At 35.3% G+C, this 65,168-nt stretch overlaps 3 protein-coding genes and 1 long non-coding RNA gene across 4 annotated transcripts; 2 read left to right on the forward strand and 2 right to left on the reverse strand.

Moving 5' to 3' along the window:
* The first annotated feature begins 3,400 nt into the window (after nt 1–3,400).
* On the forward strand, nt 3,401–22,185 carry LOC141909881 (zinc finger protein 385B-like). Its single transcript, XM_074800555.1, has 7 exons — nt 3,401–3,420; nt 6,017–6,115; nt 6,741–7,226; nt 7,973–8,281; nt 10,348–10,602; nt 17,715–17,866; nt 18,894–22,185. Exons 2-7 carry the CDS (start codon nt 6,067–6,069, stop codon nt 18,954–18,956), a joined length of 1,314 nt encoding a protein of 437 aa, XP_074656656.1. The 5' UTR covers nt 3,401–3,420; nt 6,017–6,066; the 3' UTR covers nt 18,957–22,185.
* A 17,904-nt stretch (nt 22,186–40,089) lies between these two features.
* Nucleotides 40,090–42,064, reverse strand: LOC141910316 (uncharacterized). The gene is made up of 5 exons (XM_074801051.1): nt 42,047–42,064; nt 41,315–41,982; nt 40,741–40,923; nt 40,491–40,668; nt 40,090–40,253 (listed from the first exon to the last, which is right to left on the reverse strand). Exons 1-4 carry the CDS (start codon nt 42,062–42,064, stop codon nt 40,620–40,622), a joined length of 918 nt encoding a protein of 305 aa, XP_074657152.1. The 3' UTR covers nt 40,090–40,253; nt 40,491–40,619.
* LOC141910177 (uncharacterized) lies at nt 42,065–49,490 on the reverse strand. Its single transcript, XR_012619849.1, has 3 exons — nt 49,430–49,490; nt 48,464–48,515; nt 42,065–42,212 (listed from the first exon to the last, which is right to left on the reverse strand). It is a non-coding gene; the product is annotated as an uncharacterized LOC141910177 (long non-coding RNA).
* Nucleotides 44,461–45,556, forward strand: LOC141909911 (uncharacterized). Its single transcript, XM_074800595.1, has one exon. The coding sequence runs from the start codon at nt 44,468–44,470 to the stop codon at nt 45,554–45,556; it is 1,089 nt and encodes a 362-aa protein (XP_074656696.1). The 5' UTR covers nt 44,461–44,467.
* Nucleotides 49,491–65,168: the final 15,678 nt, after the last annotated feature.

The raw sequence follows: 65,168 nt of genomic DNA on the forward strand, positions 1-65,168 counted from the left end.
TGAGCTGAAATCATCTTTTTTTAATTTCGCAACTGACTTTTTGAATAAATTCCGAGTTACTGTGAGCTGAAATCATTGCCCTTTTAATTTTAATTAAGTGATTTTGTTAGGTACATTCTGAGTTTCTGAGTTAATCATCGCCCTTTTTTCACGAGTGTTTGTGTAAATTTAGAGTCTCTGAGCTGGACATCACTAGTTTAATTTCACATTAAGGGATTATTGGTAACTTTCGACTCGAGATCTAGAATCATTATAGTTAGTGAGTTCGAGGTTTATACCGTTTGTGAGCTAGGAATGATTACATTTTAACAAAAGGGAGTCGCTTGACGAAACTAAGACTAGGAATCAACTATCTTAGATTTCAAAAGTTATCTTGATCGCCATCGTACGCCAAAATCTTTCCTCGTTTTATTCCGAGTGAAATAGGAATAAATTCCGCTATTGCTATTTTCGGTATGATTCCAAGTCTGTGAGCTATTCAACTTAGGGAAAGTTGGACTTAAATGCCAATTCTAGGAAATTATCTGACCGCTGATTATTGTCCCCGAAATGTTTGTATGATCGTCGAATTTATTCATCACATCGGCATACCAAGGACTGCAGTTGTCACCTTGTTGTGTTTTAATATGCAGTTGAGGTTCGGTCCATATTTACCGTCTGGATTATTTAGAAGAACGGTTTTATGATAAGCCAATAAGGAACTTCATGGTACAGGCTTACTAACGAGGATATCATCCACCCTCTAAGCAGTCTTTACTACGTGATACTAAACTATAAATACGTACTACTAATACCGGTACCATTCTATTCTCAGAAGATTGATTTTTCAAAATCCCAATCACATCATAACTGGGAGATATAAATTGCATTAATTCCAACGAACGAATTGGCGGTTGCGGGGCCACCCAGCGTAGCAAAAATTCAAAAAACAATCGGATCCACCATCTCGTAATGAATGATTTGGCTTCCGTTTATATAATTTCTTAAGCTTCTACTTCATATGAATTATTTTTCTTCTTTTCCTGGAGAGAACGATGATTTGTTTGCGGGCCGCCGTAGGCGGCCCGCAAACAAATCATCGTGCCACCTTTGAAATCTTCAATTTATAATAGTTTGAATACGGGGTGATTGCCACTTGGGTTTTGACATCTCTGCGCCACCTGCATTCGCAGTCAGAATAGGACAGGTTTAACCCGTCCGCCATCTTCCGCGGAATATACGGATCCAATCAAATTTCAGTATTTCATCACGTCAACAATGTAACATGGCCGCCTCCAGAGTGTCTCAATTTACGTTCCATGGACCGCTTTAAAGCCGATTTTTACACCAATGAAGAAAGAAACTCGACCAAAACTATCAGGTAACGCTTCTCCGGGCACCTGTACTGCGTGTGGCTTTGAAAATATCGATATACAATTCAAGATGTCTCCGTTACAGCACCGTCAAAATCTACCCTGCTCGAAGAAACGGTTGTTAATCGACAACAACAACAACGAACTTGAGATGGATAAACCAATCTCTACTGACTGACGTACTGAACTGAACCAGCTATGCAGCAGAGGCCACGACACCGGCAATTTGTCTGTTCACTTAAGATGATTGATTGATTATTCTGAATGTGACACTGGACATTAGCAGTCAATTTCAGTGTGGTGATAATAACGACAGGTTTCTACTTCACTTCAATGACAATGTCTTTTAAAACTTGTGAACAGTAAATGAATACTTATTTTGTTCATTGTCTATTTGTAGGTCATTGTGTGTGTTCTGATGTTGATTTACTGAGATACAACTCAGAATTTCTTAAGAATTTAGAAGTTATACGTATTAAATTGAATGAGCTCAACATGCACAGAATGAATTGTTGTTGATGGTCAGTTTGAAAAACGGATGAAACATGAATTGAAAAGTCAATCCAGGTTTAATTGTTGGTGATATGTATTAATTTCAGAAAGTAACGTCAATCACGAATCAAAGAGATTAACGAATCCAGCACTAATCGTCATGAAATTAGATTCCAAATAACGATGAAACTCCTTGATTCTGAAACAGTGATGAGGTTTAAAGAGCTGGAATCTATGAATAACTACACGAGCAAGCATGGATTTAGGCCTACTGTCTTGGTCAAGACTTGGTCTTTGAGATTCGAGTTAAGTTAGAGATATCAGTGTCATTCTGTTGTCACACAATTTGCAATGTCACAAAATACGTATCGTCTTGTCAGGCTGTCTCTATATTGAATAAGATTTTGTACTAGAAAGTGGACAATGAATATAGAATGGGAGTAAAAAGAGTTTTTCTTGATGGATTTTATACTTAATTTCTAGCAAAAATCATGTTGGTCCATGAGGAGAGGAAAATATTGCGAATATCCAGATGATCTGAATTATTGGTCTTACCCAACTCACTGTCTGTATCGAGAATATAAGTGGAGATGCTGCGGTGGAATCAAATATCTGATCTCACAAAACACCGACAAGGAGTTCAACTATTTCCAAACTTTATTCACACTTTTGTGATTTCCACATCATCATAAACACAACAATTCACTGAATATATTTCACATACGGTTGAAAAAGAAAGCATGTCCCCTTCGGCCAAGTTCCCTCAGAATGTCTATCACAGCTGATCCCTTGTTCTTACCTACAAAATGAATAAGTATCAATTCAGTTGTCTGTTTGAATTCCTAGTAAATATCAGCGGATTATTTCGATACTTACAGCAATTAATGCCTTTTCTTCGGTCTTAAATTTCCTTTTGTTTGCTCTTTACATTTATGATTCATAGATAATCAGCTGATTTACTGTAATCAATCATTCTAGTGCGATTTTGATATTACTCCTAGTTTCGCTTATTCGATGAGACGCCATTTTAACCTGGAAGTAACTCGATACTGACATGTTTGACATGCATCGAAAATGTAAAATGGAGGATGGGATCAACCGGTCTCTAACTGATGGTAGAGACCGGCAACCAGTCTACAGTGAGCGGCAATCTAACACTGGCAAGCGAGGATGCGCCCATACATGTACACAGACAGCTTGCGTAGTTTGAGTATTTCTTTAAAAACATTCTTGGGTCTTGTTTCTAGTTGTTATAAGTGAAGCCGGCCCGAAACTCGATTAGGAACATTTTAAAAAGCGAGGCAGAAGGCCTAATTTTCTTGGCAGGGTTATGAACAAGTCGTCAAATCAATCCTTTCCATAATCTTATTTGATTATAGATTTAACGTGACGTGCAAATTATGATTAGGAAAATCAAATCTGATTTGACAAGATAAATTCGTTTTAAAATTCAAGCGCACAGCTGCTCGCTACGGAGTGAGAGTCTTATAGTGATCTACAGTGCTGCACAGGGTTTTTATATATAGTCCTGACCTGACGAGGACGGCGCGGAATACTCGACGCGCGTCTGGAATTGGTAGGACTGGCGGCGCTGCTTCTGCACTGTCAAAAACGGCCTTCAAAACAAAACAACGGCTCCATAAGAACCCTGACTGAATAAAAACCCTGAATTGATTTTCGTGGCCACTTTTAGAGCGATGTACGATTAGGAAGACGACAGTAGACCTTTGAACTTTGAACTTTACTTCATTCCTATTGCTCCGAATACTTAACTTACCCGGTACTTACGTTTTACGGTTTAAAAAGGCCAACAAACATTATAAATCTTAAATCTTATTCTTAGAAAGTAGGCCTATGAAATACATACAATGAAAATGAAGTAGACCGTTATTTTTTATCCGGTTACGCTCTTATAAAAGATATTTTGCTGGATCCATAGGCCCTATTTATTATATAGCCTAATAATGACAATGTCAATAAAATCATTTTATTAGGTTTAGTGTTAGGGTTTCGATGATAGGGTTAGTGTCAAGAGGTTGAGAAGAGGGTCCAGAGGGTGGGTTCCGTTTCACAACTAGGGATAGGGTTAGGGTAAGGTGAGGCTAGCCTATATGTAGTTAAAACATTCGGGTGTTGTTTTCAGTGAGCTCGGTGGTCTGGTGGGATGATGCTGCGCTAGTAATTTACTGGAGCGGGTTCGAGTCTCGCTCTATACGCTCTATTTTCTCAAACTCTGTTCTCCACATTTCCTTTGAATTTTCTAAGTCGCACACCTCTTAGCGCACGCGCGGAGTAAATCAGCCAATTAGAGACGATATCCGGCAAAACATCCTTCAGAAGTCGGTGACCGGACCCGGCTAAATAACCACAGCCTAAAATATAAACATCAATACAGGACGGTAGGCTACATGAAATATAAACTTTGCCCATTCCCCCCACAGCTGGGACTTGAACCCGATGGCACCGCACGACTGCACATTAAAGCAGTATGCCACGCCACAGGTACTTGAATATGGGCTTTGATAATGGATAAATATTTGATAATTTACCAGCGATACGTTAATCCTACTTTAATAGATCCGCCATGTTTTATAATAAATTTACCCATGATGCAATGCGCGCCGGTCGTTTAGCTATACTATACAGAAAGGCTGGAAACGATCCTATCTCCGTAATGCTTAAATCTACCCGCAGTTATCGGGACAGCCGAACACTGCCGATGATTGCCGAAGTACGTCCTTAGTGTCAATTTTAATCCTGAAATATAGGAGCGCCCATAATTTCAATTGTAGATGATTTTTTGGATGGAAACATTGACACTGTTTTAGCTCCATTAAAGATTTTAAATGGCAACAAAATTGATTTTTGAAAATTCGCGATGCCTCTTCGGGATTGCTGTGACGTCATCTGTCCCGATAACTGCGGGTAGATTTAAGCATTACGGAGATAGGATCGTTTCCAGCCTTTCTGTATAGTATAGCTAAACGACCGGCGCGCGTTGCATCATGGGTAAATTTATTATAAAACATGGCGGATCTATTAAAGTAGGATTAACGTATCGCTGGTAAATTATCAAATATTTATCCATTATCAAAGCCCATATTCAAGTGCCTGTGGCCACGCACGGTGCCAATGGATCTGCCGAGACCCTGATCTAGACACGCGTGGGTCAGATCAGTTTTTATCCTCCCCCCCCAAAAAAAGTTTTCGGAAAGTAGAGTTACGGAATGCCTCGGTGTTGCCGTTGGTGGCATTTTTGCGGCACGTTTGCCATATTTTATACTAACTGGCTCCTTACAGGGTAATCTGCACTGTATCTACGTACGGGCATGCGTGAAAGAATGGGGTTAGGGTAAGGTGAGGCTATATAGTAGGAGGCCTAGTGTGCTGTGGCTCAGTGGGTAAACCACTCTACTATTTTTACGTTTGGTTTTGAATCCCAATATTGCAATTCAGAATTCTACTGTATTGCGCATGTGCTAACTGTAGGCCTACTCCATAACCGAAGCTATCGCACTCCATTCACAGACTAAGTAACCTAGATTGCCCAATAAAAGAGGACAGAAATGTCAATGAATCATTGGATTGCCCGCATCCTCGTTTTAAAGGGTTTGATTGCCTCCTACTGATGCTCTGAAGCTCATGCCAATGCAAACCCTGTTCGCAGAACTTTCATCAGTCTATTGACACTGCCCAAGATTTCTTGTCAGGCAGACAGGTATATATATCCTATCTACTAGCCTAATGGGTAAAAAGTGCCGAGCCGCACCTCTCGCAAATTATGTCTATTTTTGTTTGACATCTCCATACATGGTGTCATACATTGCGAGTTAGAGAGAAGACCAGGTTTGCAAGATGAGAGAGAAGAGAGAACACGATGGGTTATTTATAGGACTACAATACTGCTTTATTTCGGTCACACACAGGCTAATCACCTGTACCAGGACTGCACATGTGCATGCTCATATATGATTATTTGAAACCGAGACTAGGGGGAGTAAAGATCTAGGCTATTGGGTAATTGACATCAACTAAACATAAACATTCTGCTCCCAACAGGATTTAGGAAAACTGGACCATCGTTATTGCCATTGGACCATTTTTCCATAGCCAGGCCTGCGTATTTGAGTGATTCTTTTCCAAATTTCTAAACTGTTGAATATATTTCATAGTTTGCCGCACCATCAGTACCAGCCACAGCAGCAGCAGATTAGTGTACAGTATGACTGACTGGTATGATTACTCGAACTCAAGTTCAGCATATTTTGTTGGTATGTCTTCTTACTGGATCCAGTTCCACAGTTATGGGTTAGAGTTGACAATAACCTGAGATGGAATTGAGTTCATTCTCAATGAGTTAACTGTTGAGTCAAATCTTAACTCACAACTGAGGAACTGCATTCAGTTCCAATTGTTAGTTAGAGTTATAAGTTAACTTTCGAGTCTTATAATTACTCATGTGTGTACTGTTCCACAGTTGTGAAATAGATTTAATTCTAAATTCAGGATCAAGTTTTACAGTTGTGAGTAAGAGTTAGAATTTGATCATTTTCAAGCTTTGAGACAAATCTTAACTCACAGCTGTAGAACTGGATCCTGAGGTAACTCATTGATAATGAACTGATGTATACTGTAGTTCTACGACGAAATTGATTCAGAGGTTAAGATTCGGATCTTAAATGTGGAACTAGATCCTACTGTCTGTCACACATGCTCTCCGTGTGATGTTTTTGTTAATAATCAGATGATGTACCTTAAGCCCATTAGGCCTACATGGACCGAGAAAAAATGCCAATCGTCTCACAAACGTTTTTCTATTTTCTGGCTGCGAAAAATAGGCCTAAATCATTCATTTGAGAAATGAATCATTTGTATTTTTATCTCTTCCGTTTGTAGATTACCATCACAACGCCGACGAGTCAGGGGCCGATTACGGTCGGGTTACGGAGTACTCATATGGGCCGTATGGGCAGAGGCGTAATCCGGGCGGAGCCGCGGCTGCTGGTGGAGGAGCAGGAGGCCGAGGGTACAGTCCAGACAATGCAGGAGGCTACGACGAATTCGGATGGAAGATAAACTCTGGTACGAGTTCGTCATCGAACGCGACTGGCAGTGGAGGTAAACGCGGGGCGGGCAGGTCATCTCGCGGTGGGGCCGGACAGAAACGAGTTTTCGGCACCGCGACGCCTGGCTTCACGAACTATCCGCAGCCGCCGGTGGCAAAAAAAAAGAAAATCATTACGAAACCGTCGAACTGTTCGATGTGCGATGTGATTCTCAATTCGCCGCAGCAAGCCGAACAGCATTACAACGGAAAAAATCACCTGAAAGCTCTGCGTAAACGAGGATTACCGATTACGCCTGAAAATACTCCCGGATTTAGTGAGTATTCAGCCGTTGATGCGTTCAATGATTGCATCTACACCACAGTGCAGTGTAGAAATCAGTGATTGACTTTGTAAGAACACTGCACCATGGTGTATTGATGTTATTAGTAGGCCTAATTAGTCTTTATCTCTAAGGAAAGAGGGCAGCGCCTGTCACACCACTTACTAACGATATGCTGCAGTATAGATGCACTAAAGCAATATATAGGCCTAACACTGGGATTTTTTTTCAATTTTCGAATTATCTCCAGCATCTTTGGGTATTAATAAGTCAACACTGAAAGGGTTAACTATGTTGCGGCCAATTCTCTGCTTCCCTTGAAGGTATCGATTGTTTCTGGTTTCCATTTTCCCAGCTTTCAATTAATCGGACAAAATTCATGTTTTTCACTTGTAAAATTCCGTCTTACCTGGAGCTGCTGCCATGGTTGTTTTGAATGAGGAGGTCAAGCAAACGAAATAATGAGGATGTATGCATACGTTTCGAAACTCCGAATGAAGTTGAAATTTTATAATTGTTCTTGAAATCTAGACTGCGCAACGCAGATTTGTGATATTGTTTTTCATTTTAAGTAGATGATACCCTAAAATTGTAGTTTTTTTGCCCTTAAATTTTGCGTGAAGAGTTTCTACGGTATTCACCAACTCACCCTGAAAACTTGGTGCAGTGTTACTGCAGACAGACATTTGATTTGGGATGGCCTCACAGTCCATAGTTGGTTTTAACTTTTCCATTTGCAGCCGGTACGATCGAATTCGTACCTCCGAAAATCGAAGACCTACCACCGGCAATTGAAACAGCGCCCCCTGGTGGTGGCGGTGGTGGTGATCAGCAGACGCGCGGAGCCAGCAGCACGGACCCGGTGACACAGGCAGTCATCAATAACGCGCTCGGTAAACTGCCGACGAAAAAGAAGAAGGAAGTACGCTGCGACGTGTGCCACATTACGCTCACATCGCAGGTACATGCCGACTCGCACTTCAGTGGTGTGAAACATGCGAAGAAAGTCGTCGCGCTACGGAAACTCGAGGAACTCGGGGAGAACAACGGTAAACTTCTATTGACTAGCTGAATACCCGTCCAATGAATGGCTTTCTCATTGTGGGCATGGGTGCATTTTTCCCCTCCTCCCCTCTGCATAATCCCGAGTTCTGCTATATTTGTATACGAAATACATTCACTGTAATTGGCCGGGAAGTGAATGCTTCAAATGTTCAGAATTCTTGGACCAACCGACCCCCTCAGTTACCTGTCTGTGATCTAATTTCCCAATCCGATATCATTCTCAAAGCTTATGTAATTGAACGATTAGGTCACTAAACTATGCATCAGCCCCTAGTGCCATTCTGAGAGGCTGCGTAAAGGCCTCCCCCCAAGAGTCATTCTGAGAAGATGTGTATGTGAAAACACCTGCAATTCACAACTGAAGTACAAATCAGCGCGAGGGAACTGTGTCGTGTACTGTTTTGTTGTGTATCCAAAGTTGGTTAGTAAAATACTTTATAGTATGGTACTTTACTGTTAGATGGCAAACACATCTTTTTTGCCCACTTGAGACTTTAGTCCCAGCGGGCTATTGCGTTCACTTTTCGTCCGTCATACGTCCGGACGTCCGTCCGTCCGTCCGTAGACAGAATCCAGTTATTTTGGGTAGTTTTGAAGACGCTTCAATGTAATGTCTTGATATTTGGGTTACTCGTGTATCTACCCTAGACACATCTTCAGCCCAAAAACTGGCTCTGTCAGAATCAAGATGGCCGACTGGCAGCCATTGTTGTTCACCAAAATCAGCACTTTTTGAACTTTTTGAGGGAAATTTTGAAGGCGCTTAAGTCAATTACCTTGATCTTTTGTATATTTTTTAATCTTCCAAGGGCCCATCAGCTTAAGAAAAATTGGGTTGATCGGATGCAAGATGGCCGTCCTACGACCTTTTGAGTGCCCAAAAATGTCAATTATGGCCCAAATACTGAGTCCTGTAGCTTCCTACTGGTTCGCCATTTCTCATTGCAATTTGTGATGGGTATTCTTTGGAAAATGATGTTCTATACCTGGGACAGGTATTTTTCGATCAGCCATTTATGAAGCAATTGGCGGCCATCTTGGTGTCATCAGTACTCATTCGTAGGTGGGAAAAAGTTTTTCCACATTATATTGATACCTATGCATATTTTGTTACCACAATCAATGGCAAAGTTGTAGCTTATGACATGGTCTATGATTGTGGTGAGTTTTTAGGACATATGTTATTGTATATGGTCACCAGGGGGCGTTGAATAGTAGAATAACTTAGTATTTCCTTATAAGATTGCTACCTAGGCATATTTTGTTACTATGATCAATTGCAAAGTTGTAGTTCATGACATGTTCTATGATTGTGGTGAGTTTCAAGGTCAGGTCATTGGGTTTTGCATACGGTCACCAGGGGGCGTTGAATAGTAGAATTACTTAGTATTTCCATATTAAATTTGTAAGGAGGCATGTTTTTTTATCACAATCAATTACAAAATCGTAGCTGCTGACATGTTCTATGATTTTGTATATGGTCACCAGGGGGTGTTGAATATTGAAATTGTTAGATTGTTGACCATTGGAAACCACTTCCCAAGTGGGCATGGTGTCCCTGGACCCCTAGTTTTTTAAAAATATAACCACCAGGGGGTGTTCAAAAGCCAAATGACTTGCCATTTTCATATTGTATTGGTACCTATAGACATTTTCTAACCACAACCAATTGCAAAATTGTAGCGTGTGACTTATTCTATGATTGTGGTTACTTTCAAAGTCATTGGTTTCTTAAGATGTTCACCAGGGGCATTGAGTATTGAAACTTCCTGATTGCTTAACAGTTCAAACCACTTCCCAAGGGGCGTGTTGACCCCGCCCACTAGTTCCCTACTTATCTAACTAAATTTGTGACATGAACTGTAAAGAGAGGTATATTTTTTGGTCTTATTTGACTACGAAATAGTTCTTTGAAAAACCTAGAATACAATGAAAATAGAACTTTATTGAACTCTAAAATTGAAAAAAGATTTCTCACAGGCAATGCCTTTGGCAAGCAAGCTCCTGTTTTCAAGGTAAACCACTTTGCCCCATGGGTAATTTATTTCAGATGGTAGCGTTGTCATGGGCAGTAAGACGTTCATTCGCGGCGGAATTATAAATCAAATGACGCAGGATTCCGACGCGGCCCCGACCACTGTGTCGAAGAAACAACCCATAACCCAACAAAATACAAACATTGCAACAACAGCGAAACTGACGTCGAATAATTTACCAGACGGGCAGTCGACAGCCAGCATGCATTACTGTTCCTTCTGTAACCTGTATCTGAATTCAGCACAGCAGTTAGAAGCTCATGACGCGGGTAAGATTTCATCTTGTTAGCCCACACGCCTCCAACTTTTCGCTCATTACCTCCGGAAGTAGTGCGTTCACTTTTCATCTGTCCATTTGTAGACAAAATCTAGTTTCTAGCCCACATGGGACTAAACGTCCAAGTAGGCTGTTGTGTTCAATTTTTGTCGGTCCGTAGATAGGAAGTTTTGATGACGTTTCAATGGGTTGTTTGTCTTTATGTTCATGCATGTATCTACCCTAGAAATTTCTGAAAACTGGCCCAGTCAGATTCAAGATGGCTGATTGGTGGCCATTGTTCACCAAAATCAGCTTTTTACTCATTTTTTGCTACCACATTTCTTGCTTAACTGCTTGTTAACATGATTACGGTAGTTTTAGTCTTGTGATTAAGTTTAACAACTTAAATGCAGTTAGGCCTACAAAATCATGGTTTCTTTCAATTCTGGTTATGATATAAGGCTTAGAGATGTATTTCGGGCACCAAATATTAGACCGGCACTCATTCAGCCAGTGTCTTTCAGTTCTCGCATGGGTTCATCGTACGCGACTGATATTTTTCCCCACTTATGAATTAAGCCTAGACGTATCGGCCCCACTCCGCGCGGTTGCGCCACCGCGCGGGATTTACGCGAAGCAGCAGAACACAAACACGGCCACTCTCTCAATTTTCAATGATAGAAATCGTGTGTGCATTTCAATTATTTCGGCTGTTAGGGTTTTAAGGCACAATATAAGTTGATGATGTGATATGGCGATGTTAATTAATGATAATTCCGCAGTGAAGCTAGTCACGAACGGTGCCGATTGAGTGTACAGCTGCCAAAAACACTGAAATGTGCGTAGTTGCGTAACTATTTGCAGTGAATTGCAGACGAAACATGAAGCCTTAACGGCCGTTTAAAAAAAAATTATACCAATCGCAATTGTAAAATAAAAATGAGATAGAACCTAAGTTAAAATTCTGGCCATTTCTAAAATGTTATTAATTATAATTACTAATTTTTAGTCAGTGCGGAACGTTTACTTTTCCAACAATAATGAGGGGTGGTAGGTAGTCATGCAATTCAAGTCATCATTTATTACACGTTACTTCCGTGTTGTTGAAAATCTCGCGAGTCCTGGACCAAACCCCGATGAACAATGTGATCTGTGTGCTGGCCACAAATGCACACAGATCACACTACACTACCCATTACACACTCCAGTACCCACAGCTTTCATATATCCATCCAAATATTTAGTGGCTTTCTTACTGGGTAAGATTAGTAATTGTCATCTGATTTACTTCAACTAAACTTTTAAAGAAAAATGATAAGGATCTTGCCATGTTGACGTGCGGTGTAGTTTGTGAGTTACAAGCAGTTGGAATAACAGCCAACTTGAAGATCGTAGTCTGAGTAAGGCTGACATTTTTCTAATGATTCTTAATTCAATAACATTTATCATCATTAGTTGAATTCTTTTTTATGGATTTTTGCATTAGCGATCCTTTTTGAAGCCTGATTTTCTATATTTTTTGTTAACTGCGGCACAGGGATGAGATAAGTGTGCATCGATTACAGTGACTACGTTTGCAATATGGCTAATATTGGCTAACATGCCGCGTTCACTGCGTAAGTTAGGCGGTTATAGGTAAAAATCCCCACTTGGTGATTTTTCAAGAACATTTCAAAGCAAAATGTTTTACCAATTTTATTCGTTTGCAATGAGACTGAAATATGTTTGAACTGCGCAATGAAATCTTTCGTTTGGATAAATTCTTAAGTAAACTCTTATAATGAAATAAATGGTTAGAGTTAATAAAAATAATGAATTTTTATTTGTGAAATCTTAAAATTTGAACTGGGATATTTTTGAACTGTGAACTCAACGTTGTGGTGTATTTGTCTGAGCTGTGTGATGCCATGAATTATAAGCAATAATGAACTTTTAATTTGAAATATTTTAGATTCAAGCTAGTGTATTGAAACGTACGATGAACCCTTTCATTAACTTTGATTACTTTAAGTACAGTACTAATTTTGTAATAATGAACTGTTAATGTGTAGAATGTTTTAATTCAAATAGTGTATACTATAGTTTGTATGCTCATGATATCCTAATGGTGTTCCATAGAAAAATATGAATAAAATGGATATATGTATCAATAATATGAATAAATGAATCCATGTAATAATGCCAGAGGTAAAAATGCCATAGGCCTAGGTGATTATGCCAGAAGTAAATATGACAAAGCTAAAAATGCCAGAGGAAAAATCACACCATAGGTAAAAATGTCAGTGGTAAAAATGCCAGAAGGAAATATGAGGAAAATTAAGTGAAGCATTTATTAAGATTTGACCTGATATTCTTATTTACACTAGATTTTACGTAATGAAGGCACAGTTTAGATATACATAACATATTCCTATGATAATAAAGATTAAAAAATGAATGATAGATTTATAAAATAAAGAGAATCACAAATTTATAAAATATTTCTAGATCATTGGAAATTAAAAAATTAATGCACATATTCTCATAATTGAAATCAGAACATAGTCATGATATATGACACATTTCTAAATTAATGAATTTTAACAAATGAATGCACAGAGTTTACATAATGAATGCACAGTTCAGATCAAGCATATTTCTAGGTATAATAATAGGTATGATAGTTAAAATCAAAAAGTTTGCGACAAGTTAGTTTGCTGTAATTCATGACATCAAAGCCAAAATTCGATGAATAGTGTTTCAGTTTTGATACACTTGTTTCTTAATATCATTGAATCAATTTAACCTTCTGGCATAATTTGCTCTGGCATTTTTACCTCTGGCATTTTTACACCCCTGGCACTTTTACCTCTGGCATTTTTACTTCTGGCATTATTACCTATGGCATTTTTACCTCTGGCATTATTACCGCGTACCTAATTAATTGACCTTATGATTGTATCTACTTACACTACATTCAGAAGGAGGGGGATTTTTACCTACTTTGAAGAATCAGGGATTTTTACTGAGGGGATTTTTACCAACGGGGATTTTTACCGCTAACCAAGTTAGGCCTATAGAAAACGTGAGACACAGCACTGGAAGCACGCTTGTCATCATACCATCCGGGTGCACTTGATTTGTCTAAAGGTCAGGTGAGGACGTAGTCAGTAACCTGTCTGTGCTTTAATTTATGATTCATTGGATATTTTCACAAACCACACGTGTTGGAAGACCTAAAAGTTTTTCCGATTATGAAAACTTACCACCAATGATTAGGTAACTGACTAGTGAGGATGTAGGTTTAAATCACTTATAGCTTAGGCCTAAATGGCTTTTAATCCTTCGTATCGTGAAACTACTAAAACTGGAGTCAGTCGATAAACACAATTTTGTCAGTAACCAGTCTGATTTAATTTCTGCTGCCCTGGAATTTGAAGAGGAGTCTAAAATTCCCATCATCAAATTTTTGAATTTTTACCTACATTCCGTTCAAGAACATCGTTCTAATAAGAGCCTGTTGCATTGAAAGTTGACACTGACTAAAATCGAGTCCATTTTAAAAAATTCTTTTCTTGTTGAAGTTTTCTGTGGAAATGTTGAAAAAGTTATGTATATGCAATCCCTCGCCCATCAGCGTCAGAAAAATTGTGTAGATGAGACTCACGATGTCGGTCATCTTTCTGTCATATTCCGAAAAACTTACTTCAGGATAACCGATAATGGTAAGAGGTTATCTAACGCATCTAGCTTTTTCAACTTCTGCCATATCACCAGTAATGTACCTATGTGAAAGCTTGCATTCTTTACGCAACACTTGTTCGTGTTTCAAAATCAGCTTCTGAGCCTTCTTATGATTCTTCATAAGTTTCGACAATACGCCGATTCGTCGGTGGAAAAGGGTTATCACATTAGCTTGACCAACCAACACCATTGACTGTTCAATGTGAGAGGACAGCTCATTCATGTCTAAATGTAACGCACTTGCCGGAATGTTATTGGCCAACATGCGCCGTGGGGACAAAAGAATCCTCGTTAACTACATCAAACCAACTAAATCACAATCAAACAATGAAATGAAATATGATTTATTCATGCATTAATAATAAAAAGAAATTCTCGTATAACTATAAGAATCTAGGCCTTATAGCAGATATTCTTCAACTTTTGATTAAGACTAGCAAACCAAAATTCAAGAAAATACTACCCAACCATAACCTAACCAAGATTCAATGAAACAAATATGATAACGATACTTATCCATTCTGGGTATCTTCTTTGTGTATCAATTGTTCATTACAAATAATCACTAATTATTTTCAGTCCCGTAGTCGAAACTGCGTAGAAATAGGCCTATAGGAATGTAGTCTCGTAGAATGTTGTCACGTAGAAATTACCAACGTCTCGCGCAAAACTAGAAAAAGTTCCCGCGGAACAGAGCAAGACAATATTAGAAACGTCCAGTTCCAATATTACTATCGAACACACGCAAGTATCGCCGCGATTTCTGTTGTTGGTTCCAGGAGTGGCGAAAAAATATAAATCACTAAAATTCTCTGTGTCTGACAGCACTAATTTAGTTCATTCCTCGAATTAGGCATAAATCCATGCCGGATAAATACTTAATACTGGGTTAGAATTGCTAATAAGTCCTATTATTCCAATACGAGTAAAATCCCACAATAAAATAATTAGATGATAAAATGTTTATTAAAACATATAAGAAATATTTCGGGTGGTTACTACCACCCTTCTTCAGTCTAAAATGACATTTTAGACTGAAGAAGGGTGGTAGTAACCACCCGAAATATTTCTTATATGTTTTAATAAACATTTTATCATCTAATTATTTTATTGTGGGATTTTACTCGTATCGTTTTATCACGGATATTGTGATCTACCATTGATTCACCTATTATTCCAAGTCAGAAAATAGTGTTAATAGGAATTAACCTTGTTGGCTTCCTTCTCTTCTAAAACCCAGCTCAGATCTCCCCCGAAAACAACATCACCTGACTCCAGATTCATGATGCAAAAATACTTCCAAGGAAAAATAGTCCCATTGGAAGTATAAAATAACATATCAAATTTAGCAAATATTGCCCAAAAATCACTATATTAATCCACTAAATCAACTTCCACCAGTCGATTATATGTATATTCATATTCCAAAACAACTCTGTCCTCACTGACCTACTTGAGTACTAGTCTACCTCGATGAAATATATACCACAAAGACCAGGGTCACATAAATGTCCTTCAGGTTTTCCCCTGACATCATTCACGACCTTCAAAGCCGACAAATGCGGTCCAGTAATGTTCAAAATCTGTTTTTGCACTCTCTTAAGAGCCGAATTGTTCGACTTAACAGATTTGGCATCCGAGTCCAGAATATCGAACATTTCGTCGTCAAGCGACGGAACTGCCAACATCTTGTGTTTGGGCACAGGGTTACGATTAAGGACACTTTCCTTAATCACAGAGTCTTTCTTGAACTTAGAAAAATACTCCTTAACAAAGCCCCCCAGCTTCGACGGAACTTTGCGATCCCTGTCTTGATCCATGAGAGAAAATGGAGTATAGCTTGATGACTGCAATTCAGCTGAGTCGGGTCTGTTATTATTCGGATCACAATAATCTGAGCCTTCCTCCGGCGAGCTTAAGACTTCATCGCCAGACGATGGCGAACTGTCATCGTCCTCCGAAAAATCAGAGTCCAAAGAATGGATATTGATTACTTTTAGTGTGTTGAATTGACTGCGGGTGGCAGCAGGAGCTGGATAATACATCATTATACCTATGGAGTGAATGAAATAAAACTAAAAAGTTTAGAATTAATTCCATTGATTTTAGGACTGAGAAGGTTGTTCAGAAGGTTCTTCAAAGCTATAACGTTCACTGATCATCCGTCTGTTGGTTCGTACATCCGTCCGTCCGTCTGTCCTTCCCTCTATAGATGGAATCCAGTTATTTTGGAAAGTTTTGAAGATGCTTCAATGATTTGTCTTGATATTGGGTTAATACATCTACCCCAGACAGATCTTCAGCCCAAAAACTGACCTGATCGGAATCAAGATGGCCAACTGGTGGCGATTGTTGTGCACCAAAATCAGCCATTTCACCCATTAGCACTCGGGAATTGCAGTATGCAAAATGTAGTGTCAATTACTCCTCAGAAAATTCAAGGTGAAATCCAAGTTCATCACGATACCGAATAGCTCATTTGCTGTTTATTTCCATGCATTACAAGTTAGTGTAATTTTGTAGTAAATAGTCGTGGCTTTTATATGATATAAGATTTGATTAGGTGGGCCACCAAAATCATGTCCTTTTGGCCCCCCGAAATTCATCCAAACTTACTTGGATTTGAAGTGAGCCCTCAGATGTATCATGTTCAAACTCGAAATACTCGAGAAATTGAAATAGGAGGATGTTGATTTCTGTTTGGTATTTCGAGGACATAGGTGTGTAGTTTATCATAAGCTATTGGGTTCGAATGCCACTATAACCGTTTTCGTGCAGCATACGAAATAAGTCCCGGGGCGGATTCGGGCAGCTTGAGGACTTATAGGCACAGCGGATACGGGCGACTTGAGTGCTAATGGGTTAACACATTTGTTTGATGAATTTTCATTTATGTATCCTCGCCGAGCCCATCATCATTTGGAGTAAGAATCCTATGGCCTTTTTACTTTGAATTTAGTTCAATTTAATGAATTACTGAAGTGGTATCTTTATGACCTCCTTATTTGTATTTTTAATTCTCAAAAATAACTTAGCAACTATCTAAACAAGTAATTCAATTTAATAAGTGTAAGTCGTCAAGTTTGAGTCCCAATTTGTTCTTGCAATTCAATTTGCTAATTGTTAGTTGTCACATAACAGAAGTAATCTATATTTTTATGACTTCCTCAGTTGTATTTTCATCTCTTTGAAGATGACTTAATAACTAACTAAACAATTCATTCACTTTGATAAGTGTAAGTCGTCAATATAATCAATTATCATGGTCCCTACTTAAACAAACTTTAGCTGGTTTGTCCTGTTACTTCCAAGAAATGTGGATGTAGAGAACTCGTACATAAACGTCTTGAATTCTATCAAAATGTTTGTTGCAAAGTTTCGGCTTAATCTGAATTTCAGGTCAAAAACATCGGAACCAGGTGAAGAAAGCAGAATTAGCTCAATTGCAGGCGAGTAACCCGGTCAGTGTAAAACCAGTGAGAAATATCAAGCGTGAATTTGTGTGCGACGACTGCAACTTCGAGTTCAAAACAGATGAATTATTACAACAGGTAAAATTACTGGTACAGTGAAATTCCCTTTAACATGGGTGGATCTAAGAAAATGGAAAGTTTTGGGCCAGAAGAAAAGAAAAGGCATTTCTCGCATTAAGCAGCCAAGTCAAAGGCCACTTTTGGGGTTCCACATGGTTCCATCCTCTGTTTTAGATATTTTTAGGCCAGCCGTAGACTGAGCCTATTACTATACAAATGGAGCGAATTTAAATGACATGGTTTCCAGAGCAAAAACCCTTTGACTGTGCAACTGAGCATATATTCATACAAATCATTCATTAACTCATTTAGGACCTCATCAGTTGGACACATCTGTCGTTTCTAGGGGCCACCACTTTAAAATATACAAGAAGAGATGCAGTTTGGGTCTACGGCAGAACTTCTTCACTTGTAGATTGGTGGAACGCCCTGCCGTCATCAGTCGTAGATTCTCCATCGCTGCAGAACTTCTAAAACTTCTAAAACAGACTTGTTGCGCATATGGTAGAATAAAAATAGGTTACACGACTGGCATAGCAAATTTGACCATGCCACCTCGCACCACCTACCCGCAAATTTTTGCGAAGTGTTACATAACGAAGAAATTTGCAAATCTGATAGAAGTAATTCGATCGGGAGAATGGCCTGTGGCCTAACAGTTCCTGAATCTGATATGATGATATGATATGATTAAAGCATTATCCATTCTCCAAATCCTATAGCTGAATTTTGAAAAAGGAACTCGTTAAAATTTACATGAGCTTTTTCGCAAAAATCTGAACACAAAAATCAGTTTTATAGAGGCAATTAGAAAGCAAAGACTCCTCTATGATTGGCTTAGCCATAATAGCAGTATTGTCTACCGATTTAAAATTGTTAGATTTAAAATTGTATTTCAAGATCGATTTCTGAGAAATCTTTAGTTGATTTGGTTTTTAGGCGGAATATTTTCTTTTGTACTATATAACCATGATATTTCATATATCCCTTTATCAGAGATTGATTTTAGACCCTTAGTTCTGAATTCATAAAACTTTTTTTTCAGCATTTCATGAGCCAACTGCATCAGAAGAAAATACATGAAAATTCAGCTGCAATACAGACCTGAATTCTCTACATGAACAGGCATATGTGATCTACTTCTGTTATGGACATGCACAGTGATCTCCTTTTAAAGACAGGCACACGCAGCCTACATGTTTCAGGACGGGCACATGTGATCTACTTCTTTTACAGTAATGTAAATGCGACCTAATTGTTTTATGTGATTTACATGTTTTACAAACAGGCTCATGTGATTCGGCAGTTCTACCGACAGGTGCAGGAGATGTATATGAACATTGATGTTGACTTGTAGAAAAATCAGTCGTGCATTTTAAAAAAAAGGTTTTAAGTATAAGTGTTCAAAATGTTGCGGTGATTCAAAGCTGCTCTAGGATTGAGTCCTTGAAATACGTTCCAGTCAAATATAAAACTGAAGGGATACATTAGATGGAGATGGATGTTGTATTTTTTAAAAATAACATATATATATGAGTAGATTGTATACTGTCGATAGTATCCCCTAGCTTTTCAGGGGTTCTACTGAAATGCTGAAAATTCAAAAAAGTCGAAAATTGTGGATGTAATTGTCAACCAGGGCTCAGTTTTGCAGTTGTGAGTTAGACTTTACTAGTCAAAATTAGTTCATTTTCAATGAGTTATAACCCTTTCGCTGCATATGCATTTGCGCTGCCTCACCCTACTACATTTTCCAAAATAGCAGAATTTTCAATTTCATTTCATACAAAAATTTTCTCACTATAGGTGCATGACGTTTTGAAAACTTTATACGCACAGCTGCAGGTGTCACTCATATGATATTTCAAAAATGTCTTGCACAGCAAAATGGTTAACTGTTGAGTCAAATCTCAACTGAGAAATTGTAGAACTGGGTCATTTCACATTTAGGTCTTGCGAATATACGGCAAGGTCATTGGAAGTTTTTACAAATAGTTTCGGGCTCAAAGCTATGAATAGTTTATGTTTTTAGCAATGACCCTTCCTAGTATTTGGCTGAACGCCGATTTAATTTGATTGTTAAGTCAAACGCTCACGATGTGCATAGAAATGGCATGTTTATCTTGTAAACATTGTTTTCCGAAACCAATTTTTTTGTTTCTTCTAAACTGTTTCAGGGAATCTCAGGGAAACATTCAGAAACATGTTTCTGTCTCATGTTCCCATGTGTTGTGAGCTTTTGCCTTTACCCATTAGCACTCAAAGCACCTGTGTCCGTCCTGCCTATTACTCTCTAAACCCAAATCCACCCTAACACTTTTGGTGGCCCACCTCATCAAATCTTATATTGTATGAAAGCCTTGACTGTTTGCTACAAATAACAAGAACTTGTAATGCATTGAAATTAACGGCAAATGAGCTTTTCGGTATCGTGATAAACTTAGATTTTCCCTTAAATTCTCTGAGGAGTAATTCACACTGCATAGTGAAATTCCTGAGTGCTAATAGGTTTAGATTGATTACGGGATGAAAAAATGAAAATGAGCTTAGGCCAGTCTTATCTGGGTACCTGTCTTAATCTGCTGTGATCAATCACAGGATTAAGCTAAGCTCAGCCCAATCTTACTTTCAAGTTTCAACTGTGTGGAACTGGGGACAGTTGTAGATTTCTCCATATAGATTTGGCATACCAATGAATCAAAGCAAATTTAACATCCATGTATATCCATGTATTGTTTGAGAAAAAAAATTCATATAGTAAACCATGCCCAAATGGGAAAACCAAAATGAATTGATTCTCTGACTTCCTTGATGATTTGTGCATAGATTATTGAGATCAGTAAATTGTATAGTTGTATAGATAGACGAGTGTATATGTATGTACTTCCCGTGATGAAAATAACCACAAAAAATAAAAGTTCAAGTCTTTTAGTCAGCACTGACTTATGAAAATCTGTTTTGCTCTGCTCTTGGTTTCATTAGTTGAAAAATATTGTACAGTTCCAATTCAATTCACAGGGCGTAAGTCATCATTTGGAAATTACTGGTGTCATCTCCATTTTTGGAACTTTTTCATATCTGTTTCCTATTCTTGGATGACGACTAAATAACTAAATAAACAAATAATGACTACATGTATTACTTAATTGAAGAAGTCCTACAATTCGAATTTTATATGAAATAATTTATTAGAACGAAACCACAACATTTCGGCTGTTGACTAACAGCCATCATCAGGTGGAATGACCAAAAAACAGAAGTAATGTGAGTAATTGGAAAAGTGGGTTTTCACATCAGAGGGCGAGATAGTCAGTAACCTGTCTGTGGTTTAGTTTCACGATCGGATATTTTCACAAACCAGTCAGGAATAGGAAGGTCATTTTTCAATGAAATTTTCGTGAGTCAATTTGACTCACGAGTAATTTGCCTGCCATTTCATTGTCTCTTAAGATATCCGTCTAATTTTTGTTGTAATCAACGCACAACAGATTCGTAGTTTGTTTGATACCTATATCACCTGACGATCTTAATCCATGTGCAAATCGGCAGTAAAGTGAGAGTAAATTTCCGTCGATTCAACGGCGGCCATTTTGAAAATTACTGGAGGGTGCTGGCCCCTGTGGACTGAGGCCAGGACAACAGCACAAACTAACGAAGCGAAATGACGAAATTGAAACATTAAGAAATCAACACTGATTAACATTTTTCTTCATCCAAAATTTATTATTTCATTATTTATCATGGAAGCACGAAGATTTGAAATACATGTTGGAAAACCATCAAAAATAAAAATTGTCGTTTCGTCTTGGAAGTTTTATATAAATCCTTGTAGGTCACATTGTCTATCGTGCCTCATGTATGCAATACAGAGAAATGGCGGCCAATGGCGGAATTTGTAGAGAAATTAATTAATTACTCAAAAATGATGTTGGTTAATAACTCGAAACATACATAAAATTGGATTATTTCGAAAGGTACCTGTGTTAGTTCGTGAATTAAGCCATTAATTGTGGACTGAAGTGAATAGAAAGTATATATTTGAAGTGTTACTTTTTTCAACCGTGTTTCGGCCCTTGTCATCCCCAACGTTGGTATAAGCCCATCCGATTATAAAAAGCTTACCATCAACGATTAGGTAACTAACTAAGGGCGAGAGGGCCTCAAATCACCACTAGTAATTTTTTTTCCTAATAAATGGGAGACAGTGAGTTCCTAACAGAAAAAAGTGATGTTAATGAAAATCAATATTATTGTCCATATTGTAAAAAAATACATTGATAAATCACATAACTCTCGACATAAAAAAACTGCAAATCATAAAAAAAATGTTATAGATTTTGAAACTCCAGAAAATTCTAATGAAAGAAAAGAACGTTTAAATGATATGTAGAAAGATGAAATTAAATGTGAAGTTTGTAATGAATTTGTAAAAAAACTAAATCTATTTCAAATAAACCTTTTATGGAAAATGTTAGAAATTATATCGATTCACTAGAAATAAAAGATACAATTGAAATTTTAGAAACATTACGTAGTAAAATTGGTCCTGCGTCTATAATATTTAGATTTTTTAAAGGAACAACAATAGAAGATTATAGTAAATATATTGAAATAATGGAAAAAATAATGGATTTTGTTATAGATGTCGAATATCCAAAAATTAGTATCTCTGGAAAAGTAAGTTTCATGAAGTCAGAAGAAAAATGGATTATAATATTCAAACACACTCTGAAGGAATAATTTCAAAAACAGAAAGAAAAGAGAAATTAGAAAAATATTTAATGAATTAAAACGTCATATTGAAGAAAGATATTTTGAGGGTTCAGGTTTAACATTGAATGAAATTATATTTTTAGATTTAAATATTTATAATACAAAAAGGAATAAAGTATCAAAAAGTAATGAAATGTTTACAAATGATTCAAACTTTACAACAGACAAGGATATTGAAGCATCATCTTATATTAAATTACCATTTACAAGAAAAGCAGTAATAAATGTTCAAAATGAAGATAATAAATGTTTTCTATGGTCAATTATTAGTTGTTTACACCCAACTCAGGAAAATGTTTGTAGAATAACAGATTATCGGAAATACGAAACATTATATAAAATTGATCTAACTATAAAAATGATACCTAAAATAGAAAAAGTTAATAATTTTTAATAAATGTATTCGAATTAATGCAATTACCAGAGACAAAAGGTGAAAATATTAAAGATTATACATCAGAAGCTTTATATCTAACAAAACATTATGATGATGAAAATGTTATAGATTTATTATACTATAAAAAAGATGAAAATGAACATTATATGTGGTAAAAACAAATAGATTTATTCTTTAGAACAGAAAGTGATCACCATCATAAAATTTATCTAATTATCTAGAAAATGTTTATCTAAATTTATGTCTGAAAATGCGTTACTAAAAAAAGTATTATGTGATAATAAAGATTTTTGCAAATTTATAATGCCAACAGAAAAAGATTATGAATTGAAATTTACTAATCATAAATTTAAAAATATAGTGCCATTTGTAATTTATGGGGATTTTGAATCGTTGAATAAAGAATTAACTCGTCAAGATAGAAAAGAAATATATAACAAAAAGCAATTTTTAAAATCAATGGACAAAGGAAACAAATTAAATGAAGACATAATTCATGACCCACCAATCATAAATACAATTAAAAAAGTTCATCAAAGAGCTGCTGCTAATGGAATTAATATAAAATCAAATTATCCTGAATTATATGAAGGTCAGTATATTTGTTTTAGAGGTGAAGATGTTGTAAATGAATTTTGTAATGAAATAATTGCATTAGAAAGTGATTTTGCACAATTATTAAGTGAAAATAAAAAAATGATTATGACTAAAGAAGATGAAGTTGATTTTAATTATGCATCTCATTGTTGTTATTGTGAAAAACGTTTTTATTCATTTGATAAAAAAGTTAAAGATCGTGATCATTTAAATTCAAAATATCGTGGAGCTGCTCATGAAGATTGTAATTTACAAGCTAAAAAAGTAAATTTCGTACCAATATTATTTCATAATTTATCAGGATATGATACTCATCTATTTATAAAACAATTATCAGGAAAATTAGGCGTAATTAATCAAGAAATAGAAGAATATAATGCTATAAATGATGCAAATGTAAGAAAATATGATTTCAAACGATTAGCTAAGACATCTGAAAATTATATTTCATTTCAATTTGGTTGTTTGAGATTTTTAGATTCTTATAGATGTTTAGCATGTTCATTAGATAATTTAGCAAAAAGTTTAGTTGATAATGATTTTATAATAACTCAACATTATTATCCAAAACGGGGTTTTACTTTGCAATCGGAAATCGAAGATAGGTATAGATGTGTTTGGCCAGTTATTCTGTTATTTAATGTCGCTAAGAATGATTTTCTATCTCCCATTTATAAGAAAAAAAAATTAACTTGTGGTGATGAGTGAGCAAAAAAAAATTACTTGTGGTGTGTGAGGTGTGTGAGTGGTGTGTCGCCCTCTGATCTGAACGCCTGATATTACAATTACTCACTTGGGCCAGAACCTTTTTTTAAATTGGGTGTACTCTATTTAAATTTTGGCCACCACGGGGCCGACATGAAAAACTACGTTAACAGCCTAGAAGCCGCCAATTGTTGACCGGTTTATTTCAAACTTGGTACACAGGCTCCACTTGGGGCAGAACCCTATTAAAGATTAAATAGATGCGATTCAAATTATGGCCACCAGGGAAAACAGCCTAGAGGCTGCAACTGTTGATCAATTTTTTACACTTTGTACATATTTCGTTAATATCGTTTTATAGAAATAATTGTGGCCTCGATATTTCCAACGCATTAACCACAAATCGTGTAACTTCACATGTGGCGGTGAACTTCATGGCGGTGGTCATTTTGCCTCATTCTAGTTGATCTTAAAATAGGCATCCAACCTTTTATAGTTTGATTGGTACATTATGTTTGTTTCTATTGGTCGAATTAACAGAATTTCTTTCGAATAAATTGAAGTACATAATCGGAGAATTCGGGTCCGGTTCACTCAAACTATCTTCCAATCAGTCTGGACCGGCAAGTAACTGAATGGGGTAAATTCTGTTGGCTGCCTAATTTAATACATCGAGATTGTGGAAATACTTATATTTTAAGGTTGAAGATCATTTCGTCCATCTTATATTTCATTGGTTGTTTTCCATGTGTAAATGGTCGTTTTCTATCTCGTTGGTAGTCACCAGTCAATCAATCGTAATCCTTACATTATCATACAATGACATTTTAATCGTTTCACTGAATTTTTCTTATTCTCTCAATTATGTTCTTAATAAGATTTAAGCTTAATTCTTCTTCGTAACCGACGATGAAAGTTATTTCAATTCATAGATCTCTCCTAGTATTCCTGGGAAATGAGATGAATTATCGAAATCATACTTTCAGAATATGAATAAGACTCTCTTCATCGCCATTGCTTTGTTCATGGCCATTGGAGCCATTGTTGCAGAAGTTAATCTTTAGTTTAATGCAATCCTCTAACTTGTTAACTTGTATTCAGTAATTTGACGAGTATATATTTCAAATATATATATTTCCATTTTTTAAGATTAATTACACAAATAAATCTTTTCGGAGTTAAGCTTAGTAGGCCTTGCCGTGACTGAGTCTAGCGATGCCATCATGTTAGAATCACTGCTGAGGGAGGACGTTACTCGGTACGTCAGGCTACGACCAGAATACCGCCTTACGTCGACCTACAGAACGTCGTCAACATGTATTAACACAGGTTTATCGTCAACATACGTCGATCTACATTTGGAGCCGTCAACGCCAGCGAGACTCGTCAATACTGATCCAGATACAAACTTATGTTTATATTTTCCAAATATAGAAATATAGCTGCAAGCAGCGACAACGGGTTTCTGCCTTGCTGGTTTAAATATCGCACTCGGAAGCGGACGAAGATTCACCAAATAATTCTGTGTTCACACTAGGATTTCAGTACGGTACTGGGCATTCACACTAGGAAATTATTCGAGGCATGTTCGCGGCTTTTTCAGTTCGGTACTGAAATACGCGGCGTATTAAGCGCGGAATGCGATTCCGCGCCGAAACCCCGATCTCGGTATGGAACTTAAGGAACTTATTTTCTGTAGTGTGAACGCAGATTCGGCGCGTATTTACATCCGCGTAGTACAAAACACTAAATACTAATTACACTTCCCTCTATTGGCACACCGGGTGACTACTATACTGGGCTTTCTAAGTGCCGAATTGCCGACTCGTAAGTACCGTACTTCGCTGGTGCCGAATCCGATTAATACGCAATGCGATTAATACGCAATGAATTGAAAAACAAGATCTCGTACGTCCTTGAGTGACATGCAGTAAGTTCGCTAAATATAAAGGACCCGATCCATTGATGCACCAATGTACATTACACAGGATCTTAAAATCAATCCTGGCTTTGATAGGTAGCCAGTGAAGCTGCTTGAGAATAGGAGTAATCCTGTCATACTTGCAGCGTCTACAAACGTGCAGCCATGTTTTGGACAGCACGCTGAAGTCGCTAAAGTCTAGACGAGACATGACTGACTCGTGAACTAATTTAGCAGTACCGGGCTATTTCAAGTATTTCCTAATACGTCAAAATTTGTAAAGACCAGCGTAGGTGGATTTACACATTTCCTTGACATGAGTATCCATTGACCATTGACATATTTTTATCTAGACGGTGTAAATACCCGGTGAAACTTAAGCCCGATGTGATTTTGACAAATGCTTGCCTCATTTACGTCATAGTCATGGCGTAACTGTGGCATTTTATTTTATCTTTTTGTTGATTCGTATGTTTTTATACTTGTAAGGCACTGTGATTAATTCAATTAGTACGGCACTCTATAAGAAAATATTATTATGATTACTATTATTCTACATTACTTTCATCAATCTCGTATTTTGTTCCGCTTGCTTTGAAAATCAGTCTAAAACCATTCTAACGTGTTCATTATTCGGTTGGCCTGTTCCAAAAAGGGAAACTCTAAAGATTGCAATAAAGGTAAAAGCCCTCCTTTAATGTTAAGGACATTTTAGCGCCTAGATTACGGTGGCGGATTTAGCCTACCGCACTTGCCGCTAATGCGGTAGTCAACATTTTTCCTCTAACAACATTTTATTTATTTCATGGATGGACTTGACTTAGCTGATTCCTTGGAAAAAAGTACCCATATTAAGATAGGATTTTTCTCTTCCAAAACCCAGGAAATGTCATCTCAGCCCTTTAAATTTTTCAAAATTATCTGGGGGAGGATCCCCAAACCGCCCGTAGGCACGTCGTGCCTTCGGCACTCGTATTGCACATCTCGTGCCGTCGGGTTTCGGTTGCCGAAATGCGGTAGTCATATTATGCCTCTGGATCCGCCACTGAGATATCAGAACTCAATGCATTTTGTCGGGTGCGTAAAGTGGACCCGCGACAGCCCTGGCTACGCCGTGATCTATTAGAACTTGATATTTACACGTTGAACCTTATCACGTTAACCCAATAATAATCAGATTTTACATAAACGCAGTTAAGTGACTCCACACCTCTTACAGTGAACGCTGTACAAATTAGTTAGTATCTTACGACATGAATGCGTGAATTAGTTTCTTCAACCTCGGAAAACATGTGGATTAGGAGCCACCACACGCGGTTACGACTCTAATTACAATACACGAAACGTTAAACGTTTTTAATGAGATGACGCGTTGCGCATCATAAACCCGTACGTATTTCCCAGCTTTTAGATTCAGTCGTCCGCCGACAACGTGGTAACTAAGCTGTATTAAGGACGATGCAACCGATGGAGCTTGTATGAATTCAGTATTTCACATACGAAAAATTCCTACACGAATTAGATAAGTTGGATTTCCGGCATTTTTCGGAAAATATGAGTTACATCATCACTATTTGGTAAACATTTTGCCAAAATTATTGTATTTGATATTTTTTGATTAGATAGTAGTTTAATATTTGTTCTAGTGGAATTCAAAATTGTGAGGGGCAAAAACATCTAAGGCCACACCAAAAGAAAACCTTGTTTCTCGCGCCCGATCGACCCGATATTTCGTCGTTTTAAAAAATCAGAATAAAATATCATCGCCTACAGACCCTTTTTCAAAATTTCGGGTGATTTAAACTTTTTTTCAAAAATATTTATTTGGCCGACCGACTACCACTCTCCATTCTCGTAAATATTTTGTCTTCTTAATCAAATTGTGATGTCGGCATTGAGATCAACATCGTAAGAATATCTTATTACGTCGAATTTAACAATTTGATTCTGGAAATGGTACAGCTGTGCTTAGACCACTTTGCTTATCGAGACATTGATGGTGACCTTGGATTGTAAAATTCCAGGAATTCCGTGAAATATGTTCAAAATACAGTTTTTATAGTTGATTGTTCAAACACCTCAACTTCCTTTTATTATTGTGGTCTACTAGCTGCTAATCATGTTCCTAACTAAAAAAATTTTTCTGTGAAAAGAAAAAAATCCCTACCTACCTACCCATTTTGGTGATTGCCCCACCCGAGGAACAGGATTTTTTAGTGTGTCCTTTTTGGTGTTATTTTGACTGAAATTGGTTTTGGAGCCTCAGCATCCCTAGCAACGGGCCTTAGACACGAAGCGTCATAATGGATAGAATTGTATGAAGCAAGCATTGTAAGGCTCCCCTTAGTTGTTGAATACAGACTGGATCAATGCGTTTAGTTTCAATGTCACGGAGCTGTGTTAGCTTGAAAATCTCAGATCTTTTTCAGATCTTATGATATTCTCAGTTTAAAAGACATCTATTCATCATGAAATAGATTGAAATACTTGATCAGTATTCACAAAGCAATAGGAACCAATGAACAGCTATAATGAAGTGAAAAAAGAAAATATTGGGAGGGGGCCTTAAGGGACATTTACTTAGGCCAACCCCAAAAAACCCAATATGGCCACGCCCATGCCACAGCAAAGTTTTTGTCAATTACTGGCATGGTTATAACCCAATTGGCCATATGAACACTGTAGAAGGGTCACATAGTCAGAAGAGTAGGAGAGCAATTCATTTGGCTGGAGCATTAGCCTAGTTTGCCACTCACTTTTAGGTACTATTTGTCTAAAATGTTCAATTTCTCGCAGTTCATTTTACCGTTTATTTTTACTATTTACTACAAAACCAGGAAGAAAGCCACTAAATATTTGGATGGATATATGAAAGCTGCGGGTAGTGTAGTGTGTAATGGGTAGTGTAGTGTGATCTGTGTGCATTTGTGGCCAGCACACAGATCACATTGTTCAATGGGGTTTGGTCCAGGACTCGCGAGATTTTCAACAACACGGAAGTAACGTGTAATAAATGATGACTTGAATTGCATGACTACCTACCACCCCTCATTATTGTTGGTAAAGTAAACGTTCTGCACTGACTAAAAATTAGCAATAATAATTAGTAACATTTTAGAAATGGCCAGAATTTTAACTTAGATTCTCTCTCATTTTTATTCTACAATTGCGATTGGTATAATTTTTTTTAAACGGCCGTTAAGGCTTCATGTTTCGTCTGCAATTCACTGCAAATAGTTACGCAACTACGCACATTTCAGTGTTTTTGGCAGCTGTACACTCAATCGGCACCGTTCGTGACTAGCTTCACTGCGGAATTATCATTAATTAACATCGCCATATCACATCATCAACTTATATTGTGCCTTAAAACCCTAACAGCCGAAATAATTGAAATGCACACACGATTTCTATCATTGAAAATTGAGAGAGTGTTCTGCTGCTTCGCGTAAATCCCGCGCGGTGGCGCAACCGCGCGGAGTGGGGCCGATACGTCCAGATTGTGAGAGTTTGGTCTATTGTATTTCTTTTTATGGCCATCTAAAACTCTTAGAATCTATGTAAGAAGTATATTCTTGGTTGTACAACACTCTCTTGCATATTTAATTAGGTCCAAAATATTGGAAAAAGTCATCGGCGCAATTTGAAAATGAAAATTTTTTTTTTATAAAATAGTATATAATCATAATATATAAGTTTTTGGCACTGCAATAGGGTCTTAGTGATAGACATGTGTGTTCATATGTCTGTAATGAGAAATCTTTGCACCGCACCATTTGAAAAATACCTTCTCTTTCACCTCATTATCATGCCTCATTGGCGTGATTAATTAAGAAAATTATCAGGAAATGTTAGGCAATTCCTATGTTCTATGATGGTGTATAAATGTACCATAAGAATTCAGTTCGGTAACGGAAAGATTAAAATCAACATCTACAAGAACTGATATAAAATCGCTGAAATATTTCTGGCTTAGGCCACACCAAAAAAACCTGTTTCTCGGGCGGGGCAATCACCAAACTGGGTTGGTCGGTAGGGAATCTTTTTTTCTTTTTATAGAAAAAAAAAATTTGGGGTATTCTTCTGACAGTGGGTAGGTCGCCGTAAATAATTTTTTTACGGGACCAAATTTCCAGTTAAAAATATGATTAGCAGCTAGTCGACCACGATAATAAAGGGAAGTTGATTTTTTTGTATTATATTTCACACTTGGAAACCGTTTATATAAAGAAAAAACATCAAAATCTTGAATAGGCGTATAATATATTGTATACGGAATTCCTGGAATTTTACAATCCAAGGTCGCCATCAATATCTGATTAGCAACGTTGTCTGAGCACACAAGTACCATATCCAGAATGAAATTGTTAAATCCGATGTAATAAGATCATGTCGTCTCGGTGCCGACATCACGATTTCACGAAAAAGAAAAAACTTTTACGAGAATGGAGAGCTTTGTAGTCGGTCGGCCACATATATATTTTTGAAAATAGTTATTTCATCCACAATTTTGAAATAGGGTCGGTAGGCAATTTTATTTTATTTCGAAAATGATTATTTGAAATGACGAAATATCGGGTCGGTCGGGCCCGAGAAACAGGGCTTTCTTTTGGTGTGGCCTTATTCATGTATACTAACCACTGTTGACGTGTATCATCGATTTCAAACCAGATACATGGGTTGTAACAGGAAAGAAATTAATCTGCTATGGGAAGAAATTAGCCCTCCGACTTTCGTTCGGATTTTAACTGATTTTCTATTTTGGGACCCAAGAATCGACAATGAGATAGGGGAGTTTCCGACTTGTATAATCCGACTTTGGAATAACAGTTCTCTGACAAATACGTAGGAGGAAAAATCAGGACCATCATTATCCATCCGATATTAGCGATTATCCGACTTCGGCCGGTTTAGTGTATACAGTTGCTTATTTAAGTATGGGGATGCTGATTTCAAGGAGTGGCTGTCCTTAAGGCGGAGCTTGCGGCAAACATGGCGATACAATCTGATTGACGTGTGACGTGACACGGGCCAATATAAAATGATCCAACGCGCGTCGCCTGTTCATCTTCGTGTGCGGGAAATGTAGACACAGCTTCGGAGTTCGTAGCTAAAATCTGGACATCCGATATTCGATAATTTTCAAAGCCCAAAAGAAAACCCCAGCTGATTGACAAAAACTGGCGTTTTAGGTTGATTTTGTAGGATCTGCCGTATATCCGCGAGGTTTTAGTGCGACATCAGAGCGACATTCATCACGTTTTCTATATTGTCTTCTATGACAACAATCCACACTCATAACTTTCGAGGGAATAATCGTTGATTTCATCGTTGATTTACAAACGATTTTGGAAACGACACAGTCTCAGCGCGCGAGCAACACACTGATAATCTCAAAACATTGACATTCGTGAATTAGAAAGATGAATTCGACTTCAAATTACGCAAATAAAAGTCATCTCCAAGAAGAATACCTCTATGGTTCGTACTGCTACTTCTACTTCGTCTATCCTGTAGATTTGGTGAATACTATGAAGCCGTGGGTGAAATGGGTACACGTTATATGCAGTTCGTTCTTCATCGTCTTCGGACTGATGTCAAATATTGTATCATTTATCGTAATGATGATTCCAAAAATGCGCAAGTGCTCGTTCGCAGTATACCTGGCAGCTTTAGCCATTAGCGACGGATGTAATTTGATAATGCACGGTATATTCTGGATTAATTTCGTCAGCGGACTTTCGGGTGCACCATTGGCCATCGTGGTCAGTGGTGGATTGGCAAAAACCTTCATGAAATATACGAGTTTTTATTTTGCCGCTTTGAGCAGTTGGTTAGTAACATTGATTAGTATTGAACGTTTTATAGTTGTCCGTTTCCCAATGTCGGCTTCGCGCTTGTGTCGCCGTCGATCGGCATGTGGCGCCACCTGTTGCACGTTTCTCGGCATCCTGTGCGTCATATTAACCGACTGCTCTCTGCGTCCGTGGATGAACTATGACGCCAGTTGTAGAATACCCAGTCAACGTCACGATTCACGCACTATAGGGGCTCTAATGATTGGCTACCTGCCTTTTATTACCATTACGTTCTGTTGCGTCAATATAGTGGCGGTTTTGAACAAGCGCAGTACTAACATGCCGATCGCCTCGGTCAAACTGACCAATAACAGAGTCACTCGTCTCATGCTGTTCGTCATGTTCGTTTTTCTTTTACTGCTATTTCCTACTATAGTTTCTCTTACTCTGGTAGCCGTGCTCCCACACTTACGACAGTCATTGAAGTTCGCATCGGGTCCGATGTCCGTCATCCTTTGGGAAATAAGCTATTCAGTTAATTTTCTCATTTACGCATTGTCTAGTCGAAAGGTAAGGGAAGCGTTCGTCGAGAAGTTTTTAGTTTGGTCGACAGATGGTGCTCCTTGTGACAGCCGATTTAGTGATCGAATGAATAAAAAAACAAAAAAGTCCGAAGAGACACCAGTCTCCGCTACACCCGCGACTTACGGTAGTGAACCCGGTGCGAAGTAGAATATGTCATACTTATAGTTTAAGCATGTTTTAACTAAACGCCACCTTGTGTTTGATGTTTGAGCTGGTGAATTGCCCTGCATAACTCTCGACAACTCCAATCGAGGGTAATTGGTTTCTTGGCTAAGGGGGAATTGGTTAAGTTGTGGTGTTCCAAATGAAGGTTTGATGAATTCGCAGCGCAATTGACCGTCAATACCTGCCAACCATAACAAGAAAAAGATAATACGCTGGTATTTCTGCATATTATGTAAATTAATCTTTACAATTATTCCTAACAATTATTATGAGCTTCAATATATTACTTTATTGTCGTTGTCACTTTATGTCCACACTTGAGTCTATTAAAGTTTGGGATTTGGTGAGCCAAACGTTTTAGCAACACATATCGAATATTTCAATGAATATATAAACAACGTATTCTAAATGTTATCGATGTAAGAATAAAAGCAGATTTATTGGGAAAATGAATACATGTTCGTAAAGTTAATTTCGATATTTGTATTGTACACAGACAGTTCGGGAATAATGGTCTGACGAAAGCCCGAGTACCAAAAATATTAGATGAAAAGTATCACTCAAATGGACAAACTGTCGCTATCCTTATAAAAATTGACCGTCAAGACTTCACCAATATGTCGAGGATTTCAGGCAGAGACCATCGACAGCTTATCACCAACATGAACATCCGGGACAGTCGTGTCATCGCTCAGAAAGTTTGAAAAGCAAGCTAATATTGTTGTAGACAAATTGGCAAAATACTTTGAAAAGTTCATAAGAGATGGACTTTTACATACATATACAGATAATCAATTGAAAATTATCAATATGGCCAATACAAATGAATTGTTTGGCGGCATAAAGTAATATTATTGTTTTGTGCCAATCACAAAAAGTCCATTTAAACATACACATCTCTCTTAAGCTTTTTAGCTTTGAGAATTGCTTCGTTCTTTAGCAACGCTATTTTCTGCTTACGAGTCGTTTCACAGTCTATGCAAAGCTCTAATCTGATACGAAATCACTAGAGTATTCATTTATAGTTTCCGGTATCCAAAAATTTAACTGATACACTGATACAATCTAAAGCATTTACAAACGACGAAGGTGACGTAATCCTGTTGCCTCGGGGAGTCGAATGTGTTTATTCTACGAATGCGGTAACTTGGTTTTCGGTACACCGATTTCGCGCAGTTATGTATTCACGGCTCTATTAAAAGATGTCACTGTAAAATTTGGTTTCATGGGTATTTTCCACAATGACACAATGTTATGCCAAAATTTATACGTTGACTTAGACTGTTTCTACCTCAATTTTATCTTAAATATATCGTTTCCAATAACTAGTTTGCTTATTCATAGCTGATTCAAGCTATATGAACTTCTTTACGAAGTGCGCTAATTGTTTGCATTTGGTCCATTCTTAGATTTTCATGCTTTTCTTAAGTGATTTTAAGTTCATCATTCTCATCTTGAATTCTATCTTATCTCTTATCAACAGGGTAAAATGCGGCTATCATTATGAAGTTCTTTTGAAATGATTTCGATTTCGATTTTAGTTACTAAGGGGAACTGATAATTTATTTTCGTATCCAGATTACCGGCCTCGGGATCAAGAATAGAGGTTACATTTTGATTGTGTTTATAACATCTACATGAGTTCAGTTTTATTGTCATTACTCGAATTTCATTCCTGTATTTCTGGCTTTCGTCCGAAGCTTCCAGAATCAATTCTGCAGTTTCAGGCGCGGATCCAGGGCCATTCCATGACTACAGCACAGTGTAATAAAAAGGGCATCAACTTTAAAAAGGGCAGTATCCTTGCCCGGCCGGTGACGAAGTCGCAAAGCCATAAGGGGGGGGGGGCTCTGGGGAAAATTTTGAAATGTCATGTTATTTTAATGCATTTTCCGAGCACTTCAGCAACATAGAAGATAAATGTCAACAAGGCACATTGCAAGTGAATACTGATCATATTCAATGAAAATTTATTAACTCGACAAACCAAATATTTATTTTTACAATCATGATTATTTATGTCATAGAAATATTATAGTGTCTAAAATTGTCTTTCATTAATCTCAGAATACAACCATGTGGTAGTTTAACCTAGGTTTCCACTCTTAGAACTGTCCCACTCTTATCACAAGTTCGGAAATACTGCATCAATTGCACATCTATCAACAAAGCTATTGCGTAAAATTTTAACAGAATTGCTTTAAGGTTAGCCGGACTAGGCATATTGCATAATACTTATACAGAATTATATATACTTTGACAAGATGATAACAAATCCCAGCTGGTCATTACCAGGGTACACAAATCAATAAAATCTGCTCGGCCATCTTACATGACCACAAAAATAGTTCTGATGAAAACATGAATTAATATAATGATTTGAAGATGATCTTCAGCACAGATTCTGGAACCCTCACCATGGACCCCTCTAATACGATCACTATATCATTTCAGAATTCAGATGGAATGATTAATACATATAACTATTTGATTCTTTATGTTATAGTTTCTTTATGTTAAAGTTATTTAGACAGATTCTGGAACCTTCAGCATGGATACCACTTATGCCACAAATTAGTTTTGACTTTATCCATTCTTTTGCATGTGTATGGATATTATAACTGATATAAAAGTGTAAGAACATGAAAACAAAGGCCTACTATATAACATAACAATTTCTAAAAGTGGCCAATTTCAAATAGAGAGTTGCAATACTCGTAACAAAACATATCTCTGGAGTTTCATAATGTCTACATTACTTTCTCACTCTCTAGCATATATACATGGAAATATAATGAAATTAAACTGGAACGTATTATTCAACATTACCAGCATCTTTATACAACAATACATCAAATACATCAACAAATGTCAATCGTCTCCTGTTTCGGGTTGCAAACTTGTTTATGACTACGTCAATGTCTACCTCGGAACTATAGTGCACTGTCATGAGCGCAAGCCCATTGAGTCGATCCTGTGTCATTGTTGTGCGCATGTAAGATTTCAATCTTCTGAGGACCGAGATCGAGCGTTCACACTCACAACTGGTAACAGATATTGTGCCCAGGATACGCAGAGCAGCGGATATGTTAGGAAATGTAACTACTTCAACTACAGGCAGCAGCTTGCGGGGAGACTACTAGGAACTGTTTCTTGTTTTTTCCAGTACACGTCCCACAAATGTATCTCAGAGTTAATAGATTTGTAACTAGGGAGATCATCCTAATATTCAACACAAAATTCAAGAAAATCTTTTTTCCATTCATCACATTTCAAAACGTTGGACAGAAGTACAGAAAAACTCTTGAGGTTTTTTTCTTGCCCAATGAAGAACCTAGTAGTGATTTGCTCATGAAGATGGTCAAGGAATGGTATTGATATACTCGACGAAAATATTCTTCGATGCTATCAGCTGGTGCGTTTTCGCGATTCCTTTGCCACAGGTTCGGGGTTTAGAAATATCAACTTCTAATTTCTCTGCCAATGAACAAGCTTGGTGATACCAGACTAGATGATTAGCACGTAATGAACTAAGGGAGCACTTAATAGCTGAATATGTTTGTATGAATTGGCTGCATCTTGCTCGACGTACTGAAGTTTAACAGATAGATTACAAGTCAACTGAATAATTTCTCTAGTTATCACAAACGCAACGATAAAGGGGAAGTCAGCTATGTCCTTCCACAGCCCATTGGCCTTACGAGTAGATCCGCTGTTCCAATTACCTCCGACATTGTTTGCAATATCGGTAAGTGTTGCTACAACGGGTTCACACGATTCGGTAAATGTTTCCAACACATCGATTCTCTGTACCCATCGGGTTTTGCAAACATCTAGTAACTTCTTTTTTCGATTCAGGCACAATTTCATTAATTTTTTCATTCAGAAGTTCCTGTTTTTTGCAGTAAATGTAAAGAACCTACTTCATTCACCTAGGGTGTCTAGCATGTTCCTGATTACCCGTATGGTACAAGCTGCCATTACACATAAATTCAATCTATGTGCAACGAATGAATATAGACTGCATGTTGGTATTTTTCATGTAATATGAAAGATAGACCTTTATTCTTCCCTGCAACATTCCCTGCTCCATCATAGCACTGGCCACGACAGTCATTCATATGAAGGCCTAATGAAGTTATAGCATTCTCAATGTACTGAGCTAGCTGGTTTCCTGAAACGCCATCAGCACAGTGAATAAAACGATGAAACATTTCTTGGATTTCACCCAAGGTGTCAACATAACGCAGAATCAGTGCCAATTGTTCCTTGTTGCTAGAATCCTGAACTTCGTGACCAATCATAGAGAAAAACTTGTTTGCCTTAATATCATCCAATATCGTTTTCTCTATTTGTTCTCCAACAATATGAATAATTTCATTCTGAACAGTTTTGGAGCGGTAGGTAGCAGAGTTTGAACATGATGCAAAGTGTTGCTGCAATACTGTATCAATACTGTATCAATACTGTAGCTTTTGGATATTCCCACCATTGACATTGCTATCATAGCTACTGGAATCATCACGATGGCCTCGATATGGTTAATTCTGCCTGCCACAAAATAACACTGTTTCTATGATCGATTTCAGTTCTTTCGATTTTCCTCGATTTGTTTCTGGTGTTGAATGGACATTTTATGGTGGCTGATAAGGGCCAAACGCATTAATTTTTACCCGACCTCGATTATAGAAAAACGCAAAATGAAACCTACAGAGCAAAAACGAAAACTTCGTTTTTGCTACCCCGCAAAAACGAAATATTATAGCGCAAAAACGAAAATATTCGTTTTTGCTCTATGATTTTTCATTTTTGTGGGGTAGCAAAAACGAAAAAATTAAATTCGTTTATGCGCCCTAGCAAAAACGAACTTAAGTTTTTGCTACCCGCAAAAACGAAATATTATAGCGCAAAACGAAAATATTCGTTTTTGCTCTATGATTTTTCGTTTTTGCTCCATAAAATTCGTTTTTGCGCCCTAGCAAAAGTTATCAGTATCGGGTTAGAATTTTGCAAGTCGACTTCATCATGAATCTCAACATCATGAATCTCAATCGCGAAACTTCCATCATGCATAATTGATCATATGATTATACAGTAAACTCCTCCTAAACTCACCCGATAATTTCGTCCGACATAGCCGGAATCCGACTTAGAAGACCAATTTTCTTAAATATTTTGGAACTCATTCATTAAAACTCTTTCCATGAGAACTTCCTGAAAATCAGATCCTGAGACTCTGCGAACTTTATTTCGAAAAAAAAAATTTTCAAATATGATGATTCAGCTTGTTTCTGATGATCTAGCAATTCTGGGGTCGTTAGGGGCCCCCAAAATGTCAAAAAAAATTTTGACCTACTTTCGGGTCATTCGGGTACCCCTACCCCTAACTGCAGCTTCATATTCTCTCTATATATCTCCATTATATCCACTGCGTCATGTATAGACACCGTATACCAGCCGCTGTGTCTATTTATAAAGCTTCCAATTTAGCCCTACTTTGTTTACACAACTTGACCTCAATTCACCGATAATGATCTTCGTGACCTAGATAGATTTTATTCATACACCCGCCAGCGAACTCGAACAAAAACAAGTCCCGGGGGTTGCCAGGACTACCAGGCATACATACAAGCCGTATAAGCTTTATACATTGCCATTTAGACAGTAAGGGGATATATAGGTCATCCAACTGTGACGTGGCGTCACACCCCGCAAAAAACATGCGTTCTGGAGACTGTGTCGTCCGGTCACAGTTAGCATGGAAAGAGTTTTAAGGACTATGGTTGCTATTATAAGGTTTATTCACTGTAAAAACTGTTGTATACAGAAAAAAACGTAAACAAATGATAAAATGTGTACTACATTTTTGGTTGTTTCGGCTTGTATCATCTGTCGGATGTACGATGGATTGGCCCTATCTAAATCTGTAGCCGGGAATCCCCTCGCCAGCATTCACATGCCGGGTGCGACCTAACATGCCAGCAGTCGTTCTGCTGTCAGCGTCATTTATCCGGGATTCGAACCCATCCGCAGAATTCATTTACAGTTTGGAACCGTCAGCACCGGCCCTACGAGCATCATTGGTTCGGTCATAAATTGTCAGCATTCACTGGGGGTTACTTTATCTGTATATAGGAAACTGAAAATGTTTTCTATATTGCACAGAGTTGAGCTGTTATACGACTCGGCCGGATCCGACTTAGGCAGAGTTTACTGTATGATTATGTTGTGGGTAGGGAAATTAGGGAAATAAGGTAAAATTCAACCTGAATCGGACAGAGAAGACCCTCGAATCTAAAGAAAATAACATATGAACGTTTCATTTTAGAGATGATATTTTATTTTGAAATTCATAAAAAACTACAAGTACCTCTAACAGCAATAAAAAAGCGTTCATGAATTTTACTTAATTCGAACCATAATGTAATGTTAATAAAACATGTACACAAAATTATGTGTTGTCATACGAATACGTAATGTTATACGTATTACAAATTACTCGACATAAAATCCAAGTTTGTTTTAAAAACAAGTTTATGACATAGCGATTGTCTGCATCACCATCACAAGATGCGTAAATGGACGCAACAGTTTCAAAAATTAAAACAAATTACCCGACACCAATTAAAGTTTGGCATTAAAATAGTCTATGATAGCTTATATTCCCGTAACAAAGGAACGCCTTATGAATCTGTAAAGGTGTGACTTGCACCTTTGACAGCATATTCCATGAACATTTTGAAATCCTCATAGGTGTTATGCACAGGAATTGACAGAATGTTAGCACAAGTATTAGCGATCGGAAACTCTCTTGTACAGCCCTCAACATCATCAGGATGTCGGAACTGTAACGTCAGACTTGGGTTGAATCCCAAAATTGGTATTTCTCCAAGACCGGTGATGAATCTAATCAAATCTGTAAAGCCTTCTGAAAAATAAAGTCGATCGTATATATCGTACATTATCGTCCAAACCTCTTCTCAATCTGAAAGATGCAATGTAAGAATTAAGGGCGTAGGAACAGTAAATATCGTCGCAAATTTTAATTACATGTATTACATGTTGGTTAACTCTAACCAACTTTTGAGCAACTGGCCCCAGGCTGATATCTAACGTAGCTTACTATGTAAAGTAATTTCGAGAATAAAGACTGATTTTTGTCGATGATTACCCAATCCACGTAATTCAATTTAGATATCGTATATCACAAGTGTTATTATCATTTTCAATTTGTCTCAACTTCCCTATATTCTCCTCCATAATCATTATGTTAGTAAAATGATACTTTACTTACTGCCCTAAGGGTTCACTGAGTCTGTGGATTGTAAAGAACTCGGAGAGTCCTTTGACAAGCCGTTCTTTCTTCCCGAAAGTGGCAAATGCCATGCTACCAGCGACAGCGACAACATTTTCATACGTCGACATGATCTCATTGAAGGTTTCCTCATTTGAACAATTGCTAATCTAAATGATACATATAGTTACTGTTTTAGATGTAATGATGAAAATAACGCGATGCAGGTCTTGCATCACCTGCTTTGAATTGGGAGAGAGGAAATGCAAGCCTCATAATGTTCATTGTCGTGGTATGAAAAACATTGGAAACCTGGACACCACCACATGTAATAGATATAGACCACAGAGCTTTTCTTCTTATTTTGCTTAATTTATATAGCTATTTAGATTATTCAAGGTAGGCACCATTTCTAAAATATGCTTCTCATCTCCAGCTGCTTTTTCGGAAAATCAGTATTCTCTGTCGTGCAGCCGCTTATCATTCCATACATGAAGTCCTTCATGAATGTTAGCAGTGGACCTCGGTGTATTATACTAAACGATATAATCCGCCCAGCAGCATAATAATATTGTTTGTCGAGCGCTAAAATTGAAGAATACATATTTTAGTACGTTCGTTATTATAGCCACCAATTTTCCAGTAATTCAAACTTACCTGCTGCGTTTGAAGTAAGAAACTTTCGGTTTGTTCCCCCGGAAAAAAAGACTGGATTCGCTTAGCTGTTTCATGAACAGGGTTAAAAACTCTCTGGTTGGTCCACCACCGTCTATCGCATCCTCGCCGACGAACAAAACCTCCAGTCTCTTTCGAGGGCTCCAGTGATTTCGGAGCGCAGCTCTACATCATATATAGAAAACTTCACTTCTGTCCCCAACGTTGATGAAGTTTGACCCATCAATGTATTCATCCGGTTGGAGGGAATTCAAGAGATCTTTCAGTGAAATATTCTCTTCCATGTCACGTAGTGTAACAAAAGAAGCACCGTCACTGCAAAACAAAGTTGATCAATAGATTATAGAAACTATGTAAAACTTGGCCTATGTAAATTTCAAAGCTGGTTCTTCGTAAAGAGCTAATCGTTTTGTTGACTATCTACCTTTCAGTGGAAGTGTTCTTGCACATTTCACCAATTTGACCATCATCTCGTCTGGAATTTTCAGATCCAACGACTGTGGTTAGATTTGTCAGCTGGCCTGGCATCGTTGATTGATTAAGTTCCTGGCTCTGCTTTGTATAAGTCGAGTATTGGGCAGTTTCATGAACAAGATTAGTAGGATAATCTTCTGGTAAATGCATTGACACAGTAGTTGTTTCGTTATAAGAAAACGATCGATTGGTGCCTCCAGTTGATTCGAGATTGAGTGGTGAATTTATGTGGCTCGTTCTGGGAGTTGAGTGCAAAGGTTGAGCAGTCTGTATCAAATTTGGTACCGTAGTCATCGAGTACTGAAATTGCGGCATGGAATAATTGAATGTTGTATGCACTTGACTATTGCTAGATGTCGAGATTAGCGACTGTCGAGAAGGCTGCGCCGTCAGTTGGTTCAGAGTTGTGAGTGGCCACTGTGACGGTTCGTGACTGTGACTGGACATGGAGGTTGTACTAACATATCCATGAGTGTTAGACTCTGTTAATCGCATCTGACGTTGCACTCCATTTTGCGGTGGCGTTAACAAGTAAGATGAACAACTATCTACGGCAGGATTCGGCCGTTCGACTGTAGAACGAGACGTCTCCTCATTCGACGGTGCATCTGATTGTATAGACCTAGTATGTAGGAATAATCGAATTGGATATGTCCTCATTGCAGATATGTATTTCCCCTGAGTAAATAATTCACCATCAATATTCTGGGGCAAAACGTTACCGGTGAAATCGCCAACATACGTAGCTATCTAAATGTTCTATTCTTAAGTTATTGACTGTGGATAGACCCATTGGGAAATTGTTCAGATATGCTTTGGCTAACCTCTGCATATAACGATGATTTATCAATATCCATATTGACCGTTCCACCACCACGACTTATCGGAACAACATCGTGTTTCCCATCCACTTTTGCGTGCTTCCAGCCTACCTTCACTTTGCAATTAATTTCAACATAAATCAGTACGGCATGGGCCAACTAAAATAAAATCATAACTTAAGACGAAATTTTCTATGCCTAGGGTCCCTTAAGACCCCCTTTTTTCGGGGGCCTAGGGCACTTTTAATCAACAGTTTTTGTCCAGGTGTGATTCTACCTCAGAATCATAGTATTTTATGTGCTGATTCAGAAAATGTAACTTAAGACGAGATTTTCCGTGCCTAGCGCCACTTAAGACACCCTTAAAACCCCCTTATGCTCCCTTTGAGAAAAATCATCTTTTATCAACGGTTTTCCTTCCATAATTCTCCAATCAATGATTTAATTAAACAGTAAACTAAATTTAAGAACAATAGTTTATTTCTGCATAGTTTCTTTCAATTCTTCATGTAACTAAAATTTGCAATTAAAAATCAATCCTTTTACACAGCGTATATTTGTCAGACAAGCCCAAAAATATTGCTTGGTTTCAGTAACCTACTGTGCCATTAAAGGGCCACCCCGTGATTTGACATTTCTCAATTTTTGGTATATTTACAAAAATCTTGATCTAGATAGGGCGTCTCGGTCAAACTTATAATTTTGTAACTTTGCACCGGGAATTGTTTATTCTGTTTCAGCTATATATTAGAAAACTGAAAACTATTAAATCAGTATCATAATCCATCAATACATCTCAGTCATCATCGATTCATCATCACCTACGTCGTCACTCGCAAGGTCACTATTGTCAATGAGATTTTCCGGACATTGATTACCTTGAAACATCAGATGTATGCTATTTATTCTTATTTGGTACCATTTATTAAATCTTGATAATTTCTATCAACATGACAAATATTTCTTATTTTGGACATGAATTTAGTGTGTTTGGTCTCATTGAATATGAGATGTCCCATTCGTCCTTTCGTAAAATCAACCACTTAGCATTGATACCATTAAACATTCTTTACTATCCAGGAATATCCAAATTAGGAACAGTTTAACACTCATACACTGGATAAACTTTGATACTCACAAGAGCAAGCTTTCACCTACATTCTGTAGGCATCGTCAGGCTTAATGTGACGTCATCAGATGTTGTTGATGTGACGTCACAGCCGGATCTCGTCAGCTGGTCCGATCTCTCCTGGGTGTCCGTATCGGTCAGAAAGTTAATAAAATCAAAATTTTGGAAAGTAAAGCGTTAAAATTCAGTGACGATGTACACAAACAGTTGCCAGGACAACAACAGCTGATCGAGAGTCATATCGAGGCGACGCATGCGCGTACGAACCAGGAAGTGAAAACACGACATATCCAAAAATTCAATTCGTCTTATTTCAAAGAAAGAACCTCCAAAGAAGTCAAATTTGGCTACGGAATGTATCTCGAAATGGGTAAGGAACTGTTCGAACCGTATTTTGTCAGATCCCGAATTGTCTGTTTTGAAGAAAGGCCTTAATTTCGCGGTAACACCTAAAAAACCGCCGGTTTTCGATTTTGTGACTGCCACTGAATCGGCTTGCCGATCACTCAAACGGAGTGATGCGGACGAACTCAGAGCCAAGGTGTCGAATATTATTATCAAAAATAAGGTTGTGAAGGATCAGAACATTAGTAAAGATGAGTTTAAGGCAATTTCTGACCTTAAGAAAGATGAATCCATAGTCATTTTACCTGCAGATAAGGGACGTGTCACGGTTGTTTTGGATAAATCAGACTATATTGACAAGTGTAACGACCTGTTGAAAGATGAAAACACTTATCAGAAACTTAAAAGTGATCCTACGAAAAAGTTTAAGAAGGAATTCGTCTCAGTTCTTAAAGATTTGAAAGATAATGGTACGATCCCTCACGATCTCCATAAGAAAATATACCCGACAACCGATCAACCACCCAGATTTTATGGTTTGCCGAAGATACATAAAGCCAATGTACCTATGAGGCCCATTGTGAGTTCCATTGGCACCATTTCGTACGAATGTGCTAAATATTTAGCGATGATTTTATCTCCCTTAGTAGGGAAGACGATACATCATGTTAAAAACTCTACTGAGTTCTGGAAGGAAGTTTGTGGTCTAGTCATTAATGATGATGAAGAACTACGCTCATATGACGTTTCGGCCCTCTTTACTAGTGTCCCTATAGACAAAGCTCTAGTGATAATTCGCCAAAGATTAGAGGCAGATGATACTCTTTTTGAACGTTCACACATCGGTATAGATGACATTATTAAACTACTGAGCCTCTGTTTAAAATGTACATACTTCATGTTCCAAGGTCAGTACTACCTTCAAATCCACGGAGCAGCCATGGGCTCCCCAGTTTCACCAATCGTGTGTAATCTATATATGGAAGACTTTGAACAGAAAGCCATCGCCACTGCCCTCCATCCGCCACGTATATGGAAGAGGTATGTAGATGATACTTGCACAGTACTTAAGAAGTGTTTTTCTCAGTATTTCACTGACCATTTAAACAGCATTGATGATGATATTAAATGGACTACCGAGGGTGAGGTCGAGTTACAGGCTTCGTCACAAGCCGATCTAGAGATTTGCAGTGTAGAGAGGGCTCTAGCGTTTCTCGACACATATGCGGTCATCAATGAGGATGGGTCGATTCGTACTAAAGTATTCCGAAAAACCACACACACAGACCAATATCTAAATTTCAACAGCAACCACCCGTTAGAACACAAAAGGGGTGTAGTTAAAACCCTTCTACACAGGGCGGACACCATAGTTAGTGATGATAGTGAGAGACAGTCGGAGAAACAACATATTAAGGAGGTTCTCTCATGGAATGATTACCCTAATTGGGTCTTCAACAAAGTCACCATGCTTCCGAAGCCCAAACCTGTAGTCAGAAATAAGCGAGACACCCAGGCTCCGCGTAAGAGATCGGTCGTAGTACCATATGTGAAGGGCATGTCTGAACAAATCAGACGGGTGATGAAAGACTACAACATTAGTGTGTATTTTAAACCGGTGAACACGTTACGCCAGTTATTAGTTAGACCGAAGGACCCGGTACCTAAAGAACGCATTACAGGACCGGTGTACCATGTTAAATGTGAATCTTGCGATGCGAGTTATGTTGGTGAAACTGAGCGCTCCTCGAGAGCCCGGTTTGGTGAACACCGTCGACCTAGCTCTATGACGTCAGAGGTATCCCAACACATCCATACTGACAATCCTGATCACTCTGTTGATATAGGCAACACAGACATTTTGACGGTGGAACCCCGGTGGTTCGAACGAGGTGTTCAGGAGTCATTTTGCATATACCTGAGACACCCCACGCTGAATAAAGACTTTGGGAGATTTGCTCTACCCCCTGTATGGAATAACATCTTTAAGGCAGCAGATGGCGCGCGGGAGCCTTCACAGACCAGCTGACGAGATCCGGCTGTGACGTCACATCAACAACATCTGATGACGTCACATTAAGCCTGACGATGCCTACAGAATGTAGGTGAAAGCTTGCTCTTGTGAGTATCAAAGTTTATCCAGTGTATTAGCATTGATGGTTCAATTGCCCTAGATTCGCCCATTCGTCATAACAGGAATCAAATTAATGCTCCGATTCGTCCTTCATTTGTCCTTTCTGTGTATGGAAATATGTATCTTAAAACGGTATCTATCGTTTACTAGAAAGAAAAAATATCAAAACACAGGAAATCCATGAAAAGTAAATTTATTTTCGAAACAAACAATTCAGCTCTCAATATCTAGTGGGAAAGATTTTGGTAAAACGCTTTTGTATCCGAATTACTGATTACCGGCATTTCTCCCTGACATAAACGCATCAGATCATTGAACTTGTCGGCGCTCAACTTCGGTTTTTCATCGTACGCCGGCACTGGATATAGGATCATCTCTACGAAGTTTCGTCTTGACTTTAGATCTAAGGGTGCGAATACGTCATCTTGATGCGACATCTTGAATCCGATTATGCTGGGTGAATCTTTGTTAACTTGCAACTCGCGAACTTTTTTCCAATCAATTTCCAACGAGATTCTGCACACTGGTAGCAGATGGCCCTCACTATCTGGAAGAAAGTATTTGATGGTTCTGGACTTCCGACTGTTTATTTGTTGTCTCATGGATTCATTTGATGTAATGTGAGACTTAATCCAATGGCGCTGTTCTCTCAAATCACCTTTATGCCAATATGAGAGGAAGATTTGCTCTCTGCGTTCGTTAGTGATACTGTCGCAAACATAGGATTTTTGCAGACATCTTCCTATATTCTTGCATCTATCGCCAATTGCACGTTTTGATTTAGTGATGTCACTTTTTTCTGTTGAGTATTCAATTCCTCGATTTCTATTTTCTTTCACTAATTTTCTTCTTGCCTTTGATCGTTTTTCTGTTGGATTTTCTGGAGGAAGGAGGGGTGATATTGGCTCTTGTTCTTCAACTTCTACTATATAGATTTCTGGGGATATTTCGACGTTCATCAACGAATCTTCTGTCACCGAAGGTTGAGGGTTACAAACTGGGCAATTCTCCTGAGTAAAATGGTTATAACACAGCATGCTTCTGCATGAGTTACATGCAGCAAAAACTTCTTCTTCGCAACTTTTCAATTCGCACAAACAGACGTTTGTTATATCCCTGAATACAGGACGCTCAGTTTCCTCTGCTCTCTCAGGAGATGGTGGAATATTTTCGATATAATTAAACATGTTTACATTTTCATGAGATTCTCCACAATTAGCTTTTAACAGATCTGTCATGGGAACATCGTTATCTTCATCTTCTGAAACTATATCAGTATCGACTATTTTTCCGTACCACCACCTTTTGCTCCACCGATAACGAATTCTTGCGCCTATCTTGTATTTGCTGTAACCTTTAACGAGCTCACACTCGCTTACAGAAACTAGATTTTTGGTGCCATCAGCGTCCCATTTCACAATTAACTCAGACGGTTCCATCTATATGAAAATAAGAATATGTATTCAGGTAAAGTGATACGAATTTCAATATGATAATAAACATTGTATTTAGAAATATCAAAATATACGATTAGGCTCCGTAAAGCAAAACTTACCGTTGTTAGTGTAGATTTTGTAAAATTCGTTTCACCACAGATGACAAGCAAAACTCAATGACGATGAATGAAATATCCAACAATAGGAAACGTTTTTGAAATTTGTCAGGTTGCTAAACGACTCAGTCAAACAGAATCAATAATGAAATGTAGGCCATATCGTTTTTGTTTTTAAATTTCACTCATTCGCCCCACTTGTAGTAGCATTGCAAAATCGTTACTATAGCAATGCATATTTAACAAAAGGGCGAATGGAACCATTCGCCCTTTTGTGAGAAAGGTAATTGGGCTTAATATTTCATATGACCTTAGTGGATTTTTAAAAATCGTATTTCCAGTAAGAATAGACATAGAATAGACAAAAATACTTCATAAGGCCATAGAAACCATCCCCATACTGTTCCTGGTGGGCTCAGTTTAAAACTGTAAAAATTCCCATTCGCCCCTTCGTCCTACTATTGACGATATATCAAATCAAGGTTTTTCAATGTCAGGTGTTGAAGCCGATAAGCGTGGAAGCGTTTTATCAATTGATTTCGAAGAGGCGGCCTAAAAATCGTTCTAAATTCCGAAATATCGGTAACTAAAGTTTTGAAGTGGGCCGCGGATCACCAGGCACCAGTCTTACGGAAAACCGAAAACACTGAATCAGCTGTTCATTATCACCAAACATTTACATCAAACTTAACAGATACAAATCATACTCGCTTATGATGAACTTGCTCCATTTTTTACGAGTACAGCCAATTCCTCCCCGAAGCTGAATATTAGACTACACCCTTTGTACGAATTATATATAGGTAAGTGAGCGTTTGACTGGTACACGCATGATCCGGCGACCCACTTCAAACTTTACTTACTAATATGTCGGAATTCAAACAACTTTTCTAGCCGGCTCTTCTACATCAATTGATAAAAATAGGTCCACGTTTATCGGCGTCAATATCTGATATCAAACCACCCCGGTTTAATATATATGATAGGGCCCCATGTGGGGCCCCAATCCGCTAACCCATGTTTCATAGAAACCCTTAATGTGACACTAGAGTTTAATGTGACACTCAAAGTTTGTTTTCTCGGCATTCTGGCATCAATCTTGTCAGGGCCCTGGCCCCTGCAATCACATTAATCCTTGCTAGGATTGGGTTTGTAGGTGGGGCCAGAGTCACCAAGGTCCAGATCAAGGCCTAGTTAGGTCATTCCAGCGATCAGCAATTTAAGGAGAATTTTGACAGCTTATCACTAACCTTTTGCTGCTATGCATTCACCAAGACCAAGGTCCACCAGAATTTTTTCCAGCTAAAAGAGAATACCAATAGTTAAGCGCTAGTCCATAGGCTTCAATTTTCAGTTGATTAGTTCATAGATTACTAAAATCATAATTACGAAAGGCACAGTTAGGTAGATAATTTAGATATTCCGTTTTGACGCTACACATAATTTCAGTGGGCATCATGAGGCTAAAACTTAGGCCTAGGCCTATAAGGCGATGTTCATATCATATCATACATACTCGGGCATGGGTGAATTAATTTGTTGAATTAATTTGTTTATTTCGCGAGCGGAACTCAACGGCAGTCCAAACAGCTGCAATGTGGCTGCGACCCCACGCAACGGACCCGCAGAATACATTAAGTTCATGAGCTATTGTTTGTATTGGGGTGATAAATTAGTAGTTTGCATAGAGGGAGGGAAGCCAGAGTTCAGGGCAGTGGCTGAAGTTAGTAAACAACCTACGTAGTTGCTTACGTCGCACACAAGACACTGAATAGAAGATAGGTGAAAGTGACGTGAGTATCTGCGTAGGGTTGCTGGTTATAGCGGCAGCCTTGAGCTCTGGTATGGCTAGGAAGTAAACAAGTAATAAACTCGTGACGTATAACATATGTAGAAGTATACCTCACGAGTAACATGAAATAAGATAAAAAGGGAGGGTCAGCACAGTAAGGGGGAGAGAGATGCTAGAGTGGCGGAGAAGCCTAAAAATACGAGCTGTAGGAAGGAATAAGAATTGTGCGGGAAAATAAAGAAAGAACGTAGACCCACGAGAAGAGTTGTTATTATTCCGGAGTCAGAGGGATATCACTTATCGGATTAATCGGAACCAACAACGACAACACGAGGGGAGAACGCAACGTGGCCCCCACAACAATTGGTTGAGAAACTCAACCCCACAACATTTGCATCGATAGGCCTAATATAATGTGACTCACCTTGTCGTCCATCTTTGTACGTACGAAGGCTATGTACAAATAGGTACTGCAAATTAGCGCTTGCTTGGCCTGTCTTTGTCTCCCACGTAGTATAGTATCTAGTATGGCTACCTATAGTTACCTACTATATATAAAAATCGATTTGATGAATGACTTGTTTTGTTTCTTTTTTCATTCATCCGCTACGCTACGGCGTGGCATGAATACGGGGCAAACTGGCGCAAAAACGAATTTTATGGCGCAAAAACGAAAAATCATAGAGCAAAAACGAATATTTTCGTTTTTGCGCTATAATATTTCGTTTTTGCGGGATAGCAAAAACGAAAAGTTCGTATTTGCGCGGTAGGTTTCGTTTTGCGTTTTTCTATAATCGAGGTCGTGTGAAAATTATTGTATTTGGCCCTTATCAGCCGCCATAACATTTGGATTTCAATGGGAATAGATTTGTTTTCCATATATCTATGGAAATTTAACTCTTTAAAAACAGCATCATGGTGCGTGTCCGAGTTTGATTGATGAGCGTTTAATGTGCGGACAGCAGTTTGCCAGTCCCTCAATGAAGAGTCTGGATAGTTGAATGCCACCCTTCTCAGTAGATAGTTTTCCAAAAATACACAAGGACGACAGAATGCACCATCAAGTGATTTTGAATAGCTTAGCCATTTATAGTCATCAAGCCATTTATGCCTGAAAGCACGTGATCCTTAAGCATCAACCGCAGGTGTTCGAGGGAAGCTATAGTCTAAAGGAGGTTTCCACAGATTGTCAACAGCACTTTTCAATTCTATGTTGGTTAATTCGTACTTTTTCAGCTTGGTGTACATACAGACATCCTTAGACAGGAATCTCGTTTCACCTGAACTAAAATAAAGTACATTGTGCAATAACTTATATGGAGAATCATATGACAAAATACATATATGTAGTGCAATGAAAATCGTTATCGTTGAGTGATTGTTATTCAGGTTCATATCCATGAATGATAAAGACATCTTGCTGGATGTTTCATTTTTCCACTCATAATTAATTTTGTATTAGAAATCTGGAATGGAATTATTTGAAAAAAGCAGATTTTGCGTTCATGTGACTAACCTGAATATTACTGAAAAAAATCAAAAGTGCATACCTTGACAAGTAATTGGCATTTTCATCAATTAAAACTGAAGACAGAGGATCTTGATCCGAATCACTTGTAGAATCGTTGTCACTTAGATCTTCTGCAGCGGATGAAGAATCTGGACCCTGTTCCTCCCTTTCATCATTTTGTCGTGTATCACCATCAACACCAGCATATGTAGAGATGTTGCATGAAGGTAGGTTTTCTGTAACGGATAGAGATTCAGGGTTTTCCTGCTCAGGAAGTGTACTTTGACCATCTGTTAAACTGGAAAAAATGGTTTGCATTAATAAATACAGCTTTCTTCGCTTGTGCCTTATTGTTCAATTTGCCAGACTATTGTGTACCTTTTGTGAATTTATGCTCCATTAGCTTATGTGCCTTTTGGGGGAGGGAGCTCAAGCCCTTTTTAACGTTATTCTACAATATTAGCCTGTCTTTTGGACCATACTTTGCTTTACCTGCCTGTCGACGAGAGCGACATAAAGAAAATTACGACAGTTCTTTAACGCACAAGTTTTATTTCACAGACGAAGATGTGTGGTTCAGTACAAATAAACAAATAATACCGTATTCAAATTAACAAAATTAACAAAAATATAGTAGAATTATCTGTAATGTGCATAGTAGGCCTAAATATTCCCTAATTTCTAATTCCAACAGATTTTTTACTTACAAGAACCATGTCGAGTGTACGTCTAGTGCTGGCAAAAAGCCCCGAATTCTACAACATGACTTAAAATAAAGTTCTACAATACAGTAAACTATACAGGCGTGAATGTGATATGTATAGCATGAATGTAAATTCACGAAAAGCACGAAATCTAAACAGAATATAGAAATGCAGTATAAATTCAAACAGATCAAACCCTAGAAACACAGTGTGAATATCTAATCAAAGCAAACAAGATAATAAAAAAAGAAAAAAAAGTTTAATATGTAACACGGCGCCCCCTTGACGTCTGATACTTGATGACGTCAAAACGTTATTTCCTTTCTCAAACACCCTGAATAGAACACGCAATACGATTCATATTAATTTCAAAATGCAAAATGCAGTAACCAATAGAAATGATTCAATTAATCCACACTTTCTTCAAGAACAGCAACCTTTGTTACCGGTCTCACAAACTCGGAAGCATTTTTGGTTCTTACTCTAACGACACGAACACGACCATCTGGACCCGGGCAAACTTCAACCACTCATTTTAAAAATTGGTTCAATCGAACAGAATAATATTGGTTCGAACGAAATAAAGTTTGTTGCGACGAAAGAATTTTCAAGCGAAAGCGAAGTAAACATTAAAAAAAAAAGGAAACCAATTTATAATCTATCATATCATTTAATTCTAACAGATAAACCACATTCGCTTATAACAACAATGTAGACACACAACACGCATGAACAATTCTAAGCCAGAATGAAATATACATAATGTCTATTTATTTTCGTCTGACATCGATCCAGTTCCACAGTTTTACGAGTTAACTCTGAGTTACTAAGAATCAATTCATTTCCAATGTTTTAAATCTAGAGACCAGAGTCAAATCTTAACTCGGAACTGAGTCCTGGAGAATGACCCATGGTGTCATCACAAATCCTACGTTTACGTACCATCGATTTGTATTCCTTCAGTTAATGCAGCGATACTCTGTATCACTGAATTCGCAAAGCACGTATTGCCATTCTATGGTATTGCCTAGGTTCTCCATTATTTGGAACAGTATCGTTAAGTTGTTGACTGGCGATATAATAAATTATCAAATACTAATTCCTGTCGTTGAAAACCTGGGTCCGGTGCCCTGTCTGACAGTGGGTATACCCGTGGGAAAACCCGTTTACTATTTAAAGTAAAAATGAGGAAATTCCGCGTTTTTGGAAAATTCCGCGATTCCGTCTTTCCGCGATATGACAACACCGGTAAATTTCCAGTGTATCGGTAATATGATTTGATGAGGAAAATGGGCTATTAGTAATTGGAAGATGTGGGTTTCAGATCAGAGGTCGAGCGGTCGAGACACCACTCATCACCACAAGTAATTTTTTCCCCTAATAAATGTGGGAAAATGAACAACAGCCAGAAAACAATAATGTTAATAAAAATCAATATTATTGCCAATATTGTAAAAATTACATCGATAAATCCCAAAAATCACGACATGAAAAAACTGCAAATCATATAAAAAATGTAATAGATTTTGAAACTCCAGAAAATTCCAATGAAAGAAAGAAAGATTAGAAAATATGAATGTTGATGAAATAAAATGTGAAGTTTGTAATGAATTTATAGTAAAAAGGAATTATAAAAGACATCTCGAATCACAAAAACACCGCCAAAATTTGGTTAATAATGTTTTAGGAAAACATTATTTTGATGATAAACCTCAAAAAGTAAAAAAAAAAACAACTTCAAAAACTAAATCCATTTCAAATAAACCTTACATGGAAAATGTTAGAAATTATATTGATTCACTAGAAATAAAAGATACAATTGAAATTTTAGAAACATTACATAGTAAAATTGGTCCTGCAGCTATTATATTTAGATTTTTTAAAGGTACAACAATAGAAGATTATAGTACATTTAATGAAATAATAGAAAAAATACTAGATTTGATAACAGATGTTGAATATCCAAAAATTAGTATCTCTGGGAAAGTAAGTTTTATAAAGTCAGAAGAAAAAATGAATTATACTATTCAAACACACTCTGAAGAAATAATTTCAAAAACACAAATAAAAGAGCAGTTAGAAAAAATATTTAATGAATTTAAACGTCATATTGAAGAAAGATATTTAAGGGTTCTGGCTTAACATTGAATGAAATTATATATTTAGATTTAAAGGGTTACAATACAAAAAGGAATAAAACATCAAAAAGTAATAAAATGTTTAAAAATGATTCAAACTTTACAACAGAAAAGGATATTAAATTACCATTTACAACAAAAGTAGTAATAAATATTTAAAATGAAGATAATAAATGTTTTCTATGGTCAATTATTAGTTGCTTACATCCAACACAGGAAAATGTTTGTAGAATAACAGATTATCGGAAATATGAAACATTATATAAAATTGATCAATATCCAGTAACTATAAAAATGATTTCTGAAATAGAAAAAGTTAATAATTTAAAAATAAATGTATTCGAATTAATGCAATTACCAAAGACAAAAGGCGAAAATATTAAAGATTATACATTGGAAGCTTTATATTTAACAGAATATTATGATGATGAAAATGCTATAGATTTGTTATATTACAAAAAAGATGAAAATGAACATTATATGTGGTTAAAACAAATTGATTTATTCTTTAGAACAGAAAGTGATCATCATCGTAAAATTTATCTATGTAGAAAATGTTTATCTAAATTTATGACTGAGAATACATTATTAAAACATAAAGAATTATGTGATAATAAAGATTTTTGTAAATTAATAATGCCAACAGAAAAAGATTATAAATTGAAATTTACTAATCACAAATTTAAGAATATTGTTCCATTTGTAATTTATGGGGATTTTGAATCGTTGAATAAAGAATTAACTGATCAAGATAGAAAAGAAATATATAATTAAAAGCAATTATTAAAATCAATGGATAAAGGAAATGAATCAAATGAAGACACAATACAAGACCCACCAATTATAAATACAATTTAAAAAGTTCATCAAAGAGCTGCTGCTTATGGAATTTATATAAAATCAAATTATCCTGAATTATATGAAAGTCAATATATTTCTTTTAGAGGTGAAAATGTAGTTAATGATTTTTGTGACAAAATGATTGAATTAGAAAGTGATTTTGCAAAATTATTAAACAAAAATAAAAGAATAGTTATGACAGAAGAAGATGAAATTGATTTTAATTATGCAACTCATTGTTGTTATTGTGAAAAACGTTTTTATTCATTTGATAAAAAAGTTAGAGATCATGATCATTTAAATTCAAAATATCGTGGAGCTGCTCATGAAGATTGCAATTTACAAGCTAAGAAAGTTAATTTCGTACCAATATTATTTCATAATTTATCCGGTTATGATACCCATCTATTTATAAAACAATTATCAAAGAAATTGGGTACAATTAATCAAGAGATAGAAGAATATAATGCTATGAATGGTGTAAATGTAAGAAAATATGATTTTAAACTATTAGCTAAAACATCTGAAAATTATATTTCATTTCAATTTGGTTGCATTAGATTTCTAGATTCTTATAGATTTCTAGCAAGTTCATTAGATAATTTATCAAAAAGTTTAGTTGATAACGATTTTGTTATAACTCGATATTATTATCCAAATGAACAAGATTTTAAATTATTGAGATATAAAGGTGCAATTCCTTATTCATTTTATAAAACACAGAATGATTTTAATGTAACAGAATTATTAAAAGATCAATTTTATGATCAATTAAAAGAGGAGTATGTGAAAGACGAAGTGTTTAATAGAACATTAAATATTTGGAACCATTTTAAGATGAAAAATCATGGCGAATTAGTTGATTTATATTTAAAATCAGATGTTATGATATTGGCTGACATATTTGAAAAATTTAGAGAAGTTAATTTGAATCATTTTAATGTTGATCCTTGTTATTGCTACTCTAGTCCTGGTTTAACCTGGCAATGTGGTTTAAAATATACAAATGTAGAATTAGATTTATTAAAAGAACCAGATATGGTTTTATTATTTGAAAAATCAATTAGGGGTGGAATTAGTGGTGTTATGGGAGATAGGTATTTTAAAGCAAATGATGAATATAAATTATTATATATTGATGCCAATAATTTATATGGTTGGGCAATGATGCAACCTCAACCATATAAAAATTTTATATTAACAGAAGTTGAAAATGATGATAAAACTGATTAGGAAAGCGCAATTGTGAGTTTAAAAGATGAAGCACCAATTGGTTATTTCTTTGTAGTTGATTTAGAATATCCTGAAAATATTTAGTTTAAAACAAGAAACTTACCTTATTGCCCAGAACATTTAACTGTAGATGATAGTTATTTAAGTGAATACCAGAAGAAAATAAAACCGAAAGATCATGTTTTTACAGAAAAATTAATACTTACTCAAAATAATAAATACAATTATATTGTTCATTAAAGAATGTTAAAATTTTATCTAAAACAAGGAATGAAATTAAAGAAAGTACATAGATATATTGAATTTAATCAATCGAAGTGGTTAGAAAAATATATAGATTTCAATACTCAACAGAGAACAATATCAAAAACAGATTTTGAAAAAGATTTCTTCAAATTAATGAACAATAGTTTTTATGGTAAAACATGTGAAAATATTAGAAATAGAAATGATATTGAATTAGTAAATAATTCTGAAAGATTAAGACATTTACAATCAAGTCCTAGACATTTAGGAAATAAAAGATTTGAAGATTATTTAACAGCAGTTAAATTAAAAAGAACGTCAATGAAATTTAATAAACCTATATTCATTGGTTCAACTGTTTTAGAAGTATCAAAATTATTAATGTATGATTTTTATTATAATGTTTTACAACCACTTTTTGGAGAAAAGCATATTGAAATATTATATTTTGATTCTGTTACAGCTGACACCCCAATATTATTAAAATGTAATAATAAAATATTGATAAGAAGAATTTCAGAAATAATTCCAAAACAAAATGAATGTTATATTTCATATGGTGAAAAAGAATTAATACAAATAAATGGTTTAATGGATATTTGGACAAGAAATGGATGGAAAAAATTAAAGAATATTATTAGGCATAAAACAAATAAGAAAATCTATAGAGTTAGAACTAAATTAGGGTTCGTTGATGTTACAGAAGATCATAGTTTAATTAAACGAAATGGCGATGAAATAAAACCAACTGATATAAAAATTGGAGATGAATTATTACATAAAAGATTTTTCCAAAGAATGAATCATATGTCATTTGATGAAATAATTAATAATATTTATAACGTAGAACCCGAAACATTAGAAGAAAAAGAAAATTTTATCAAAGGATTTTTCATGGGAGATGGTTCAGCAGGTGTGTATAATTATGTTTGGGGTAATAAATTTTGTTGGTATTTATGCAATCAAGACTTGAAATTATTAGAAAGAATTAAGAAATTCTGTGAAGAAGTTTATTCACATAAAACATTTAGGATCGTGGATAATATGAAATCATCAGCAGGTTATAGAATACTTGTAAATAATCCTAAAGATTTTGCTATAAAATATAATGATGAATTCTATATTCATGCAATAGTGAAAAGTAATACTTCAACAAAAGAAAAGATAGTTCCAGATTATGTATTAAATGCAAAAAATAATTTAAGAAAATGGTTCTTCATTGGATTCTACGCAGCAGATGGTTCAAAAAGTTTCAAAAACCGCAAAACGATATCTTTAGCTCAAAAAGGAAAAGTTGCTATATCAGGATTCAATATATTATGCAATTCATTGGGTTTTAATATGAATATTGGATTGATTAAATCTAAACCAAATTGCTTTAATTTAAGCCATGTAGAAAATGAGTTAACAGAAGAAGTTAAGGATTTATTTGAAATATATAACCCATCAGATTATGTTTATGATTTATCAACTGAAGATGGTACATTTAACTGTGGATTTCCATAATAGCAGTCAATACTGACAGTTACATACTAAAAATCAAGACAAATGATATAACAAAAGACTTAAAAACAATGATAATAAAAAGATTCCTGGTAAATTTAAAGATGAACTAGGGGGTGATGAAATGATTGAATTTGTTGGGATAAGAAGCAAAATGTATAGTTATAGAACAAAAGATCATGAAGCTAAAAAGTTAAAAGGAATAACAAAACATGTGGTTGATAAACATATAGAATTTCAAGATTATATAAAGTGTTTATATAACTCAATTGTAATGAAACACAAAATGAATTGTTTAAGATCAGAAGATCACGAGATGTACATTAATGAAGTTGAAAAAACTAGTTTGAATCCATTTGATGATAAAAGGCATATTTTAGACGATGGTATAAAAACATTACCTTATGGCCATTAAAACATAAAATCAATATCATCATAATCGAAATCACTATTGGTTTCTTCATTTTCATTTAATTGTTTAGGTTCTTCTTCCATTTCATTTTTCTCATTTAAATAAAGTTCTATCTTGTTCCACATTTCATCTCGCTCTCTTTGTTTCTTTTTGTTTGTTAATTCATCAAATGGAATTATAATATCTAGGTTTAAATAATTTACAATCTTATTTAAAAAGAATTCATAATTTATTGAATCTGTTATTCTATTTTCCAAATGATACATTAATATTTGTTTGAATATTTTGTTTATATTTTTCATATCTTCTTTTGTTAATTTAGGTTTTTCATAATAATCGTTAAATAATAAATATAAATACATTTTCTTTTGTTTTGTGTTAAATGTTGACGGAATAATTGTTTTTATAATATATTTTTTAGGTATTTCACCATTTTTAAATTCTATTATTTTCATTTTTTCAAGCCATTGCATATATTCTGGTGTATGATCTTCTATAGAAAATATTTTAAAAATTTCATCTAGATAATTTAATTTTGGATCTATGAGAAAATTTCTAGTTTTTTCTTCACCCAATAAATTCTTTTGCCATCCACATTCATTACAAAATAACACAGTACCTTCTTGTCTTAAGGTCGCATTACTACATTGTGGACATTTTCGTTTATAATTTATTGGTAATAGATCTTCATTAAGTTCCTGGTATTTTCTTACGTTTTCTTTATGTTTTATTGTTCTATTATGTAGATTTGAATTACTTGTTGTAATAATCAAGTTACAATATTTACAATAATATGTTTTTCTTGTTAATTCATTATATTGTTTTTCTAACTTTTCAACTGTTTCTTTATTATCTGGTAACGTTTTCTCATATTTTATTTTTTCTAATAAATTATCTTTTCTTTCATTGAATTCAGTTTCAAGTTTATTAGAAATTTTATCTATATGTGCTTTACGAAATTGATGATTCTCCCAATCTTCTATATTTTCAGGGCTATATTTTACTTGACAAGGCTCACAGATATGATCTTTTATATTATCCTTGTCATAGAATAAGAAAGGTCTTTTCCAAATAACTTCAGGTTCAACTTCTGCAGAATTACTATTACTTTCGTTACTATCAACATTAGCCGTTGCGCCATTAATTTTACACTTCTCTGAATGTTTTTTAACATAATTTCTTGAGAATAATTTATTACATTTTGGACAGTTTAGTTTAGGGGGTTTATAATTTTCTTCATGTTTTTTCATATGTCGAGCCATATTACTTTTTCTTAGAAGTTCACCACAAATTTCACATGCTATCTGCTCATCCATTTATTTAGGAAAAATTTTATTAAAATTAATTTTTAGTGATGAGCGGTAATTTTTTTATGTTATAAATAATGGTAGAATTAAAAGAATACAGAATTTTTGTTGATTCTAGAAGGATTATATAATTTAGATACATTAGAACAAGAAATTAATAGAAAAGCTCGAGCTAAATTAGGAAGTGATTCTAAATTTAATATTAAATTCATAAAAAGTGAGAGCTCTAATAAAATTAAAATAAAGTTAGATGATGAAAGTAAATATGCAATTATGGTATGGAAACCTTTAGCTAAACTGTTAGGAATTGAACCACTATCTGTTACAGGAAACGTAGGCGGTAATTCAAATATAATACCTTTTACACATTTTTATATTTATTGCAATTTAATTGACACAACAAAAACATTTGAAGCAACTAAAGATACAATTTGTAATTCTAGTATATTAAATATTTTACCATTAAAAAATGTCAAACAATTTGGAACGCAAATAAATTATAATTTAACTGAATGTGATTTTAAACCTTGTATTCCACATTTCAATAATTTTAAATTAGAAATTAGAAATCATAATGGATATTTAATTGATTTGAAAAACTTTCCTGTGATATATGAATTAGTTATAAGATGTAGAGAGTAATTTTTTCACTATATAAATGAATATAACTGTTGGACCGAGTATATGTTTTGGATTTGATTTTAAACGTGAGAAAGAAATGAAATTTAACGTTAATGATGTAATTACACATATCAAAAATATTGCATATTCTAATGAAACAACATTTGAGTATGAAACAACAATAAATAAAGAAACTTTAAATGTAAAAAAGATTACTAATTCAATTAGAGAATCTTTAAGATTTTATGGATTAGATGAAGATTTTATCATAGATGATATTAAAAAAATTATAATTGAAATATATGATAATCATAAAAGTAGTAATGAAATAAATGTTGAATTAATCATCACTAAGATAACTAAATATTTTGAAGATAGTAATTTTTTTGATAAATAAATGAGTGATAATAAGTGGATAATAACTGGATTATATAATGGCGCCTTACTATCAGTTGGAACTGTTGGTTATTCAATGGTATTTAAAAAAGTATTCAAAATGGGAAGTGTTAATGTTGATAGATTTGATATAAATTATATTTTAAAATTAACATTAGCAGTTACTTTATCTAATTTAACTATTGATTATTTGGAAAAACAAAAATATATTCCTCCCATATAATTTTTTTTGCTAAATAAATGGCTTCTGCAATTATAACTATTATAGGATCGGCAATTGTTAACGCTTTAGCATTTACTGGTGGTGGATATTTAGTTAAACATATTGATAAAAATAGTTCATTAGGAGAACAAAGAAGACATAACTTAGCATTAGAGAAATACAATAAAGCTGCAGAAGAATATAGAGAAAAAAGACAAAACTATATGGATTACATCAATAAAGAATTATATGACCAGAAGATTTCACATAGAGATTTTCAATCAGTTGATGATGCAATGAGTTTATATAACGCGGTAACCAATAAAGAAAAATTACATCTATACAAACCTAAATTATCAGATTATTATACCCCGAGTAAAGAACAACAGAAATATGAAATAATTTGGATTTTAGGGGGAACAGTTATTGTTATATTTGTAGCATATAAATTTACTAATTAGTAATTTTTATTCTAAATAAATGGAAGATAAAGTTGATAATATTGATATTATTCCTCATGATATAAATAAAACTAAATTAAAAATATATTTAGAAAAACAAATATTAGAATTTGAAAGTAACTTAAAAGTTAAAAAGAAAAAATATTTAAAATCTAAAATTATATATTATTTGATTATAAGTGGTTCGGTTACAATTAGTTCTGTAATAACATTTCTAGCAATATTCAGTCCATTAACACATTTAGCTATATCAATTGGCGTATTAGGATTAAGTTCAAGTGTTTTAACTGGTATAAGTTCAAAATTGAATATAAAAAGTAATAAAGAAAAAATTAAAACTAATATAAAAGAAATTAAAGAACACACTAGATTATATAATAAGTTTAAATGGCCATATAACAGTTGAACAACAAGATAAATTATTAAAAGAATTAATAAATTATTAATTTTTTAATTATATAAATGGTAGATAGTTTTCCAAAAGCTTTCCAATATAATAAATCAATTAAATATAATATTCCAGCAATAGATTTTAATAAAGATATTACATATAGAAATGAAGTTTTAGATTCATTAACTAATTTAGAAATGTATGTTACTGAAACTAATAATTTTAATGCAAAGATGGAAAATATATTTCATGTATATTTAATTAATTTTAAAAAATTGAAAGATGAAAAACAATGGTTATTAAAATCTAATATGAAGTATTGGCAGAATCAATTAAATTTTGCTGTTTATTGTGCAACAACAGGTTGTGGAATTATTTGGAATGATCATTTGAATAATTCTGAATATAAATTAATTCAAAGTTTATTTAGATTTCATACATACTTTCAAATAAGAATAATATTAAATGAATTAGAGTGCGCTTTACCAGGATCTAGGTATTTTAAAGAATTAGATAATAATATTAATTTATCAAAGTTTTATAAAATTTGTAATGAATTTAATATAGATATAAATAATTCTGATATTAGAACAAAAATTGGAACAATAAGATCACTTCCTTGCCCTAAAAAGATTGCAGAATATTGTGCACTTCCCATACCATCTAATAGTTTTTATAATATCTATAGTAATAAATTAGGTTATGGTAAAATAGAAACTAAGGATTTAGAAACATTAAATTTCAATAAATTACCGACATTTTATGATAGTTTAAAACAAGAAAATAATAATGGTTGGGTTTATTTTATTTTAGAAAATAATGAAGGTTTTACGAAATCAGGTATACAAAGAATAAATCAATCTATTAGAACTTATTTGATATGTATTCTAGGTGCACAAGTTGAAACAAGATCACCGATAATTGGAAATTTGAATACATCATTCGATACACAAAAACAATTTAAAGTTTTATTTGAAGATTCCATACATAATGATAAAAATAGATCGATTCCAGAAAACATTGTCAGATATCAAAATTATTTAGATAAATCACATATTAGATTAAATTATTGTATAGGCCCTAATCTATTAATTATTTCTAATGATTTAGTATTAAAGGTGGGAAATATAATTGGTTATAATAATCTAATAAAAACTGCAACAATAAATAATTCATTTGGATTGAATGATATAAATAAATAGATTATTACTGCTCCAAAATTAATGGAAGGTGTAAAAAATAAAAAACATATTCAATCAACAGAAACTAAAACTAAGAATATTAAATTGGATAATGACTCCAAAATAAAAGATTACAATACATCAGAAAATATAAGAACTGATAATATTCAACATGATATAATTAAAACTGATAATGATAATAAATCCCATGAAAATACTAAATTAGCTTTAACTTGTATAGGAATTGTTATATGAGGAATATTATATTTTAAATTTTAATTTTTTTATTATATAAATGGATGTAGAAGGTGGAGAAGATATTGGAATGGATAATTTTGATGAACCTGGCATAACTGATGAACAACCACCTGATTTTGATGAAACAAGTTTTAATGATGGCAATGAGCCAGAATGTAATAATAATTTAAATATGCCTGATTATATTAAAAATGCAGAATCACAATTAAATCCTGAAAATTTAGACCCAGATTTAGTTAAACAAGATTTAGATAATTTAAACAAAATACCTAAATTAGAAGATTGAAAAATCTAAACTTGACATAAATGATGAAGACGTTGGACTTTTAGCAGATCAATTAAAATTTTTAGATAATGGTAAATGTTATTATCGTTTGAAAGGTGATTATTATATTGATATCACTTCTAAAAATAATAAAAAAATATTAGCGGAATCAACTTTGAAAAGTTTAAAACCAGATAAAATTAAAATAATAAGTAATAGTAATGAAATAACTGATGTTACACAAAAAGAAATAGATGATAATATAGACGTATTTAAACAAAGAATTAATGAATTATTTGAAATAATCAAAAAGAAATCAGAAACAGAAACAACTTCTGAACAGAATATAACTTCCAAAAATAGTAAACTTAAATCAAATAAAGTTCCAATTGAAAAACTTTTACCGAATGGATTACTTGATGCAACAGATCAAGAATTAGAAGATTTAGATATATTTTCTGATAAAGCAATTAGAGAGATTATTAGTATAAGAAATGCATCTGATAAAATTGCGCATGATAAAAGTATAAGAGATTTTAAAATTAGAACTTTGGAAAAAGACAGAACTGATAAAATTAAAGAAATAGAACAATTAAAATTAGATAGAGATAATAAAGTTATTAAAGAAATTGAATTTAAAAAAAGAAATGCATATTTAGAAAAAGAAATTGATGATTTAGAATATAACATAGAATTACAAAAAGAAGAAATTAAATTATTATTAAAATCATATGATTATAATATTAATAGATTAAAAGTTATTTTTAAAGATTTGTTGATAAAACCAAATTCTGAAATATCATTGAAAGATAGAATAAAGTTATTATTTAAATTAGAAGGAATAACAATTCTTTCAATTCTAACAGCTGTTACTATGTTATTTACAACAATTGGTTTAGCAATATCAAATGCTTTAAAATCTACTCCTACTCCAAATAAACCAGATAAACCCCCAGGCAATAATTCTATACAAGATAAAGTTAAAGATGGTTTAAAGAAATTAGCAAAATATTTATGGGAACTATCGAACAAATCTGCTGCAGCATTACCAGGAATTATTGCATCAATTGTTGGTTTTATATTGAAATCTGCAGGAAACATTATTAACTTTGCTGCTGAACATATTATTTTATTTTTAATAACAGTTGTTAGTGCAATTATTTTTGGGTTAGTGAATATGATATCAAAAAGATATCAAGAAAAAAATAATAAAAAATAAATAATTAATTTTTTTGTTACATAAATGAGTGGGAGTTATATAAGTCCTTCTAAGATTTCTAGAATATCTAATGCTATTAAAGCAGAAAGATCACATCATATAATTACTCATAACCCTTCTAATATTAATCCCGATGAAACTTTATATGTTAGAATTCCTAGATTAACACAAAATACTTTTTATGTTCCAAATAGTATTTATTTATCAGCTGATATAAAAGTAACTGGCCATGATAATAATTATGTTGTTGATAATGTTGGAAGGTATTTGATTAAAAAATTAACTATAAAGATTGGTCCAGAAACAGTTTTCTCATTAGATGATTATAATTTATTTATGCATTATAAAGATTTATGGTTAACTAAAGAAAATAGAAATACAGGGTGTCCCATTAATTACTATACATAAAGAACTGCCTGTCATTTTCAAACCGCTTGAGATATATCAGCCAAATCTTCAGGAGAGATGGACTACAATAATACTTTTCACCACAAAAATTACTTAGCTAAAATCAAATTAGTTTAAAAAATATGCTGGATGGGAGAACCTTTCAATTTTCTCACATGATTCAGTCTATTGTTGAAATTTCTCAGTACATTGACAATCATCTGTGTTATTGCAGTTGTTTCTCTTTAAATCATCAATAGTTTCTGGCTTGTTTTGGTACACTGTGTCCTTCAGCTAGCCCCACAAGTATCCAGTGGATTTAAGTCAGGCGAGTATGGGGCCCAGTCGTTTACAGTTTGGAGCGCTGAGATTCTGTCACCGAAATGCCTATGCAGAACATCAATTGTTTTGTGTGCTGAAAGACATTGCCCACCATTCTGTCGGGACCACACAGGATTGAGACATCCTCTAGACATCTACGAATTTTGTAATGGAGTACTGAATCAGCATCTTATGATAGCTGGCTCCATTCATAGTCAGCATTTCCTTTTTTGTCAAAAAGGTATGGCCCGATTATAGGCCCACTGGATGACCTACTGTATGGCAAATCCAAAGATCACACCTCGTAGAGAACAGACAGCTCACTTGATGACATTGATAAAGTGGCTTCTCTGCAATCAAATAGGGATTCTTGACACCAAAATCTATGGTTCAGACTGACAGAAAGATTTGGTTTCCTAAAACCAGCATACCATCTAGGCTTTTTGTTTCAGAGACATAGATATGATTTAACAGTGATCTATTCTTAATCAGAATTATACAAAATCACTACAACAATGTAATCAGTTGCTAGCAAATCACTAAGCAAATTACCATAGCAACCATGATA

Source organism: Tubulanus polymorphus, chromosome 8 (assembly GCF_964204645.1).
Source record: "Tubulanus polymorphus chromosome 8, tnTubPoly1.2, whole genome shotgun sequence".
Taxonomy (NCBI): Eukaryota; Metazoa; Nemertea; class Palaeonemertea; order Tubulaniformes; family Tubulanidae; genus Tubulanus; species Tubulanus polymorphus.

Excerpts from the sequence above, each read along its gene's own strand:
- LOC141909911 (XM_074800595.1), top strand. The coding sequence starts at position 44,468 with ATGGGCTCCCCAGTTTCACCAATCGTGTGTAATCTATATATGGAAGAC.
- LOC141909881 (XM_074800555.1), top strand. The coding sequence starts at position 6,067 with ATGACTGACTGGTATGATTACTCGAACTCAAGTTCAGCATATTTTGTT. Across the intron at positions 6,116-6,740 it reads AAGTTCAGCATATTTTGTTG|ATTACCATCACAACGCCGAC; the intron begins GTATGTCTTCTT and ends TTCCGTTTGTAG. Across the intron at positions 7,227-7,972 it reads TGAAAATACTCCCGGATTTA|CCGGTACGATCGAATTCGTA; the intron begins GTGAGTATTCAG and ends TTCCATTTGCAG.
- LOC141910316 (XM_074801051.1), bottom strand. Across the intron at positions 40,924-41,314 it reads CAATACTCGACTTATACAAA|AGCTGCGCTCCGAAATCACT; the intron begins GCAGAGCCAGGA and ends TATATGATGTAG. Across the intron at positions 40,669-40,740 it reads TCTTACTTCAAACGCAGCAG|CGCTCGACAAACAATATTAT; the intron begins GTAAGTTTGAAT and ends CTTCAATTTTAG.